The sequence below is a fragment of the Ruditapes philippinarum genome, unplaced genomic scaffold (assembly GCF_026571515.1).
Source record: "Ruditapes philippinarum isolate M1 unplaced genomic scaffold, ASM2657151v2 ctg1073_1_1_1_1, whole genome shotgun sequence".
In the NCBI taxonomy this organism is placed as follows: Eukaryota; Metazoa; Mollusca; class Bivalvia; order Venerida; family Veneridae; genus Ruditapes; species Ruditapes philippinarum.
Genome location: NW_026862742.1, coordinates 129966 through 197766, shown reverse-complemented (window position 1 = coordinate 197766; position 67801 = coordinate 129966). Strand labels below are relative to the sequence as shown.

Below are 67801 nucleotides of genomic sequence, written 5' to 3'. Positions count from 1 at the left end.
GCACAAAAATTTGGTTAAATAACGTTGGTTTAGAGTGTATTTCAGTTCAAGAGATATTTTTCTTACCTCCGTTTTAGTGTTTTTTTTTGTTTATTTGGGTATTTTGTGTTTTCATTTTTTTTATTTATTTTTTTTCATTTTATTAGAATGACTGAAAACATACTTGATGTAGAGCATTGACTTACAGGATAAAAATACCCAAGCATGATTTTTTTTCATGTAAACATAATTCCTGGTAGTTTTAGAGAACATTAAGTAATTATGATATCGGTCTGCCGAAACAAATTTCATGTAAATGGTTTGCAGCAAAATAGGAAGTAGTATGCACTACCTTTATCTAAATTTAATGAGGTGGGTGTCATCTTTAGTTATTCAACGGATATTTTAATTTCTAAAAGGTATCACATTTTGTCATAGAAACTTATAAAGTTCTATGACAATGATATGACAATAAAAAGTAAGTATTTAATAATATTTAATACCTATGTTACTATATATAGTAACAAAATTCTAGGGTATTTCAGGGACATTATGGCAAGATCTAGGTCATTATGCAATTTCGGCCGCCTTGCTACTCGGCATTATTTTTCCATAATGGGCGAGTGAATGAGCGCACGTGCAAAATGACGTTATCAACTCTCAATGACTTTCAAGATGGCTGCTGACGTTGAATGAACTCTAGTTACTTGCACAAAAAAAACTTTCAGTTTAAATGACGTAATCAGTCTCAATCAACAAAGCTTAACATTGAAGATTTATAAACTCAAGAAAAGTACCAAAGACAAAACATAACCCTCAGAATTTCCAAAAATGATTTCAGTTTGACTGTAGAAATAAGATCGGATCGATGTCAAATGGAGCTAGACATCAGTCTCGGAGGCACAACAGTTAATAATCAAAGCACAGAAGGCGCTGAATTTGTTTGGGTCTCAGAATGTAAGAAAGGTGCAGGTTGTGAGATTATATGTATAGTGCCACCAATGCTTTCCAGCGTTTTAATTGTAGTAAATTGGCTATAAGACTAATTGCAACACTGATATGCAATCCAATGTTTATTTGACTTAAACAATTTGAAAAAAAATGAGTTGCCTTTACTGGGATTTGAACTCCAGACCTCTCGCTTCATAGGCGAGCGCGAAAACCCTTCAGCCACGGTGAATTTATATGTGAACGGCCTGAAGAAAACCATATTATTCTAAATTAGGGCTTGTAACGACTTTAACTGTTGTTTAACACAGATGTAAATAATCCTGGAGCTTACTATAAGCATGTATATTTATAAAGAATCAAAGGTATGCAAGTTCTGTGGTATTTTCTGATCTTAATCGTACTGTATATCTGTATGCATTTTCCTGTATAAGTTTATTTTTATGTATTATAATTCATTTTGCAAGGCACCAGAGTTTGATATGTGGTATTTTCTGATCTTTGCAATCTTAATCGTACTGTATATCTGTATGCATTTTCCTGTATAAGTTTATTTTTATGTATTATAATTCATTTTGCAAGGCACCAGAGTTTGATACATACGGAATTCTGCATAACTAGAGATGCATCAAAAAATCATTTATGTTCATTTTTTTACGACAGTCACACTTTATCCTTGCATATCATGGCTACTTCCTTAACAAAGACACTTAAAAAAGAATTTAAAAAAAAAGTTTCCTCGACTTGGATTTGAACTCCAGACCTCTCACTCCTGAAGCGAGCGCGTTACCCCTGCACCACAGTGAAGTTATACAAATATTATCTGAATAACATCAAGTCATTCTATATTTAGAACTTCCATTGCATTTCGGGTTTGTTATCCTTATTAATTTCGAAGTATTTTGTTCAGGATAAACCTGTTGTTTAAAATTGAAGTAAATAATTTAGCGAAAATCTTCTCGCCCAAACAGTCCGACATGTAGAATCTATATATTCCACTAAACGGTTTGTGTAGTATTCGGTAATAAACATCGCTAAAAATAGTATTTTCATTGATAAAATCATATTCATCCGCGTAATTTGTGATTGTGCATTTATTGACAATTCTATAAGCCAACGCTATTTTTAAACTTTGAATGCGTTGTTATTTGTTGGATACTTGTAACAAAATAAAAATATTTCTTTCTTTTAAATCGCTAGTTTTAAGCTGTTTTGAGAACTACTTGTTGTTAGGTTTGTTGTGAACTTCTGTGTCAGAGATTGAATGTCCGCTTTGTATTTACTTAATTTCGATCAGAAAATACAATAATAACAATATTAGAAATCTTCGACCATTCGGGAATTATTTTGCTTGAACATTAATTCGCCTGTCTTTGACCATCTTTACGCAGTGATCTCCCCTGAATTTTTCGGCGTTAGTGTACATATAAAGGGAAGTAACCGCTTCAAAAAAGTGGACTACTTTCGGCGTTTGCAATTAACAACATTAGACTCTGAAATTTCGCTACCATTATTTGTTTGGTCTGACGACCCAAACAAATAAAAACTGGCACTATATGTCATTCTCACAAAAAAAATATATAGAGAGTTTTTATCGATATAAACAACAATATAACAACAGTGTCTCATATTTTTTTCTCATGTTTTCAAATAAACTAAATGACATATTTTTGTTTACATTGACAACTGTCCGTTTCTTAGAAAGGGCGACAACCAAGATTAGCGGCGATGTCTAAATGCCGTATTTCGGACATAGGTATTAAAGACGTTAATACTTTGTTGCAGCTCGGCATTATGCGATAATGACCCTCGAGTCCATAATGTCCTTCGGGCCCGCGGCCCTCAGGCCATTATGCACATCTTCGGGCCATTATCGCATAATACCGAGCAGCAACCAAGTATTAACCTCTAAATGTGAGTCACCGTACGTTCATGCCGTTTATCGACCTTGTTCCTTTCTCTATTAAATCCAACGTAGCATCATGTGACGTACAGAAATCCCCATATTGCGGAATATTATTGCACACATTTTTCTTGACAAAGTTGAAGTCCTTCGGGCATTTCCCTATATAATCCTAGTTGCGGAGATTCTGCAACAAATTTTGCTGTTATTGATAACAAAAATATATTGTCGAACTTCTTTTGCTCGAACCCGTAGGGCACGTGCAAATCTGTTGAATAGATCGGTTGTGATCGGTTGATTTTTTTATGAATACAAAGATCATGCATTTCGGGTACATGGGTGAGAAGGGTATCCCGGTTATATACTTGTTGTTTATGGTTTAAAATGATACAAATTACCTAGCCGCTTCTTGAAGGAAGCCCAACTATATATTGTCTGCTTAAGAAAGGCGGATGCTGAAAGTATCCAAAACGGTAATTAAATTCATTCAGGCTAGATCCTCCTGTATATTTCGTCTGCAACTTGTATAAACTATGATGATGTAGACTTTTTCACAGAACAGCATTCTGATTTAACAATAACAAAGAAAAAATTGATTTTTGTACGAACAAAAATTTAAGTATATACTATAATGTAAGGCTACGATATTTTCCTTAATTCATCCGACTGTCACTTGTATTAATCATATATATTATTATCAATAATATTAATATTAATAATACCAACAATAACAACAGCTTCAATACAAAGTGGTTGCAATTGGCATTTCAATTTTCAAAATGTATCTAATTGTAGAATAAAAAAAACGATTTTTACAGCTGCTTTTTTGTCAAACATTGTTTTGTAGTAATAGTTTTTTGTTCCATAAAGAAATACTGAAATAAGAAAAAGAATCCTTTAAATAATTAGTATGAGTTATAGTTTTAAGAATAAGATCCTTATGAGCGAACGAGCGTAAATTATGTAATACATTGAAAGAGAAAATATAACATTCACTCTTATATAACGGTATCAGATTGTTAAAAGATTTATAAATCAAAATCGCTACTAAAATTAAATTGCAGCCATTTAAGTTTATTAAAAGATCCAATGTTGGTAGACTTATATAGGTTGGTTAAGTATTATTTTGGCAGTTCTTTTTTTGTGCCGAATTCACTTTGTTGACGTATATGTGTGCCCTTTCCCAAAATCGTACGACAATGATCAAGTACTGGAAGGATATAAGCACTTTTATATAACATTTTTAATTCGTCAGTAAGGTAGAAGATGATGTGTTTGAGGAGTGAAATTCTTGCATTTAGTATTTTGTCAATAGAGTCTACTTATAATACCAGTATAATGTATTATTTATAAATCAATATTGTCATGTCCGAAAAGGAAATAATTTACCCATTGCATTCGGCACTTAAAGCTACACGCCTCTAGATGAGCCAAAACATGTCCAATAAATTTAACTTGAGGATATATCCTAAGATTTTAAGAAAAGTAAAGGAAAAACGAAAATTTGTGCCTAAATGGGCAGCTCGGCCATCTTATAACACAAACTCAATCAGACAGTAATAATCAAGGTTTGGCAATTTTTTAACAACGGTTTATGGTTTATAAATGTTACGAGTTTTTTACTAGGAAATGCTACATAACTAATATCTGAGCATTGTGCATTGTAGTTTTACAAAAATGACTGTATTTTCATGAGTCTTAAACTTTTAAATTTTCTGTTAAGCTTCGCAGTAAAATCGGATACAGGATAAAATCAGGTAAACTGAAAACTAAAAACTTTTTCATGAACATACATTATCATATGTTCTGGCCGTTTTTAGAATGGTAATTAATTTCCATTTCATGTGTTATAAAAATCTCTACTTTTTTACATACACTTTTTGAAGAACAAAGAAGTAGATCTCTTTCTTGCGAAATAAATATATTTCGACATTTCAAGAACAATTATTTCAATAATTTCTAAGTGCAACATGATCGCAAGAAAAAATTCTGAAAACAAAATCATCTTTGGCAATCTTGTAAAGACATCTTATGCCTTTTTTTATTAAAAGCTTTTTAATGAATATCTGGAAAAAATTGATTCACCGGGAGCATTAAAATCAGCAAAATTACATTAAAAAATGCAGACTCGGTTTGATTAAGTCTGTACATGAGGGATAATAAAAATATACAACATCCCTCACGCCCCTTACCACGGGCTTGAGCGGTACTCAATTTTAAACAAAAATGTAAGAACACTGAAGTAAAGTACGGTGCAACAGTTTACCAATATCACACGACTCTTGTCACCTGCTGTTGTAATTTATAAAATTTTTTTATACTTTTTTACTTTGATCTCCTATTAAATTACTTCTGTCGATTAATACCGTTCATACAGAGTCGCAAAAGCGACACGGGTGTGCGATAAATATGATTTTACAACATGTACATTATACAACATCATCATCATGCCATGTATATCGTATATACAACACCTGTCACGAATACTACACAACACCTTTGGCATATCAGACAGTCATATAACATCATTTGCATAAGCATTAGCATAACAGCTGCATATACATGTAGTCCCTAACCAGTGTTTATTTGCTGTTAAACACCGCTTTTTTCTTCTTTGTGTATATTGACAAAATCACAAAGAGTGTTAGAAATCATCATAAAGATCCTGTCACTCATTTTTTATTTTTATAATGCTCAAATGAAGATTTATCAATATTGTAAGTTCCAAAAAGATATTTACCAAATTTACATATCAAAGGGAGGTTATAAGGACATTATTTTCTATAATTTCTAAGTCAAATTTTTCAATAAGAAATGAATGCATATATTTTAATGATTACATATAATGTGGACAAATATTTGCAGTACATATTTTACATATTCTTCTATGTTTGAATATTGTTTTAAAAGCAAAATTATATACATATATAAATTTTCACTTAAGTGTGGTTACAACCTAGATTACAACATACAAGATCTTTAATAGTACTTGAATATAAAACGATACGTTAAATATTTCTTATATATTTCATCCTAAAGCACTTGAAGCACACAGTCGTTATTTAATGTTTGTTTGGTTTTACAGGATACGTACTTACCAACATAATTTAGGTCATATGACGCCGAAACTGGAAAGATAATTTTGGCTAACCATGGTTGCCAGAAACTTAAAGCAACACCAGTGGTCAAAACCAAATCTACCGCTTGAAACACTAATAATTCGTGCCCATAAACTTAGGCTTCCTTAGCCCTTAAAGACAACCCCTTAGCATTAACAAAGAGAGTTTTATAATGTACATGTATATAAGTGCGCATTTAATGTAGAGGAAAGACCCTGTAATTCAGTAGATTAAATTAAGCCAATATTTACATAAAACTAGTGTAATTCTGGTAAAAATATTTCAAGTGCATATTAAAAATATCAAAAGATACAAATCTAGTTATTTCGTATTCCATTGGATAGTATACTCGTAAATAGGATAAGATGAGTAGAGAGTCATGTCATGGTTGATATGCTGATTTCTTGATTTATTATCGTTATACAGTAGGTAAAATCTTATTTCGCTACATACGCAGATACCATAAACGTAAAAGGAATATAAGCTTAAGGAATTATGTTGAGTAAAAATAATGTGCTTGTAATTCTTGTGTTATCTGTGGTCTATCCGCTCGTCTCAAGATATATAAACAAACCAAGTCTTGGTGAGTTATTGGTAACAGATGATATCAAGAATGAGTATGATTACGTCATTGTTGGTGGGGGGTCTGCTGGTTCTGTCATAGCTGCAAGATTAGCAGAAGACGCAAATAATAAAGTGCTTTTGTTAGAGGCCGGGAATCATTTCGATAAAGACCAGAACATACATGTACCTGCAAAGGCTTTTAGCTTTTTACCAACGGACTTCGCATGGCAATTTAAAAGTGAAACGGAAGATGGAAGTTTTCAAGGACTTAAAGATAAAAAGACCATACTGAACAAAGGCAAAGTTTTGGGCGGCTCAAGTTCAATAAATGGTTGTATGTATGCAAGAGGCAGTTCATTTGATTTCGACAAATGGGTAACAAAGTATGGATGTGAAGGTTGGGGATATGCCGATCTCTTGCCTTATTTTAAAAAGGCAGAAGATGTAAAAATATCAGATTTAAAGACATCTTACTACCATGGAAGTGGTGGACCTATTGCAGTTTCTGATTCCTATCAAACTCGCGTCTGGAGGTATTTCCTGAACGCTGGAAAAGAAATGGGCTACTACGAGATAGATTACAATGGCGCATCACAGACAGGATTTAGCAGGATACAAGTTACGGTTCGTAATGGAGTACGCAGTAGTACAGGGCTCGAATATTTGGGTAAACAAGGTAAAAAATCAAACCTTGATGTTTCCATCAACAGTTTTGTAACTAAGATCAAAATTGACAAAAATGTTGCAAGTGGTGTTTATTTCATAAAACATGGAAGAAAACAATTTTGTAAAGGGCTTTAAAGGGAATGGTAAAATATTATTCAGCAGGCCCGCTTTTAATTTTCCGCCCAACAATTATTATAATATTATCTGGAAAGGTCCCAAGGAAAACCTTTTGGAAGACTTAAACGTATACCACTGATCAAGGATTTTACCAGTAGGACAAAGATAGATGCCATTGTGAAGTTATTTTTAAATGCCTAAAATCCAATCAATTCAATTTGGTCTCGTCAAGAGAAAAAACTTCATGGGAGTTATGGTGCCAAAAATTTTGAATATGCATTGTTTGGGTCAGGGGAACTTTATACCGCCATTTACTGAAGGAAAACATCATTTTATGCACTTTAGCCCAAATTCAAAAGTTGAACAAAAAAATGTCCAGACATTTCAGTTTTTGCTCTCATCTTTCCTTTATAGGGAACCCCAATGATATTTTTGAAATTACCCCAATTGCATTATTAACTTATCCTGAATTTAATTTGACCACCTACCAAAAAGGATACTAAATGCCTGTATCCTGTTTGGCTATAAGTAAATTGTTACATCCCAAAGAGTACGGGGTACCCGTGCCGTTTACAAAGTACAGATCCTTTTTTGACAGCCCTATATTTAGATACCCAAATAATACTCCCAATGATAGGACGGGAATGTTTAGATGAAATTTACTGCAGGTATCCGGATGTTCGAGGAATTTATATTCAAACCCAAGCAATGGCAAGATCTAGGTGCAATATTTAAGCATTTTAATAAAGCATCCATTTTGCGGGGGGTCAACAATGAAAATTTTAGATCAGTGATTTCTGGAGATTTGCATGATTCGTTCATATAGCTATCAGCTTTTATCACTCAAAACCAGTACATGTAAATGGGAATAGAAAGATTGATATGACCGTCTGTTTGGTAATCCGGGAACCCCTTAGAAGTTGAAAGGGGAAAATGAAAAATTCTTCGCAAATTGTTGAATGCCCTCCAGTGTTTTCCCCGAAGTAACCCAATCGGGATAATTACAAATCACCTGTCAAATTTGGGCCGTTGCAGAAAGTTTTCGCAAGACATGCTTAAAAAGTAAGTTAGCAAGAATTTAAAACATTAAACCATCCCTTGTAAAACATCAGAATTCTTTTTTAACTTGCAACTTCTAATTAGATATATTTTGGCGCTATTTTGTGATTTGGAGTAGTCTATGTTAGTATATCTATAAACATTCTTATCAGGCTTTTCATCCTTTTAAGTTTGTGGCTATCCAGCTTGGGCCAGTTTCAAATGCCACATACTGAGCACTGAAAGGCGAGCTTTTGACTTATTCTTGTGTTGCCTAGTTCATCTAAATAGATGAAAAAGCGACTTATTGTTGTATTTTAATTACGTCGGTGCTTGGAGAGTGAACTTATAATTATCACTACTGCCCATAAACAGGCCCAATTAAACTGTGCATGCATTATTTTCAATTCTTTGCACATTTTTGCGTTCATTTTAAGATTCCGTTTTTTCTCTTTTTTTACAATCAAACAAAGACACTATCACTGACTTTTTGCTTAGCGGGGTCGCGGGACGAAAACACGAATGGCACAAATCAGCCATCATTCTATCGCAACATTTTACGTTTATTTTGCCGCATCTATATATACATCTTTGAGTACAGTAGGTCTAAATAGTTGCTAGTAACTAGGAATCTTGCCAACATGACATGTGACATTTAACGTTAATGTTAACAATTATAAACAATACTGATCTTAACATTTTAATTAGTTACCTATTAACATACATTTTTATACAAATGATTTCATAACACTACTTGGTTATGCACCATTATACCCACTTTTGGAAATAGCTGATTTTGTACTGTTGTATCTTAGTTTTATATTTGTCATTTTCTGGCATTTCGATTTTCAAAATGTTTCTTATTGTAGAATAAGGAAACGATTTTTACAGCTGCTGTTTTTAAAGAATTTAATATCAAACATTGTTTTGTAGTAGTAGGATATTTGTTCCATAAAGAAATGTTGAAATAAGAAAACGAATCCTTTATATAATTAGTATGAAATATAGTTTAAAGAATAAGATCTTTATGAGCGATCGAGCGGAAATTATGTAATACATTGTAAGAGAAATTAAAACTTTCACTCTTATACAACGGTATCAGATTGTTTAAAGATTTATAATTCATAATCGCTACTAAAATTAAATTGCAGCCATTTAAGTTTATTAAAAGATCCAATGTTGGTAGACCTATAGGTTGGGTAAGTATTATTTAGGCAGTTCCTTTTGTGCCGAATTCACTTTGTTGAAGTATATGTGTGCTCTTTCCCAAAAACGCATGACAATGATCAAGTACTGGAAGGATATACGCACTTTTACATATTTTCAATTCGTCAGTAATGTACAAGATTGTGTGTTTGAGGAGTGAATTTTTGGAATTAGTATTTTGCAAATAGACTCTATTTGATAACAATATTGTCATGTCCGAAAAGGAGTAATTTACCGATTGCAATCGGCACTTAAAGCTACACGCCTGTAGATGAGCAAAAAACATTTAAAATAAATTAAACTTGAGGAAAATATCCTAAGATTTTAAGAAAAGTAAAGGAAAGACGACAAAAAATATGCTAGAGTGCGTGAACCCCTAATATGGTAAGAAAGGCAGACCTTTTTTGCTTGGGGTTACCTCCTTTTTATATTGTCTCCGGATATTTTACATTTAGGTTTTCATTAGCCGTTCAGTGACCTATTTTAACAGAAAATTAATATCCGTGAAATGGCATGGAAGTACATTATCACCAATTTGTGCTTCAATATTGATCCTTTAAGGACATGCCTGGTAATATGTCCGGGATCCATATTCGGCAGCGCAAGCTTCATTTAATGCCTAAATGGGCAGCTCGGCCATCTCATAACACAAACTCAATCAGTCAGTGATAATCAAAGTTTTGCAATTTTTTAACAACGGTTTATGGTTTATATATATGTTACGAGTGATTTACTAGGAAATGCTACATAACTAATATCTGAGCTTTGTGCATTGTAGTTTTACAAAAATGACTGTATTTTCCTGAGACTAATTAAACTTTTAAATTTTCTCTTTGGATTCGCATTAAAATCGGAGACAGGATTAAATCAGGTAAACTGAAAACTTTAAACTTTTTCATGAACATACATTTTCATATGTTCTGACCGTTTTTAGAATGATAATTAACTTCGATTTTATGTGTTATAAAAATTTCTACCTTTTTACATAAACTTTTTTAAGGACAAATAAGTAGACCTCTTTCTTGCTAATAGTTTAAAATATATTTCGACATTTTAACAGGTGTTCTAAGTGCAACGTGATCTCAAGAAAAAATTCTGAAAACAAAATAATCTTTTGCAATCTTGGTTACAAAGCTATAAAGACATGTTATGCCTTTTTTATTAAAATCTTTTTAATAGATATCTGGAAAATATTAATTAAAATCAGCAAAATTACATTAAAAATGCAGACTCGGTTTGATTAAGTCTGTACATGAGGGATAACAAAAATGTACAACATACCTCACGACCCTTACCACCGGCTTGAGCGGTACTCAATTTTCAACAAAAACTCCTACAGAGTCGCAAAAGCGACACGGGTGTGTCATAAATATGATTTTACAACATGTTTATTATACAACATCATCATCATGACATGCATATCATACAAACAACACCTGTCATGAATACTACACAACACCTTTGGCATATCAGACAGTCATATAACATCATTTGCATAAGCATTAGCATAACAGCTGCATATACATGTAACCTTACCAGTGTTTATTTGCAGTTAAACACCGCCTTTATAATTCTTAATGTATATTGACAAAATCATGAGAAGTGTACATTGGAATACTTCTTAATACTTTTTAATAGTACTAGCTTGAATCTAAAACAATAGGTTATAAATTTCTTATATACATGTATATATATATCATCCTAAATGCACTTGAATCACAAACTATACGTTATATAATGTTTGTTTGGTTTTACAGCGTACAAACACAATTTAGGGCACATGGCGCAGAAACTGTAAAGATGCTTTTGGTTAACCTCGGTTGTTAGAAATTTTAAGCATTATCAGGGGTCAAAACCACCTCTCTCGCTTGAAAGACTCCAGTAATTCGAACTCTTTTTGTCGCCTTTTACGATAAACTGTGGTTGCAATATTAATGCCCCAACCCTTAAAGGCAACCCCTTAGCCACTAGGAGAGTTTTATAATGTACATGAATATAATTGATCATGTAAGTTAGAGATCCTTTAATTCAGTAGATATTTACATAAAAACTAGTGTAATTCAGATAAAAATATTTCAAGTGCATTTAAAAAAGTTTAACATGTTGTATACATTTATCTTGATATGTAAATGAATATTAACTATTAAAAGATACTAATCTAGTTATAATGTATTCCATTGTATAGTATAAATAGGATCAGATGTGTAGAGAGTCATGTCTTGGTTGAAATGCTTATTTCTTGATTTATTATCGGTATACAGTAGGTCAAAATCTAGTTTCGCTACATACGAAGATACTATAAACGTAAAAGGAATATAAACTAAAGGAATTATGTTGAGTAAAAATAATGTGCTTGTAATTCTTGTGTTATCTGTTGTCTATCCTCTTGTCTCAAGATATATAAACAAATCAAGTCTTGGTGAGTTATTGGTGACGGATGATATCAAGAATGAGTATGATTACGTCATTGTTGGCGGAGGGTCTGCTGGTTCTGTCATAGCTGCAAGATTAGCAGAAGACGCAAATAATAGAGTGCTTTTGTTAGAGGCCGGGAATCATTTCGATATAGACCAGAACATACATGTACCTGCAAAGGCTTTTAACTTTGTACCAACGGACTTCGCATGGCAATTTAAAAGTGAAACGGAAGATGGAAGATTTCAAGGACTTAAAGAAAAAAAGACCATAATGAACAAAGGGAAAGTTTTAGGTGGCTCAAGTTCGATAAATGCCTGTACGTATGCAAGAGGCAGTTCATTTGATTTTAACAAATGGGTAACAAAGTATGGATGTGAAGGTTGGGGGTATGCCGATCTCTTGCCTTATTTCAAAAAAGCAGAAGATGTAAAGATACCAGACTTAAAGGCATCTGAATACCATGGAAGTGGTGGACCTATTGCAGTTTCTGATTCCTATCAAACTCGCGTCTGGAGGCATTTCCTGGACGCTGGAAAAGAAATGGGCTACTACGAGACAGATTATAATGGTGCATCACAAACTGGATTTAGTAGGGTACAAATGACTGTTCGTAATGGAGTACGCAGTAGTACAGGGCTCGAATATTTGGGCAAACAAGGTAAAAAATCAAACCTTGATGTTTCCATCAACACTTTTGTAACTAAGATCAAAATTGAGAAAAATGTTGCAAATGGTGTTTATTTCATAAAACACGGAAGAAAACGATATGTTAAGGCAAGAAGGGATGTTATATTATCAGCAGGCGCTATTAATTCGCCACAATTATTATTATTATCTGGAGTTGGTCCTAGGAAACATTTGGAAGACTTAGATATACCACTGATCAAGGATTTACCAGTAGGACAAAGACTAGATGACCATGTGAGTGTTATCTTAAATGCCAAAATCAATCAATCAATTGGTCTCGTCCCAGAAAACTTCAGGGGATTATGGCCAAGAATCCAATATGCATTGTTCGGATCAGGCGTTTATACCGCGATTACTGAAGCGACATCATTTATGCACTTTGACAAATCAAAAGTTGACAAAAAATGTCCAGACATTCAGTTTTTGCTCTCATCTATCTTTATAGGGAACAATGATATTTTGAATTACAATGATTCTATTGCAGCTGAATTAATTGACCACTACAAGGATGCTTATGCTGTATCTGTAATGATAATTTTGTTACATCCAAAGAGTACAGGTACCGTGCGTTTACAGAGTACCGATCCTTTTGACAGCCCTATATTAGATACAAATATACTCAATGACAGACGGGATGTAGCTGATTTACTAGCAGGTATCCGGATGTTCGAGGAATTTATATCAACCCAAGCAATGCAAGAACTAGGTGCAGATTTAAGCATTAATAAAGCATCATTTTGCGCTCAACATGAATTTAGATCAGATGATTTCTGGAGATGCATGATTCGTCATATAGCTATCAGCTTTTATCACTCAACCAGTACATGTAAGATGGGAAAGAAAGATGATATGACGTCTGTGGTAGATCCGGACCTTAGAGTAAAGGGAATGAAAAATCTTCGCATTTGTGATGCCTCAGTGTTTCCGGAAGTAACATCGGGTAATACAAATGCACCTGTCATTGCCGTTGCGGAAAAGTTCGCAGACATGCTTAAGAGTGAACTTCGTCAAGAATAAAATATTGAACATACCTGTAAACATCAGAAAAATCCTTTGAACACACTTCTTTTAATAAGATATATATTGACGCTATGTGTGATTTAGAGTAGTCTATGTTAGTATATCTCTGAACGTTATTATCTGACAGGCGAGCTTTTGACTTATTCTTGTGTTGCCTAGTTCATCTTAATAGATGAAATAGCAAGTTATGTTGTATTCTGTTTACGTCGGTGCTAGGAGCGTGAACGGAAGCTAATAATTATCACTACTGTCCATAAACAGACTCAATTAAACTGTGCATACAACATTTTCATTTTTTGCCGTTTTTTTGCGTTCTTTAAGGATTACGTGTTCCTCTATTTTTACAATCGTATGAAAAAACAAGCAAATTCGTTAAATTTATATCCCCCGCCGAGTACTGGTTATTATTAACACAACAACTGAAGACATAAGGCTTTATTTATATATTAATCATGGCATAAACTGTAATATTCTTTGACCTTGAAGCCTTGTACCTTCAAACAAGAAGAATTTTTAAGTTTTCACTATATACATATAAGGAAAATCTATGACCCCCTGGAGTGGGCCAATTTTGACCCCAGGGCTAAAATTTGAACAATTTTGGTAGAGGACCTATAGGTTATATCATATACCAAATATCAAAGCTCTAGGCCTTGTACTTTCAGACAAGATTTTTTAATTTTGTATTTTTGAAACTCCTTTTCTGGCCCTGTGACCTACTTATTCAACAGACCGGAACCATTTGATCAACTTTGGCAGGGACCACCCTAGGATCATTCCTGTAAAGTTTGGTTGCTGTGCAGTCATTTGTTTCTGAGGAGATGATGTCTAAAGAAATTGCTGACGACGCACGACGACGGACGGTGGGGGATCACAATAGCTCACCTAGATGTAAAAACATCTTAATCTCCAGACTTCATTGCCATTTTCAAGGCATCAAGAAGGGATCTCACAATTTTCAAATATTTTTAAATGTTATTGTAACAAATCATTATAATTCTTCTTTAATAAAAACTAGAAATGTGTCCATAGGACACGGGTGCCCCCACCGCGCCACTGTTCTGTCAATCTTATGACTCTAGGTCAAATATTTTTTGAAAACTAAAAATCTTTTTACTAAGTAAAGGGCAAGAACTTTACAAATACTGAATAAATCCCCAAGCAAACCCCAAGTTGAAAATTGCAAATTTATACTACTGTAATTCAAGGGCAATAACTCTAACAAAACTGAAAAAATTCACATGCAAAGTCCCAGGTTCATAGCTTCACAGTGAGGTGAATCATTATTCCTGTAATTTAGTGATGTTGATCATTATTCCTGTTAAGTTGGTTGATTCTAACTCAAGCACTCCAGGATCAAATTGCTCGATTCTAACTCAAGCACTCAAGGATCAAATAACAACATAATGAAACAGTTTTTACTAAGTCAAGGGAAATAACTCTACAAATACTGGATAAATCCACAAGCGAAACCCCAGGAACAAACTAAATATGCTGAGCAACTTTCCAATAAGGTTTAATGACTCTATGTCAAATCCTTTTTGAGTTACATGCGACACATGTTGAAAATTGCAAACATTTTCTAAGTCAAGGGCAATAACTCTCAAAATACTAAATAAATCCAGACGAAAATACCCAGGTGCACAACTACACATGCTGATCAACATTCCTGTAAAGTATATCATGACTCTAGGTCAAATACTTTTTGAGTTACATGCGACACAAGTTGAAAATTGCAAAATTTTACTAAGTCAAGGGCAATAACTCTAAAAATACTAAAAATATCCAGACAAAAATACCCAGGTGCACAACTACACATACTGATCAACATTCCTGTAAAGTTTCATGACTCTAGGTCAAATACTTTTTGAGTTACATGCGACACAAGTTGAAAATGACAAAATTTTATTAAGTCAAGGGCAATAACTCTAAAAATACTAAAAATATCCAGACGAAAATACCCAGGTGCACAACTACACATACTGATCAACATTCCTGTAAAGTTTCATGATTCAAGGTCAAATACTTTTTGAGTTACATGCGACACAAGTTGAAAATTACAAAATTTTACTAAGTCAAGGGCAATAACTCTAAAAATACTAAAAATATCCAGACGAAAATACCCAGGTGCACAACTTCACATGCTGATCAACTTTCCCATAAAGTTTCGTTGAATTCCAGCCATTAGTTGCAGAGAACTACTCCGGAAACGAAATTCTAAGTCAAGGGCAATAACTCTAAAAATACTAAAAATATCCAGACGAAAATACCCAGGTGCACAACTTCACATGCTGATCAACATTCCCATAAAGTTTCGTTGAATTCCAGCCATTAGTTGCAGAGAACTACTCCGGAAACGAAATTCTAAGTCAAGGGCAATAACACTAAAAATACTAAAAATATCCAGACGAAAATACCCAGGTGCACAACTTCACATGCTGATCAACATTCCCATAAAGTTTCGTTGAATTCCAGCCATTAGTTGCAGAGAACTACTCCGGAAACGAAATTCGGAAGGACGGAAGGACGGACGGACAACGCCAAAACTATATCCCCCTCCCGATTCCATCGGCGGGGGATAACTATCGTATGGTGGCTTTTCGCTTGGCGGGGTCGCAGGACGAAAACACGAATGGCACAAATCAGCCACTATACTATCGCAACATTTTACGTTTATTTTGCCGCATGTTTATCTTTAAGTACAGTAAGAATCAAATTGTACTCTAAATTATTCTAGGCAACAGGGCATGCGACATTAAAGGTCAATATTGGCAATTACAAACAATACCGACATCAACGTATAATTAGTTATCTATAAACTTACGTTTTAAACTAATCTTTTTATAATACTACTTGAATATGCACCATCATACTCACTTGTGGAAAGCTAAATATGCTCTTTAGTACCTTTTTACGTATATATTTGTCATTTTTCCTTTATACGTAACTTTTTCTGTCGTGCGATTGACGTTCGTTTAAAAATGTATTTTTTTGATATGATGTAAACTGCAAAGGTGAGCTGCAACTCTATGTGTGTTAACAAGAAGGTTTAACTCTGAGTACCATGAAGATTTGCTAATATATGAGCAATAATTTAAGATAATAGTAGTCCCAAACTGGTGGATTTTATTCGCTCAATAAACATCAACTGAGTTTGGAGTTCGGATTCGTAGTATATTATATCAACACGAGGGCGTAGCCCGAGTGATATAATGACACCGCATCGCGATGAACAAAACAGATGATGTTATCAACGCGATAAAATGCACCGATTTGGATATATTACTTTCGATTCTAACACGTTACATAAAACAATAAATGCTTGTCGTACTGCTATTAAGCAAAATTGCGCCTTTGATTTGTTTCCGTAAGCTTATTGTCAGCTGCTCCAGATTGTTATAGTGTTACGTTCACATGTAATAATGATTACCAGTCACAATGTCTAAATTATAGAATATGTCTAAACAGTAGGACTCCCTATTGCATAATAACACACACTTTCGGTTCTTCTATGTTCAATAGGGAAAAATGCAGGTCGTGTTAGAACAATTCTTATAACATTTTAAAATTTGATATTGATTTCAATATAACATTTAATTTGTGAACAATTCTTTACAAATCTTTGTTTAACGAGTGTTGTAACTGGCCATTTAATAACAAATGACCAAAGGGATCTTCACAATGAATTGAAAATGAAATTTCCTCAGCTCAGAAATAGATGGTTAATGCCATTAAGGTTATGTTGACCAAGTATGCTAGCTGTGTTCAATTTAAAGAACTTTAGCTTGTAAAATTAAAATGGTACGATCAAAGTAAAGACAAACCAACCTCCACTTACTTTCGAAACACACCCTAACAACTGAATAATGGATCAACTAAACATTGAAAGCATATGTAAAAAATTCATCCCAAAACCTTACTTTAAAATGTTTTCTTTTTTTTTGTTCTTTGTTTGCTTGCTTGTTTGTTTGTTTGTTTGTACATGTAGGTTTTTTTTTGGTTACTGGATTTTGAATTGATTTTAAAATATCAATTTTCCTGTTACGTTGACAAATCTACTTTAAATAAAATATTCACATTAAATATTCATACGCACATAGTGAATATAGTTGTGCATATTACTTGAATACTTATAGTTTTTGTATTTATCCTTAATATTTTAATGATTTATGCACATTACCCGGTATATTGAAGCGAACCGATTCAATGTTTGATAAAATTATTATATACGTTCACCCATGCAATAAGATATTGAAATATTTTAGATTAATACATCGTTTCGTCAATTAACTTGAATGTAGTCACAATCTATGTCAGAAGCGAACTATGTTGAAGCTATTTGTAAAACTCAGATGGTCTATAAATTCACCTCTTAAAACACCTAAAAGAACACCCGATATTTTTGTACTTTTTTGACAGGACAATTTAGGGTCACTACAAAAAATCATTTTCTTGATCGTCTTTGTTTTTGGATGAAAATGTTTCAGGAATAACCATTGTATAATTTAATTTACACACTGTCCCATAATATTTTTGTAGGAAGTAACAAAAATATATTAATTGAAATTAAGTTCATTATTTCAGTGTTTACAATTTATGCTAGTGATATCAATAATAAGTCATTAGAATTATATAATACAGTTAACTTATCAGATATCTGACAGACAAGAAATTAACAAAGAAATTAAGACAGGCTGGATTATCTCTAAAACATTAAAAGAATGAGACAAATAAGTTAAAATTACAAATTATTTGTTGAAAAATGCAATGAAAATAAAATGTTGACAAAAAATCAGTTTGAATTTAAGTTAGAAAGAAAGAACATAAAATACAAATCACAGGAAGATACAATGCTAGAAATGAAGATTCAGATAAAAAAGCTTGATAAAAGTTTACATGCTAATAGTATTGTTGATATCTTTAATAAAACAATGAAATGTTACACCGAAAAACATCCGTAAAACAGTCAGATCGAACTTTTACTGCAATTAACTGAATGAAATGCGCTGATAATTACTGCAAATATGTGATAAGAACTGGACACAACTAAATTCCAATGAGAAAGTTCTAATATCCAGAATGAACATTTCTTACTGTGGTCTACGTGGGAACTACCAATGCATGTAAAGAGAATATGAACAAATGAGAGGTATTACTTAGATGACAAAGAAATAGGCTCAACTTCAACATTTAACATTGTTCATAAGTTTTTGATATTGGCTGAGATGAAAAGGTGACCTTAATTTACACTAAAAAATCTACCTTCAAAAGAGATTCTTAAAAGATCAATTTGTTTGTTTTAAACAAAATCGATTTACATGTATTTTGTTATATGTTCTTAAACAGGCAGTTTTCAATCAATATAAACAAGTCCCCATAATTTAGACAATGTCAATGACTGTGTTAATAATCTATTGAAAGGTATACCCCTTTTTATGAAGCGAAACATTTATTTAGCTGGTGTTAGATGCTATAGACTAATTCAAAAATGAAGAAAAAGGGCATTTTCAAGATATGAACAAACAGTATCACAATCTTATAAATTACTTGGAAAAATGCTCAAAAGATTATACTATCATTGAGGATTTCTGTCGAGTGAAGGAATTCCTTTTGACATTAGGGCACAAGTTCTGACCATTTTTAGATGATTTAGCATGATGGGGGTTAGTCATTTACCAGACGGCAAATTTTGGAATCTCTCATTCAGTCCGATGCAACAATCAATCTGTTACGAAGCACAATAAATCACTAGAATAATTATTTTATCAATTAAACTAACTGCAGTGAAATAGACCATATTTTCTTATTCAACAAAAACTGACAGTGGTTGCAAAATCATAATTATGGAAGAAGACAAGAGCTTATAAATGAACAAGAAAGCAAAGTAAAGATATAATGAATATAGATAATGAATATCTTTTTCAAAGAATTGTTAAAAGAATGAAAGAGATTTAAAAATTGAAAGGCAGAGAAAAATATTTTGAAATTCATGGGAAAAAAGAAATGAAGAAAAAAAAACGACAGATGAAATAACATATTATCAGGTAATTGTTTCTTTTACAAAGACAAATTACAGTATTGATTTCATTGTTTTTGATCATGTGCCAACTAAATGTTATATAAACATTTAATCTTACATGTCTTATAACGCTGCATTAAAGTTCTTTTTTCAAAACTGTTTTATTATGTACTAAAGAAAAATACCGTTAAACAAAGATTGTGTGTTACAATAAATAAATAGTTTATTGTATTTTTTTCAGCGGTTATCTTTCTTTTCATACATTGTAATGCTTTAGACCAAACATTATATATCATTTACATTCATCATACAAGAATTTGTGACAGTAGTATAGAGACGGTGCTTGAAAAAATACAGTTCATACTTGCAGTAACAAAACAGTAACATTTTTATTATTGTGCTTTTAATAATTGTACGATAATTTATATACTTGAAAACTTATACTTACAAAGTCGCTTCATACTTACAAATTTAAAGATATGCAGATTATGTTTATAAAAAACTTTATGTAAAATTGTATAATTTTAAAATTTAAGTAGCGAAACATACAGACAGTAAAACCGTCTCAGTGGAACAGTACTAATATTCTACAAGTGCATATTAATATATTAACTTAAAATATTCGAAAGGTATGTGACTAATAAAAATATTAAGTTTTGCATGTGTATTTATTGCCTGTTTTAAACTCTTCTAAATACATAATATCTACAAAATCACCCTGTACAGTTAGAATGTCTTTGACAAATCTGATTCCTTTATTATACAATGTCTGAATGTAGAAATATATCTAATTTCTGCTAAAATAAAAAGTTGTGACTGTAAAATAGTGGCATATGTAATATTTGCTCAACATTATTAACGCAAAGTTCATCTACAAACTCCAACATCAATCCAGATTTCTTATCTTAATAATAATCAAATGACAAAATAGTTTTCTAGTGCTGAAACTTTATCAATATTAAACAATTTGTTTGTTAGCTTATAGCATTTACTTTTGCCATTGCTAACACATCTTTTAAACCATTCTATTTTTCAACTCTGTAGATATAACTATAAAGATCACTCTTCTTTGTATGCATTGATAAGTACTGATAATTTTATTTTTACCTTACCTTCCCATATAAAATCATAAAATAAGTCAGTAACTGTTCTCAAAGTTACAAAGTCAACCAAACATTTCAATCGACATCAAAACCCAATTATTAAGACTGTTTATCACCCCATGTTTATGTCCATCTTGTTATATTAACTAATCTAGTACAACTGTAGTTTAAATAATCAGTATCAAAGTATTAAAATTAATAAGGAACATCTTGTATCGTAAACCTGATGCTATCACAAAATAACATTATCATCGCCTTAAGTTTAGATAATCAGTATCAAAGTATCATAAGTAATAAGGATCATCTTGTTGTTAAACCTGATGCTATCACAAAATAACATTATCATCGCCTTTATTTTATATCTGAAGATACAAAAGGAAGATTAAACAAAATTGAGTTTGCTGGCAACAAATGTTGACGAAATGTGACTTTATTGCCTACAACTGCACATTATTTCAGAGAGATCAATTCAACATTAATATATTACTATAAATTAAAAAAAGTCGGTTTAATTAGAAACGTTGCAACACAGAGTTTCGCAGCTACCATAATCTCGATTAACTCTTGCGTTCTGATAACATTTTTTTCCTGTTGTTTAACTTCATTACATCACTAAGCCGAAGAAAATATCCCCATAGAAATATGGTTTTTAGAATAATATTGTGTTTGTTTTTAACAACAAAATTCTCAAAGTATGCATTAATTAGAAAGATTAGACCCATTTTATTATTGGCCAAAGGCGCGGGATTATTAGCTGTTGCTGTTTGTTGACACCTGCAAAATAGTCCACGAGGAGTCCTTCGTAAGTTGTCGAAATATATCATTTTTTATTTAAAATGTTAACTAAACATTCTGCTTAAAAGCAGCACATTGCCTACGTCATGGTACGTTGGTAAGTGGAAGACTTCATTTTATATTTACCACTTGTTGATAATACCGATTATGAGGAACTGTGTGATATTAAATTGTACAAAAGGGTACTCAGTCAGTGGCAAGAATGTCAAAATTCGATGAAAAGCATATCTGGTGTCAAGGTTATGTCTCAAGTAGAATAATCTTAGTTAGAAAGGTATGTTTCCACATATAATTACTTTACATGCAGAATATGGCACGTTGATGTTGTGATAAAATTAGAATAAACATGGAACATCCATGTGACAAGTTAGTGTCATTCAAAGAAAAGCAGCGTGTGGTCTCCAAGTAAAAGAATGCGTGTGCCCAAAACGAGAAAAGGCAATGGGCGGAACAAAATAAAATTGTAATGTTTGAAAGGTGACCAGAGGTTATGAAGCCTGCATATTACAGATATGATGTCAAAAGACAAATCTAAACAGCAGGCCAGATATCCTAGGGATGATTATACAGTATTCAAGTGAGGAATACTGAAACCACCCAGCTAGAAAAAGCCTGAATAGAAAAAAACTAAAAAAACAACAAGCACAACAATAATGTCGTGCTGAACGATATTTAAGGATCGGAAATATCCACAAACGACCTTTGTTTAATTTCTAATAGTTTTCAGTAGAGCATGTGTGGTACATCTAAAATAAAATACGCTTTTCTTGAGGTATCAAATGGATTGATGAAGGCGCTCTTGTGGTATCAAAAAGATTGATCGAGACATGTACAGTTTCAGGTCCTAGGAATGTATGCATGTTAAAAATTCGCACCATTACATGTAAGGAAAAGGACCTTAGTTTAAAATGAATTCTGAGCAGGGAAATGGCAGTTCAAACTTTTAGATAAAGGAAGTCTGCACTAATGCCTAATGCTCTGTGTGACAAAAGCTGCGGAAGGAAAATTAGTGAAGTTAATAATAGCACATACATTCCAATTGTACTCTACAAGTCCATAATGGTATTGCAAATATTGTCAAGAGTGCAGTATCTCGAACTTCATCAACCTCTTCTTTGTTCGACTTCAAGCCTTGAAGTGTAGCATTTTGAGTACGTCTTAGTTAAAGCCTAATTCACTTTTAATGAAATGAGAATCGTGAAATAAGCTTATATTGCATAAACTGCGTAAATACCGTGTGCTGTAAAGCTCACTGTTTGTTTATTTGTTGGAAAGTTGGATTTTCTTGAAATATTTTGGCTCATCTGAAGGCATGACATCACAAAACCTCACCCCAGAGCTTTATGAGATAAGCTTAGCTATATATACCGATGCCAAAGATGTCAAGTCAAAAGATTCAGCTATACCTTTGACAAGCAGAGCAAAAATGAATTTGTTACCGAAAATTATAGATATAATACAACCAATGCTACCAACTAATATAACCAATACAACCAACTAATCTACATTTTCGGTATTCAACTACATGTGTCTTGCCGTAGGAGGAATTGTAAATTCTTTTAGAATTATAAATTTTCATAAGTAAATAAATGATTTATAAATGTGCAAGGTCACATTTAAAACCCGAGCCTGCAATAAGTCAAAGCTCTTCTGCAGATGTCAATGCACGTAGTAAATACATTAGAGCTATCCCTGAATAAACTTTGCAACTTAATCGGTAGTTCTGCGGATTCCTGATTTGTTTGTCAATAGAGAAACCGCGGCTCCAAATTGACGGTCATTTTTTGTGCGACAGTCATGCTTTAATAATGAAATCTACGACTTTAGTTATAGCTAGGATAACACGATAGATAGGATATTACGAGCAGAGAGTTATGTCATGGTTGACCTGTTTAAGATACATTTGCCAATTTCTTGGTTTTAAAGCGGTTAACATTAGGTAAAATCTGATTCAGGAATATATGCAGATAACATTTCTAACTTTTCTAACTTTAAAATATATCGAAGGAATAATGTTAGATAAAAATAAAGCTATTGTCATTCTTTTTTATCTGTGGTCTTACCGCTCGTTTCAAGATATATAAACAAACCGAGTCTTGGTGAGTTATTGGTGACGGATGATATTAGGACTGAATACGATTACGTCATTGTTGGTGGAGGGTCTGCTGGATCTGTCATAGCTGCAAGATTAGCAGAAGACGCAAATAATAGAATCCTCCTTTTGGAAGCCGGGAACCACTTCGATAAAGACGAGAATATACATGTACCTGGACAGGCTTTTAGCTTTTTACCAACGGACTTCGCATGGCAATTTAAAAGTGAAACGGAAGACGGAAGTTTTCAAGGACTTAAAGAAAAAAAGACCATAATGAACAAAGGGAAAGTTTTAGGTGGCTCAAGTTCTATAAATGCCTGTTTCTATGCAAGAGGAAGTTCATTTGATTTCAATGAATGGGTAACAAAATATGGTTGTATAGGATGGGGATATGCTGATCTCTTGCCTTATTTTAAAAAAGCAGAAGATATAAAAGTACCAGATTTAAAGACACCAGATTACCATGGAAGTGGTGGACCGATTGCAGTATCTGATTCCTATCGTACTCACGTCTGGACGCTGGAAAACAAATGGGGTACACCGAGACAGATTATAATGGTGCATCACAAACTGGATTTAGTAGGGCACAAATTACGGTTCGTAATGGCGTACGCAGTAGTACAGGTCTAGAGTATCTTGGTAAACAAGGTAAAAAATCAAACCTTGATGTTTCCATTAGGCCATTATTTTTTGATATTTCGGTTTACAGACCCGCCGACTCTGTATTTTGGGAAAAAAAAAAAAAAAAAAAAAAAAAAAATCTGCCCCCAAAAAAATTCTGTGTTGTCTTGAAATACGCTGCTAATAATACGACTTGTCAAAGAAATGTCGCGGTAAGTATTTTAATTAACTGTTAAACCTACCACATGCCAGACTATTTTACCTACGATTTATACAGTGAGATACGCAACCGGTTATCTTTACTCGAGAATAGCCTGTCGTCTGCTAGTTGGGCAAAGTGTTTATTGGTGTATTATGAAAGAATGTCTGTTAAATGGGGTCAAGCCATTCTCACAGAATTATAATTAGGCTTTGATCATATTTCATCAATGCATTGAAGGTCGAAATGCGTAAAAATGTAAAACAACCAAACAACCAAACAAAAAAAAAAACACGCCAAATTACGTAGGAAATTACATTCAATGACAGAGCGAGAGAAATCTGCTGCAATTGACAAGATCAGTATTTTCAGATTTAACAAAAAAAAAAAGTCTTTAAAAGCAGATTGAATACAGGTTTCAAACAAACAAAATAAAAAAAAAGCCCGCACTTACTTTTAATAGATTTTTATGTCAAAAATTGACCCGCTAATTATCCGATAAAAATATTTTCACAATGGGCAAAATTGAACATGACTTTGTGTAATCTTTTCTTGACAGTTTTTTTTTAACATCTGATCTATAAAGAAATGAGTGCAAGTCAGCTGATTTTCGGCACCTTTGATGATTCAGATTACACAGCAGTGTGTAAACATCAAAGAATGACAGATTCTTTTGAAGAGCTCGCTTGCCACTTGTCATAAGTCATTGTGTGTAGATTTCATATGTGTTTTTAAACAATGGCAATATGAGCAAAAGTTTTTTTTGTGTATTTAAACAATCTTTGGAATAGACAATCGGCGATGTATTTAATTTCATTGCTCTAGTAAGTACTATGTATATGTATGCACCACATTTATAGTTATGAAAACTTTTTTTTTTTTTTTTTTTCCCCGCCCCCGACCCTACCTTTTTTTGGAAAAAATCAGTAAACCAAAATATAAAAAAAAAATGGCCTTAACACTTTTGTAACTAAGATCAAAATTGACAAAAATGTTGCAAATGGTGTTTATTTCATAAAACATGGAAGAAAACGATATGTAAGGGTTAGAAGGGATGTTATATTATCAGCAGGCGCTATTAAGTCGCCACAATTATTTTTATTATCTGGAATTGGTCCAAGGAAACATTTGGAAGACTTAGATATACCACTGATCAAGGATTTACCAGTAGGACAAAGACTAGATGACCATGTGAGTGTTATATTAAATGCTAAAATCAATCAATCAATTGGTCTTGTCCCAGAAAACTTCAGGGGAGTATGGCCAAAAATCCAATATGCATTGTTCGGATCAGGCGTTTATACTGCGATTACTGAAGGAACATCATTTATGCATTTTGACAACTCAAAACTTAACAACAAAAGACCAGACATTCAGTTTTTGCTGCAACCTTTCTTTGTCGGGGACAATAATATTTTGAATTACAATGATAACACTGCTGCCGACTTAATAAATCGCTACCAAGATATTTATGGAGTTTCTGTAGCTATAGTCTTGTTACATCCAAAAAGTACAGGCACAGTACGTTTACAAGGTATTGATCCTTTTGACAGCCCTTTATTAGATACAAACATTCTTAATGACCAGCGAGATGTAGATGGTTTACTAGCAGGTATCCGGATGTTTGATGAATTTATATCAACTCAAGCAATGCAAGAACTAGGTGCAGATTTAAGCATTAATAAAGCATCATTTTGTTCTCAACATGAATTTAGATCAGATGATTTCTGGAGATGTATGATTCGTCATATAGCTACAAACATTAATCATTCAACCAGTACATGTAAGATGGGAAAGAAAGATAACAGTACGTCAGTGGTAGATCCAGACCTTAAAGTAAAAGGAACTAGACCTATCACTGAAGGTGATTAATACCCCCACCTGCAACTTTGACTTTTTGAAAAAAAGTAGTCTGAAGAAAAATTTGAACACAAACTATCAACTGTGTACAAAGAAATATTTCAATTAATTGTAATCGCAACTCGGGTCTTGAAATAAGCTTGCTATACACCAAGTTTGATTACAATATCTCATTCCTAACTCTAGTTATTGTCCGGAAACCATTTTTCTATTTTTAGTAACACTGTAACAGTGACCTTGACCCTAGGGGTCCAAATGCAATACCAACCCAGGTCTTCATAAAGGCTTCCTATACACCAAATTAGATTACAATATCTCATTCCTAACTCTACTTATTGTCTGAAAACAATTTTTCTATTTTTCGTAACGGTGACCTTGACCATGACCCAAGGGGGCCCAAATGCAATACCAACCAAGCTCTTCATATAAGCTTACTATACGCCAAGTTTGAAAATAATATCTCATTCCTAACTCTAGTTATTGTCCGGAAACCATTTTTCTATTTTTAGTAACACTGCAACAGTGACCTTGACCCTAGGGGTCCAAATGCAATACCAACCCATGTCTTCATATAAGCTTCCTTTACACCAAATTAGATTACAATATCTCATTCCTAACTCTAGTTATTGTCCGAAAACCATTTTTCTATTTTTCCTAATGGTGACGTTGACCTTGACCCCAGGGGGGCCAAATGCAATACCAACCCAGGTCTTCATATAAGCTTGCTATACGCCAAGTTTGATATCAATATCTCATTCCTAACTCTAGTCATTGTCCGGAAACCATTTTTCTATTTTTAGTTACGGTGACCTTGACCCCGGGGGGTCCAAATGCAATACCAAACAAGGTCTTCATATAAGCTTGCTATACACCAACTTTGATTACAATATCTCATTCCTAAGTCAAGTTAGTGTCCGGAAACCATTTTTCTATTTTTAGTAACGGTGACCTTGACCTTGACGCCAGGGGGCCAAAATGCAATACCAACCCAGGTCTTCATATAAGCTTGCTATACCCCAAGTTTGATAACGATATCTCATTCCAAACTCTAGTTATTGTCCGGAAACCATTTTTCTATTTTTAGTAACGGTGACCTTGACCCCAGAGGGTCCAAATGCAATACCAACCGGAGTTTCCACATAAGGTTGCTATATACCAAGTTTGATAACAATACCTCATTCCAAACTCTAGTTATTGTCCGGAAACCATGATGTGGACCGACGGACGGACGGACGGACCGACCGACCGACAAGCTGACTCCTATATACCCCCCTAAACTTCGTTTGTGGGGGTATAATAAAAAACCTTCGCGTCTGTGATGCCTCTGTTTTTCCAGAAGTAACATCCGGTAATACAAATGCACCTGTCATTGCCGTTGCGGAAAAATTCGCAGACCTGCTTAAAAGTGAAGTTAATCTAGAATAAAACATTGGGCATTCACGTAAACATTTGACTTATCACTTCGGCATACTGCCTTTTTAAGATTATGTTTGGCTCAAAGTGTGATTTACAGTATTCTTTAAAATAGAGATCAAAACGTTTATTCTCTGTTTAAGTTTTTCAACCACTTTAAGCTATATTAGTTGCTGTCCTGCTAGGGCTAAATTTAATGTCGCATACTGAGTATTGGCATGGGTGATATTGGCTTACTATCGTGCTGTCCTGTTTATTTTAGTAGTTAAATTTGCGAGATACGTTGAAGTCTACTTAAGTCAGTACTGGCACCTACCGTCTACGAATAGACTCAATTAAACCTTGTCTACTACATTTTCATTTTTCCGTTTTTAGCGTTCTTTACGGATTCAGTTTGACAATGTTACAAGGACAATATTACAACATTAAACGTTTGTTTCGCCGCATGTTTAATTATAATAATTCTGAGAACAAAAATGTTCTTTCCCGAATCTGTTTTTAAACCTTTGCAAAGATTAACGATCATATTAATAGTAGCTAGTAATTTAGAACTTGCGACATGACAATAATTAACAATTCCAACATTAACTGTATAGTTGGCTACCTATTTGATTACGTTTATAGTAATGTTTTCATGATCCTACTTAAATTCGCACCATCACTTTTGTGCACTTCTGTATATTTTTAGTTATAGTTTTGTGACTAAATTTCCTTTAAAAGCTTGCACATTTATATTTCATTATTATAATGAAGACCGCGCACGTGAGCTGCATTTTATCTAACTTTATGTGTGTAAACAAGTCGTCTCATGTTACCAAAAGATTATGAAATATAAATGGGTTTTAACATCAACACATTTTATACTGATTTTAACAATTTTACCTTCATATAAATATCTACCATTTCTAACATGTCTTATTTCTAATAAATCATGTAACAGTTGTTAAATGTCCAAAGGAAAAAAAATGACCTTGAAGGTCAATGTCATTTTAGTGTCATGTTATTAGTAATAATGATTTTGACCCTATATAAACGTTTGTTTGGAAATATAACCCGAGCCGCTAAAAATGTTTACAGTTTCCTATAAATTCTTATAAAAGGACCATGTTTCTTTTCAATAATGAGTAATAATGTATGTGTATCATATATATACAATGGATAAGACTTTAAATAATGAATTAATAAACTTAACTATAGTAAATAGGTATTTTATATTTTAAGCCGGGTATTTCAGATAGAAACAAACAAATTTCTTCTATTTTACTTACAATATACTAAATAATACCCATTTGTATAGTGTTCAAGCAATCTATGAGACCTTATTAATATATAAACAAAAGCTGCATGCGCAAAAGAAAAAATTCTCTGTTCTATTCTTTAACGTAAAATGCTTATATGGCCGACACATTTCTTAGCCATTTGGAAAAATAAGATAATTACGTCATGATTTTATTATTCTACATATTTTCTCTCTGTGAGACTTTTTTAAAAACCGGAAACATTGACAAACCCATTTTGGTTGTTTATTTAAATTATGAAGAGTCGGTTTCAGATGTGCCAAGTATGTATAAGCTCATTAAAATTAAAATATGATGTGTAGATAGTTAGGTCATGGTTTACCTGTTTAAAATACAGCTGCAAATTAGCAGTATATTTAAAGTATATACAGGCAAAATTTAAAAAGAGTTAAATTAATATACAATTTTAAAGGAATTATGTTAAAAAAATACGTCACTGTTGGTGGAGAGTCTGCTGGTTCTGTCATAGCTGACACATTAGCAGGGAGTGCATTTGTTAGAGGTGTTACAAGTGAAACCAAAAACGGAATATTTCATGGACATCAAGAACAGAGAAAATCATGAATTATGAATCTCATAATGGACAGATTTACTAAGATAATTTCCTGCATGTTTTCAAGTGTTAAACAGGCGACAACTGTAAACTATAGCGATATTGACGTTTAATTACAAATTGCTCATTATCACAATTATTTCTGTTCTATTGTTTAACTGATACTGCTTTAAATTATATATAAAACATATTAATCGTGTATTCTCGCTTGTTGAAACGAATTGAAATTGTTTTTTTTCTACTGTTTACTGAGCTCCATTTATGTAAGATCACAGCATTATTACTCTATACATATCCATGAAGTGATTCAAGGTCGTTTAAAAGCTTGTATTTCATCGCTTGCTTTATGAAGGACACGATATCTTTTTGCGTGTAATATTTAGGCTGATGTTACAAAGTAGATTGCAATGCATGCAACATATGCATGTTTTCAATGTACTTTTACATATCAATAATACCTTCCTAAAAACTGTCTACCGTGTCTTTGCTTTAAAGGTCATCAGCAAAAATTATATGATTTATTTTTATACCTCCTTTAATAATAAATAACCAAGAGGATCTAACTGGGAAATTTGACCGTCAATGCCATTTAGGGGTTAATGTCACCATGTATACTGCATTTGCGTTCAATTATAAAAGCTAAAATGATCAAAATTAAAACTGTCTTCAAAAGCAGACGAACTTTCACTTTTAGAACTGACAATGTGCAAGCAAATATATAAGTTAGGTGTCAACTAAAGATAATAAATTTGATTAGTAAACGTTAATTTTTACAAGTTGTTGAAAATACTTTTACGAATTAATTTTTATATCAAATAAATATCTAGACATTTTCAAAATAATTAATAACATTTAAAATACTTAAGCATTAAGTGCATTAAGTTGACTAAAATAACCTTGAATAAATGTGACTTGAATAATGATTTTTGTAAAAAACAGACTTATCTGCATTGCATTAATCTGCACTGTATTAAGGTAGTACACCCCTAATGCACTGTCTCCACTTTGAAGAGTATTCAAATAGGCTAAAATCACTGCAAAGTGTATTGTAACTGAGGGGGCGTGGGTTCAAACCCCAGAAGAGGCATTTTTTTTCTTTCTTTTTTTTCTTTTTAACATTTTTTATAAATCTCTCAGACCCCCTATGGAAGAAAAAAGTGTTTTATTTTAATTATATAATTATTGTAGGTATTTATTTACTAAATAATGCCAAATTTAATAGCAAATATGATACCAGATATTTTCAAAGTTTAATAAAATAAAAACTAAACGGTAAAAGTATTTTATATTTTGCAAGACCAACCAATATACATTAAAGAAAATTTAGGCAAACTTTGAAAATAGCCCCTCATTTTGGAAAATTTTAGGGATATTTTAAATAAGGCTTTTTATATAGGGAAATGGTCAAATTAGTGTTAAAAGTGGGTGGGGTAGGGTTACATTTTTATACATATTAAAAACATTTCGTTTAAAAACAATAATTTTGCTTGTTTAATTTGTTACCTAAATGTCAATATTTATTTCTTAACAATGAGCAAAAGGATTACATTTTTCATAATGATAATATTATAGATTATTTAGAGTTTCCTCATGTCTGAAAAAATCCCTTCTAATGGCAAAGTTTTAGTTCATAAAAATGTCCGTAACTCATTAACCACACGGTAAATTTTGTTTAAATTTTGCATACAGGTGACATTTAAAGCATATAACTGTCCTATGTTGTCAAATTTACAATTCCTTATAGTGCCCATTAGGGGTGTACTACCTTAAAGTAAAACTGGTTTAATGTTTGAATGACCTCAACACTTATCTCATACAGCACATAATTTCCAAATGGGTGACGAGTTTTCATTTAATTTTTCTCAAAAAAATAAATATTTAATTGATAAGCAGAATGTACATATGCATAGCCTACTTGACATGGTTTATACAAATTATATTGCCATCAAGGCTTTGTTTTTCTAATTCACTTTCTCACAAATTTATAAGACCTTGAAACTCTCTTCATAATATTACAATGGTATTGTTTTTAAAGTAAATAGAGGTATATTATAGTTGATGCAGGTCCTTTCAGATAGATTAAGAGGAGCTATTTCAATTTGTGAAATATAAAAACATTTCTCGTGCATACTCAATAAAAGACATTCAACTTTTCTTGTTCATAATCGATAAAAAAAAATTTCTTCACATAGGGCGCCCAAGGGCGGTTGGTTTATGTCCTTGACTTTGAACTTGCCCAGTAAATCTCGCCAGATATTCGGATTGTTTTTTGTGAGGATGCTATCCAGGTAAGTGAACATTGGTGACCGCCATGACTGAAGTAATGCACCGAGGTCACCCGAGTCTTTTCTCCACCAGTAAGGCTTGGTATGACTTAAAACTCAACAACAAACACTCGCCCACTCATTGAAACATCTCTTCTCATTGGAACAAACAAATCTGATCCATCTAGAAAATTGACCTTTATTTATATTTCCAAAGCAAATTTATCAAATATAGTTTTATCTGTGGTGAAATGTCAGAATTTATATTTACTTTGATGAAGGTACAGTAGTACCCAAACCGGTAGTCTTTAATAAAATTGTCAACATCCTTACATTTTAAGTCAGCAAGTAATAAACATGCTTACATTATTTTCTATAATTACATTACTTTCCCTTTTAAAAATATCTGATCTATAACCATGAACAAAAATCCCTTTCACTGATCCTCATTTCATAACCCTCCTCATCACAATTGCTCCCATAAACATACAGCATCTTTTAAAGTTTAAACTATACAATCCTTCACCTTTAACCTGCTGACATTTTGTATGATTTGAATTTGGATCACTCCATTGGAAAACTGAGTTATTTCAATATCACAATACCCGGGGCAAAACTTGAGCTACCAACAGTATAGAGCATGCAGGCAGACCAGGTTCTGTACTGGTGTCTAAGGCCAATCACTTGATTCCAGCAATGTTAAGGGTTTAATCCAAGAATTTCAATGCCCAGTTCCTATAAAACAAGTTAAACAATACTCAAAGCAAATTTGTTCCATTTATTTTGAATTATAAATATGAATATGAAGAAATAAATATGACAATTTCATGAAAAAAATGAAAATCAAAACGTTAAAGCATCAATACGTAAGTATATAAGCAATCATTGTGCCTCGAAATAATGTCAAGTGATTTCTTGTAGCTGAAAACCTTTATAAAGAAAAAAAGGATCAAGTTTACGCATGGAATTTAAAGATAATGTCTATAATTTGTATAATCATTCAGATCTATCATAAACATTCTTAAAACCTACATCTCATAACTTTTAAGTATATAAGTTTAATATATCCAGCAAAAATTAATGTTTGAATTTACAAAAAGAATTATTCCAAAATGCTTTTCTGAAATAAGTTTGGTAGTAAATTGCCTTAAAGTGACATTATGCCCATCCATGGGTAGATATAGAGTGAACAGGTGAAAGTCAAAATAAGTTAACATTTTCTTATAATTCCTTTCAATTTTAGAATTTACTTCACATGAACGATAAATAACTCACTAGGCCCTATAAAATGTGTGTAATTATCCGTCGGAATGTATCTGTAACTTTCAATTCATAAAAAGAGTGGGGCAGTTTTTTTTATATATATATTTAGGTAGATTTATTTTTTACCCTAAACATTTTCAAACATCATGACTGTGTTGGTCAATCACCATAATAACGACCAGTTTATTGAAATATAAAGTCAATTAAAGTCAATTTGACAATGATAAAATGAGCATAATGTCACTTTAAAAGCAAACAGCACATGCATAAAATTATTGCTAAACAGATAAAACACTTCTAAAATAGCAGAATAATGTTTTATACTGTTCACATACAATATTCATGAGTGATAAAGTAACAACACTTTTGAGAATCAACTATAGGAACCAATGTAATTTTACTGATGATAAATTTTATAAATATGTTTCATAAAATACAGCTTTATACCCTATGTAAGTTATGCATAGAAATTTTTTCCTATAACTACATTTTACGTCTAAACCACTTTCCTATTATTGGAATCTTTTAATACCTGTACATGAACCTATCAATTGTGTTTATTCATTTTATATAGCAACATAATTCATTATGTCTATCATTAAATATCACAGAAATAAATGTTTGTAATTGACATCATTGCAATATCAATAGTTTGAAAATTACACTAAAATAACATACAAAAACAAGCAAAATTGCATGGACCACAACACTTCATCATGTCACATTTGAAGAATTATCCGAAAACAACCGGAAGAGCCATTCTGGAGCTTTACAAAAATAGGAGAATATTGGCAGGAAATGGTGCACTTTCAAAAACATTAGCAAAAAATGATGTTTTTGAAAATTCAAAAATGGTTCCCAAAATATTTATGTTTTAGAACTTCCAAAAATGGTTACCGAGAATGATGTTTTAGAACTATCAAAAGTTAGCAAGATGTTGTGTTCTAAAACTTTCAAACCAGTTTGAAGGAAATGATGTTCTATTCTGCAGACCCAAGAAAGAAACACATAAGCACAATAAACAGAAGTACTGTAATTAACTTTTAAGGTCAAGAGGATTCCCCTATAATATAAGCACTTTATTTTCCCATGCAATTACAAATACTGTATAAATCATATGGGATTTAAAAAATGTCAGACTATTGCTAGTCTTTTCTTTTCTCTGCAAACCCCAACATCTCTGGGCATCCAGGCAATTACATAAGACCTAATTAAATACCTATAATATAATAAATCACATTTCATCATCATCGTCTATATCCATTCCCTCCTCGGGAAAATCACCAATTTCTACAAATTCTGGTTTCACAAATCCTCCGTATTTATCTGGACACTGGAAGTATTGTTTACCTTTCACACTGGAATAAAGAAAACAGTATAAGTTATTAATGATAAATAATACTACTCACTTAAATATATCTTCAAATGTGTAGTTAAAGGTAAGAATCATATTTATTTTTGTTGTGTACATAATTATAACGAAGAGTGATTTATCGAAGGCTACAGTGTAGTTAGTTATCATTAGCACAATACATATAATTTACACAAGAGGTACCATCATTATAATTCACATTAATTATATTTCTCTATCTTTTTTCTGCCATATATATTGTACAAAACAAAGAAAAAATATACAGTAATATCAAAGTACCTTCCATTATTTTTACCAACTGGTTCGTCGTACTGTACACCAACCCAATATCCTGGTTTAAATTCTGTCGTTCCTAAAGAAATGCAAGAGGTACAATTTTAATTTATAACATATCTGCATGAAAGTTTAAAAAAAAAGTTTGATGCTAGGTTACATATATCTGAAAATCAAAACAGTAATAAACAGAAACAAAGTTAACTCTTTAAGAGTCTCCTAGTTTGCTGATGAGGCTTTTAATCTACATCGGCTATATCACTAGTAATTTGACCATTCATAAAAACCTGGGAAAAACGCAGGTGAGGATTCTATTTTTCCTGAATTTTTCATAGTGAGATATGGGGTGCTAATGAGCAAAAATCAAGAATATATGATTATGTCCTTGTTGGTGGAGGGTCCACTGCTTTTGTTATTTCTTCCACATGATTACCTCAGACTTTATGATTAATTTCTTCAAAATTGACATTCTGATGTAATCATTCTAAACTTATATTGCATGTTCATTATAAGTCAACTTTTAAAGATGAATTATATTTGGAATTTGTTACAGTAAGAAAATAAAGACATGCACTTGGTAAGCTCACTTAACATGATTTAGAAGTAGAAAAAGGGAGGAATTTATACACTAAAAGAAATCAAAGAAAATGCATACTTTGTAATACTGAGATTGAAACTGATTTTCATTTTGTTTTAAGATATCCCAGATTAACCTCTCTTAGAGATATTCCACCTAAATTCTATCGATCCCCTAAAATCATTAAGTCCAATATTTTGATGTCATCTAAAATGAAGATATTTTATGCATTTGGTTTTGTTTTTATATTGTGCTATCAAGAACTTAATGACATTGTTTTAATGTGTAATTATGTATATATCTACACATTCTAGATGGTATATACCATACATATATTTTAAATAGTTTGATTTCTGTCACTTTATATACATATATATACTAGTACTTGTATTTATAAAGTACACTGGCATTAAATCATGTCATGTTTGTAATGTATATGTTTTGTTGATTTGGGTTGGAAGCCAAACTCAACTAAATCTATTGTCATGACATAGATTCAGCTTTGTGATTCTGATATCAGCCATTACACAAACTTAGTACAGTTAAAATACTATACAAACATCAAAGGGTTAAAAATAATAAACTGAATTTTCAGATTAATGTGAAAATATATATATATATATCAAACATGGGAATTCAGAACAAACTTGGAAATGATTTTGTTTCAATACCTGCATATTGAACACAGCCTCTTCTTTTTGGCTGTCCTGCAACCTGGACCTCACATCTAAAATTGATGAAAGCATTATTACAAATTTCTTTCAAATGATTTCTTTTACATACGGGCATATCATTTATCTAAGTACATACAAAAATATCATTTTTCCCTAAGTTGTATGTTTTGGAAGTACAATGTTACATGATCAAACTTTATCAGATTGCATATTCTGACAATAAAATATCAATTCCATACACAGCTATTTTCCTACCTACATGTATATAAAACTATGATACTGGTATTGCAAGATTTACTGAAATATCCTGCAGCATTAAACATATAAATAGTAAAAAGAATAGCATAGTTTACCATCACAGAATTGCTGTGACTGCATTAATTTTATAACAATAAATAACAAGGATGCCATAGTCACAAAATACGCCCGTTTACGAAAGCTTTAGATGGAGATGGGGGCATTATGGTAGTGTTATCTAGCAAGCAAGTTTTTTCTTGGCAGCTGTGTTGTTAAATGAACCTTAAAAACAAATCAGTAGGGAAGATATGCACAGGATGTGTGACCTTGACCTGGCGCAGGGAGCTGAATTTTATGCACGGCACTCCAGCCTCACAATGATGAACATTTGTGCCAAATTATATTGAAATCCCCTATGCATGTAGAAAATTTTGCTCCAGACAAAGCGTTTTTCTATGAGCTCTAACTGTGACCTTCACCTTTGACCTTAGAGACTTGGTTCTGTGCAGGGCAACTACGTCTCATGGTGGTGAACAATTCTATAAAAACATTAAAAATTCCTCTATGGCATGTAGAAAAAATATGCTCCGGACAACATCTGGATATTTAATCATCTCCAGTGACCTTGACCTTGCAAAAATATTAACCTAAATTAAATGTGTCACACCTGTAAGTATGATTTACCATTTGTGCTACAATCCATCTAAATTGATGACTTGGTCCCGATAACCATTTAAATTTTTAATCTCAACTTTTGACCTCTATGTGTAACCTTGACTTTGGTCGCAGGGATCTGAATTTTGCGATGCGACACTCAGGCTCACAATGGTGAACATTTGTGCCAAGTTATATTGAAATCCCCCTATGAATGTAGAATTTTTGCTCCGGACAAGCGTTTTTCAATGAGCTCTAAGTGTGACCTTGACCTTTTTGACCTGGAGACCTGGTCATGCATGGGAGCAATACATATCATGGTGGTGAACATTTGCCATAAAGTTATTATAAAAATTCTTCCATACATGTAGGAGATATGCTCCATTGGATCAAAAATCTGGATATTCACCATCTTTTAGCTTTGACCTTGACCTTGCATATATTGACCTAAAGTACATGTGCTCACAGCCGTAGTCATAGATAATGACCATTTGTGTTACAATCCCTCAATAAATTGATGATTAAATGGTCCCTATACACTCTTCATATTTTTAATCTAAACTTGCCTCTATGTGTGACCTTGACCTTGGCTGCAGGGACCTGATTTTTGGCGCGACACTCCGCCTCACAATGGTGAACATTTGTGCCAAGTTATATTTGAAATCCCTCTATGCATGTGGAAGTTTTGCTCCGGACAAGCGTTTTCAATTGAGCTCTAAGTGTGACCTTTGACCTAGTTCATGTGCGTGACATGGCTTCTCATAATGGTGAACATTTCTATGAATTTCATTAAAATCCCTCCATGCGTGTAGGAGATATGCTCCGGACAAAATCTGGGATATTTCATCATCTTTAGTGACCTTGACGCTTGTATTTATTGACCTAAATTATATGTATCACAGCCATAGTCTTGATAATGACCATTTGTGTACAACTCCCTCAATAAATGATGACTAAATGGTCCATATACACATCTTCATATTTTTATCTGAACTTTGACCTCTATGTGTGACCTTGACCTTGGCTGCAAAGGACCTGAATCTTGCGCGCGACACTCCGCCTCACAATGGTGAACATTTGTGCCAAGTAATATTGAAATCCCTCTATACATGTGGAAGTTTTGCTCCGGATATAGAATACATTTCTTGCTCTATAAATTATCAATGCCCTTGATTGGACAATATCCTAAGACTGTTCCTGACAATAATTGAGTACTCTGTTAACAACAATACCTGTCTCCAATTTTCATGCTTTCCACCTTTGCTTTATCTTGTTCTTCCTCAACCTCTTCTCCCGAGCATACCAACCTTTGCTGTCCCTCTGGAGATATTTCTTTAAAATCTTTTCCTAACTTATTTCTTTCTTTAAATGCTCTTTACAGAATCTGTGAAATAAAAATGTTGTCTAAATCTTCATGGTTATTACTGTTCAGATACTAAAATTATAGAACTGCTTGCACTCTGAAATAGTTGTATTTTATGTCAAATTTTCACAATGGCCCTCTATACTGGGTGCTTGACTGATATATATCAATGTTTTGTGTACATACAGTTTTATTAAACAAGAACTGTCGGGCTAGGAACCAGTAGTTGGCTCGACTTATTCGAAAAAGTTTTGTCACAAGGGTGGTTTTAACTGAGTATAATAATTGCTTACCTATGAATACATAAAATTGACCAAAAAAGGTACAAAGCTTGTTTATTAAGATGTTTTATTCAAGTAAATCACTGCTTTATTATTATGAATGCATAAAAATTGTCCAAAAAAAGGCACAAACCCCTTCAGTAGTTATGGAGAGAACAGCTTAGCAAGCAAAACTTTACCATGAATTTTCTAAGTTGAAAAAGGGGAGAAAAATCAGCCTAAATGCAAGATAGAATTATGGATCTTGGGTCAGTGACCTACAATTATGACCCTAAATGCATATGTGAAGTTTTAAAGAAATATCTTTAATAGTTATTGAGATATGTAAAACTTGTATGTTTAAACATTAACCCAAGATTAACCAAGAGACTAAGTAGAAAAAGGGGAGATGAAATCAACCTAAATGCAAGATAGAGTAATGGAACTTGGTCAGTGACATACAATTATGACCCCTCCAATTATGACCCTAAGTACATGTGTAAAAGTTTGCAAGTTAAATATCTTTTATTAGAAGACCTTTAACCTTTAACCAAAATTTCTAAGTTTCAAAGGGGCAAATAATTCTGCAAATATTGCATGCAGAGTTATGCAATTTTGCAAACTGATGTACATTATTACTATAATAAACTAGAACTGCCACTGTCATGGCGTGAATACCCCCGCATACCACTTTGTCAGAATCAACAGTGGCCATTTAGAGCTCAAGGACAACGTCCCTGCAAAATCTGAGGTTACTAAGCCAGTGCTATGTATTCTACATGCTTCAAATGTGAAAATGTCAAAATCAATAAACTGCCGACAGGCATTCTTAAGCAATTGAGGGGAAAAGCTTTTTTTAGTCGACCTTTGACCCAGTGACCCTCAAAATCAATAGGGGTCACCTTAATAGTCATGAATCAACCTCCATGCCAAATATATGAAGACTGTGGGTCAAAGGAATATTAAGTTAATGGGTGGACAATCTTTTGAAGTCAAAGTCCATGTGACCTTGATCTTTGACCCAGTGACCTTAAAATAAATAGGGGTCACCTTACTAATCATAACTAACCTCCATGCCAAATATGAAGACTGTGGGTGAAAGGAATCTTAAGTTATTGAGCGGACAAGCTTTTTAGTCAAGGCCCCTGTGACCTTGACCTTTGACCCAGTGTAATAAAAATAAATAGGGGTCATCTACTTATCATGACTAACCTCCATGCCAAATATGAAAGACTGTGGGGGTCAAAGGTTTCTTAAGTTATTAGGCCGACAAACTATTTGAAAATAAAGGCCCTGTGACCTTGACCTTTGACCCAGTGACATCAAAAATCAAAAAGGGGTCATCTACTAATCATGACTAACCTCCATGCTAAATATGAAGACTGTGGGTCAAAAGAATCTTAAGTTATTGGGCGGACAAGCTTTTTATAGTCAAGGCCCCTGTGACCTTGACCTTTGACCCAGTCAACTTAAAATCAATAGGGGTTATCTACTAATCATGACTAACCTCCATGCCAAATATGAAGACAGTGGATCAAAGGTTTCTTAATTTATTGGGCGGACAAACTTTTTAAAGTCAAAGTCCCTGTGACCTTGACCTTTGACCCGGTGACCTCAAAATCAATAAGAGTCATCTACTAATCATGACTAACCTCCATGCAAAATATGAAGACTGTTGATCCAAGGAATCTTAAGTTATTGGGCGGACAAGCTTTTTGAAGTCAAGGCCCCTGTGACCTTGACCTTTGACTGGGTGACCTCAAAATCAATAGGGGTCATCTATTCATCATGACTAACCTACATGCCAAATATGAAGACTGTGGGTCAAAGGAATCTTAAGTTATTGGGCGGACAAGCTTTTTGCAGTCAAGGCGCCTGTGACCTTGACCTTTGACCTGGTGACCTCAAAATCAATAGAGGTCATCTACTCGTCATGACTAACCTCCATGCCAAATATGAAGACTGTGGGTCAAAGGAATCTTAAGTTATTGGGCGGACAAGCTTTTTGAAGTCAAGGCCCCTGTGACCTTGACCTTTGACCTGGTGACCTCAAAATCAATACGGGTCATCTACTTGTCATGACTAACCTCCATGCAAAATATGAAGACTGTGGGTCAAAGGAATCTAAGTTATTGGGCGGACAAGCTTTTTTGAAGACAAGGCCCCTGTGACCTTGACCTTTGACCTCAAAATCAATAGGGGTCATCTACTCGTCATGACTAACCTCCATGCCAAATATGAAGACTGTGGGTCAAAGGAATCTTAAGTTATTGGGCAGACAAGAAAAAACCGACGGATGCCCGGCGGCCGGAAAGCCGGACGGACAAGCTGATTCCAGTATACCCCCTTACAACTTTGTTGTGCGGGGGTATAAAAAGTATTGTAAAGTTCAATTGAATATCTCAAGCAATAATTGAGATATTTGACTTTGCAAAAAACTTTAACCAACGCAGACGCCGACACGGACGCCAGGGCGACTGCAATAGCTCTCATATTCTTCGAATAGTCGAGCTAAAAATGTCAATATGAGTTAAATATCATAAATAAATTGTACATGTATATACACACTCTATCACTGACTTAAATAAATGCAAGAATATATCAAAAACAAAACTATGTCTCTACATGAACTAATGCAAAACTTTTCATTCATTTATTTTCCTCACTTTTTAACACCGATGAAGAAGGGTCATTTAGGGTAAACTTGTTCTATCTTTACACTAATCATAATGTTTGGATCATGGAATATCACTTCTAATTAAGAATCTAAAATGGGAAAGATCTTTGTAACAAGTATCACGTATTCTCTCTAATGGTGTAATTATGAAAGGTGGTTTCAAAGATGAAGTTATGTAGATTTGTGGACAAACCAGAAGAAAATAAACTGTTCTACTGATTGGCCATTATTGGATGATACTATCTGTTGGTCATATCCTAATGTTGTTACTGATTAAATTTAAAGAATTCGGAAAAAAAAATATGAACAATGTTGTTGTTTTTTTCATATGTAATATACATGTACTATTATCTAATGTAATATAGTGTTACAGTATATTTAGGTGTTTTCAACAGACCTGCTCTTTTTTCATATTCATCAGCACTTATTTCAAATTTCTCAACTTTTGACACATCTTCAAACTCTCCCACTTTTGCAGATGATCTTTTACCTGCAAAACATAAACACATAAAAGGAGATGGCGAGGACAGTGATCATGTGATGACATTGTCACCATGAGGATAGGCCACTTAAGCCAGTTTGTGCCCAATGAGGGATTGGACCAGGGTTTGTACCCCATATGTTGCGGCTAACTTTGTAGCATCATAGTTATTTGTTGTAGGTACGGCTGCGAGCAAGAGACAGAGCATTTACAGTCCTAAATTGGTTTATTATTATCAAGTGCATACAGCCAAAAATCGATTCATATTATTGAGGTTTTGATCAATTCCTGTAAAAGTTCACTGGAAAATTGTGCATAAAAGAGAGTAGTCTAGGACAAAGAACTTTTAAAAACAAAAAAAAATTCAAAGGCCAAGTCAAGAGACACCACAAATTCATAAACAAATGGGAAAGTTAAATATATGCACAACTAGACTTGGTATTAATCATTCCTGTAAAATTTAAATGAAATTGCACCAGTAGTCCGAACAAGTTTTGTGACAGACAGATGAATGGATTGACAGGGAGACAGACAGACAAAGGAGTGATTCTTGAAAGGTCAAAACCCCTTTTTATTCAAAAGCCATAACTTAGCCAAAAATCATTCAACCAGAAAACCTGTGTAATATGAGCAGGAACTTGAGCTACCAATCAATCTTGTAAAGTTTCATTCAAATTGCATCACTTATATAAATGAAGAAGTCTGGAGAAACTTTAAAAATAAAAATAAAAAATCAGTAAAGGGCCACAACTTTGACAAAGTTCATGGAACTGGAAAATGCAGATGATATGTACACAGAGAATTGGTGCTAATCAGATCATTCCTGTAAACTGTGAATGAAATTGCAACAGTAATTTTTGAGTAGTACCGACAAGATTTGATATGGACGCAGGTGCAAATGAAATGGGATATGGGGCCATTCCTTTTGTTATGGAATGAAATCTATTGTTCTTTTTCGTTCTGTTTACAATTAGCTGGTCCTCTATCCCTATTTGGTAGTTAAGACAAACAATTGACGGATAGGTGATCCCTATATATATAAGGTACTCTGTAGGCAAGGCAAACACAAAAAGGCACCAATATAAATGATGTCTACACACAGTTTTTTTAGCATTTCTTTGAATGATTCCTGTGTTTGCAAGTTTTTGAATTTCTTTAATTCTGATATGGATACTTTTTTCTATTGGTTTGTCGCCCCAGCCACAGTAGTGTCATAAAATGGTGGAAACTTTCCAGCTTTACTGGTGGAGGAAGACCTCAGGTGCTCTTCTGTGCATTATGTCAGACACAAATGGACATCTGAGTAGAACCACAGCCGTTCTGTAGGCTAGCTGGATATTTTCCTCACATGAATGAATTCAAAGTCCCTGTCAGGATTTGAACTAACAGTGGTGAGGGGAAAGTGGCTTGAAGTCAGCGACCTCAACCACTCAGCCACAAATACACTTAAAAAATACAACAATTTTGAAAAAATGTAAATACATGTAGCAACAACTGCAAAATCATAAATTTAAAATTCATTGGTAATTTTGTGTTACCAAATCTTAACTTTTTTTGACTGCAAATGAAGTCAAAAATAAAATAAAAAAATAAAAAGTATATTTACATGAATTCTCATGCCATCATAATTGGGTATGAGCCGAGTAGAGCCTCATCATTATCTAAAGGACACAACTAGTTTATCTTCCTTGTTAAAACAGCTCTAGTTTCATTGTACTCACACCGGCACCTGTTAGCAAAACTAACTTGTCCTGTTAAAAGATAAAATATTTTGTCTAAAAGTTTAAAAACACCACATTACAAAAAAAAAAGAAAAAAATGTGCCCCCCCCCCTTCTGATTGGGGGAAGAGGGTTTGAAGGGGACCAGCAGTCCCCCTCATCACCAAGAAAATTTTGGACTGTGGAGGGGCTAAAAATGGCCTCAGGTCAATCTTAAAGGTAACATGTAACCAACGCTGAAAATCCTTAGACTCTATCTTTATTCATTGAGAAGTTGCAGCTTTGATGGAAAAAAAAAAAACGCAATAGTGATTTTTGGCAATTTAAGACGTCCCCCGTTGCCATGGAAACAGGAAATTTAAAATTGAGCATGCTGTTACAACGGCTATGGTCAAGGCAAGATTTTATGCCAAGTTTAATCAGTATTTAAGCATTTTTTATAGTTTTATAGCAGTTTGAACCTGTAACAGGAGGCTTTTCAATGAAAAAAACACCCATTTTTTGCGCAATATTGCTCATGTGGTAAAAGGTTAAACTGTTCTTGAGATTAAATAACAAAGTTGAATGTTAAACATTTAAAGATGCATGAATTTATAGGGAATAATGATAAAATCTATTTTTATATTCTTAGATCCTGGTCCTGGCTGAAAATTGAGAGTAATTGCTGCTGTAGTCTGTATACCATACATTTTACCAGGTTTGTTAAAAAAATTGAAATTCCTAATATCTAAAATATATATATTTCATTACAATGTTTAATAAAATAATCAACTACTGGATATTTTTTTTGTCTTAGTATATATATTATTTTCAGAATACTTCGTAACATTATTAATATATAATTTAACTTTGTTTTTTTTCAGGATGCTGCATAAAATGGTCTTAGCCCTAGAGCCTAGAAACTGAATATTTTCTTGGAAAAAATGCTGCAAGTGACTGATGGCGAGCAGTTTTTCTTTAATACCAATCACAGGTGAGGCTTTTAAATAACTTCTTTTTTTGAAGTTGAATTGTTTTTATGTACATAAATTTTCTGTCAAATATGAAACTAATATTATCTCAATTCATATGCTGTTTTATAATGTAAATCTTAGAGATAAACAAATCACTAAGTTCATTAATTATATATAGAATTTGAGATTGACCAAGTCGCTATTAACTACTTACTTCTTATCTTATTTGCAGAAGCAGTAAGAGAGAGCAAAAGAAGTATCCAAACACTATCATTATAATACATACCCAGAAAGATCTTAAGGAGTATAGATAGGACACTCAACAGCTATTTTGAGCAAAGTTGTTTGTAACTAAAAAGGACCTAATTGTTTTTTTGATTTAAACCTGCATAGCCCATTCTTGACTCCATTTTCTTGAAATAAATTATCTGGAGTATTTACAATTGTTAGTGTGGTCTGATTAAGGAACAATGGGTATTTCACATTGTTTTGCCACCCGTTGAACTGCATGTTTTGGTGATCAACGTTTTGAAATTTAACATTGGGGGTTTTAGAACTTTCAATGGTATTTTTAAAATAAATTCCAACATTGAAATTCCCCCAAGGACTATATTTCAATTGTTGTTTACAATGCTTGAAGTGCCTGCTGGGTAGCTTCTTTTGAATAGAACACCCTTTGTTTCTTTAACCAATTGCCCAGTGTATAGCACTTAGAGTAATACATGAGAGGATTACTTGGATTTCTTACCAGTACACCTCTAGGTAGGTGGGAAACAATGAAAGTGTCTTTAAAAATCCCAGTGTTACCCAGGATCGAATCCGGGACCTCCGGAGTGATAGTGGTCCAACAAACTGAGCTATCATGCCACTCAAGAAGAGCCGCCTGTTGGATCGGCTTACAGACACTTAACCCCCCAGACACTTCACCCTAGGCCCTTTTTTGCAGACACTTCACCCCTTAGACAGTTCACCCCTCATTTTAAGAAATTTGATTGAGACACTTCACCCCTCATTTTTTTATTTTGTGTTTAACAATTATTTATGTAGATTATGTAAAATACACTCAATAGTGATTGAGTATGTTTATTGTTTTAACATATTTTATTATTATTTTATCATGTAACTGACAAAAGACAACGGATATATTGTTGTTTTTGCCCTACAAAAAAGGCTCATATCACAAAGTTAATAGTATAAAGTTTTTTTTTTAATTTTTATATATTTCATACTGGCAACCGATTCATTCATTCATATTCATTTATTATTATATTCATTTTATTTATTTATTATAAATAAATTTAATTTTCATACAATTATACCATTTTAATTTAATTATCTAATCAATATGAGATAACTGTTGAATAAACAACCAATCCAACATCTTGAATAAACAAGGTGACATGCAATAAAAACTTAATAATACTAAAAATAATTAATATAAACATATAACAGCATTTTGTTGTTATCGAACTTGTTTTATTTAATTTATAGAAAAAAAATTGGATGAGGGGTGAAGTGTCTTACTGATTTTGGGGGGTGAAGTGTCTTAAGGGGTAAAGTGTCTTCAAAATTTGAGGGGTGAAGTGTCTAGGGGGTGAGGTGTCTTGCTACCGTTGGATCAAGCTAGATTATGGTCTGACCTTATGCTTCACTCCCTTACACTTTAGAAACTGGAACTCAGACTTATAGATGCTAGGTTATCCCTTTTCTAAAAGATTCACCATGGTCTGGTTGCTATTTCCATTGAAGAATATGTGACACCCCTCTCCGGAACATCTAGCTTAAGGTCTTCAGCGTACCCGTTTATATATATGACATGACGTGAACGCTGAAGATAACCCCGTAGGGAAAGTCCACCAATAATCGTGCCAGGAATCTGACACGCTCGTATTTATTTATCGAACATGCCACGAAGTAAAGTGAAGCATACCTTGATAAAACGATATATAATCTGTTGATAAGCCAAGGATGGACAGATAAAAATCTTATAAGGAACATAAACTACCTAATAGTTTCCGACAGGTAAAAATTTCGGCACTTGGCCGCCATATTGTCAAAATGTTTGACCACGTGATTACGAGATTGACCTTTATCACGGATTTATATTACAGGGATCGGACACTCCCAGTTAACCCTATATAAATGCTTTAATATCTTGTCGTGCGCCCGATAAAGGTACATCGATCGATAATTTACCGGCGCTAAGCGTAAATGTCCGTTCGCAACGGATACCTACTTTACAAAATACCATATAACTTTTCCATTTATTATCCGATTTTGGAAATTTAAAGTTTATTTTGAAGAAAAATACTTGTTTAATTCAAATATCTAATTTATTTTTTAAAGGTACAGTTTATCTGTCCGCAACGACGGTTAAAAAATTAACTTGACGAAATCCGCGGTAAATTTACATTTTTTATATAAAAAGCAGGTATTTGAAATTTATTATTACGGTACCATAATACTTTCAGTTTCAAAATAAAAAAGAAGCCGATGTTAGTTATTCACAGATAATCAAAGATGCAATATTTAAGATTTATTGGGTTATGTAGTCAAATTCATTAACGCACAATTGTTTTACGGGTAATGTATTGCGGCCTTTACACGTGAAGAAAATTTATTCATTTTTTAGTACAAAATATTGCCGAGATTGTCAATATTGCCATATTCATAGAATATTTAAATTTCATTCATCATTCATATCATTATTATTTTTTGTAAATCTGTTTTCAAATGTCGGTGCAGTGAAGTAGACAATCATCGTAACAGTAAAGTTCTCTCGTGTGGCTGTCTCGATTCCGGCCTTTTTAATGTCACTCGTATATTTTAATCCGTATATTTTAATTATTCTTTTTATTTGAATGCCTGAAGAAAGATATTTATGATACTTTTTAATGTAACGCTAGAAAAACAATAAAAGTCTTTACAGATTGAGTCATTTTTTTGCGAACTAAAAGTAACTGTTGATTATTTTTTACACATTGCTTAAATTTCTTTCAAGTTTAATTACTTTTGAAGGGGGTAAGTGATAATTAAAAAACTTTATTTCCAAACTTTCATTACCAGGTAACATGTGATAATTGCAACACTCAATCTTCAAAAACAAATAGAATTTGAATGTATATTTTGTATATGCGCGGTCTTTAACTACAGTCCATGGCATATATGTGGTAAGAAAATGATTCTGAAGAGGATATATATAAATACAATGTAAATCTATTTTCTTTATTAACATTTATAAATGAAATTGAAAATATACAACTAAATTTGTATAGTCCTTTCTCTGAAAAATAGTAAAAATAAACATGTGATAAATAAATCATTTGACGTGAATTGTTAAGGATAACCATGAAAAAATTATGTTTCAAAATAAAAAATAATATTATAAAACAGCTGTTCTCTATGCCAATAAAAGTTTCTTCCTTGCCAGTCTAATGAATTCATCTATAGGAATGCTTGTCTAGAATGGCCTGAAAATATATTTAATACACTTATTAGTAGAATATTTACTATATTTTTACTAATATACAGGTAATCAAATAAAAAATGTACAAATCATTTGGAAATAATTCACAGAAATAAAGACACATTTCAAACATGAATTTCTTTAAAAGTTTTTTAGCAATCAAGAAACATTTTTTTGCAATGCCATCATTAAACCATGTAAAAAATAATTATCTTATTCTGAATCGCGGTAATAATTCGTGCTTGAAGTAAAAGGGCGACGAAGTGTAGAGAGTATGCCTAAACAATAGGCGAATATTTTTTAAATTAGGTACTTTTTAACTAAGCGTTGCAGCGTTCTATCAGCATATTTTCATATATTAATACTTTAGCGACACACAATAATACTGCATCAATACATTCATATGTGTATTATTTTTCACAAAGCTGCAATAACACCACACACTCCGGTGAAAATCTGTCATATTTCGTACTCCGCGCGTTCCGCCATCTCATTCTGTCCACCTTTATCCGATTCCGCGCATGCGCGCGACGGGACTTTAAGCTAAACAAAAGTGTCCGATCCTTGTAATATAAATCCGTGCCTTTATGAACCCATGTGCCTCCAATATTTTTATAGATTACTTTTTTTAAGATGTTGAAAAAGGTTATTTACTGACTTTTATAGTCAATAAAATCATAATTAAATACTAAAAAATAGGGATGTGCGGTATTACCGGTATACCGGTATACCGCGGTTTCGTTCAGACGCGGTACGTACCGGTACGACCCCTAGGAATACCGGTGTTTTAATATATATAATTTACATAATATTTTTGTAAGATTCGGACGTTATTTACCCTGTAATCTGTGTTTCAACTTTCAACCTAAATTAAAGTGGAATTCCAAGTCTATTTTTAGAGCAGCAGTAAATGCACAGTATAATACTCTAACGAATAATTAGTCGCGGAAAGGTCGGATCGTTTCCCGGTTGTTTTTCATATTTATTATGTAGTGTAAATACATTTCATCCGCCGACATTTTTATAATTTCTATATATCATTCTTCATTTAAATGCATTAAAAGGGGACACCCATGTTAGTGCTCAGTCTAACGCTAGTAAACATGTTGACGTATTGACGAGTGGCGACAATAACAAAACGTAAAGCATTTAGACATAGCCCAACTTGTAAACAGCTCATACCGTCATGGACGAATTCACCACGGTCAAAAATCCAAAGGGGAAATCGGATATTTGGAGGCATTTTGGGCTCCAAAAGTCTAAAATAACACTGAAATTAATTGATAATACAGCCGTATGTATGAAGTGTGATATGGTCATAAAATGTTCAGGAGGTGGGACGTCCAATTTATCAGCTCACATTCGCCGACATCATCCGTCATTATTGTCGTCTGCTAAATCATTAAAATCAAGTTCAAAAACTACCACCGCTGATGTTCATGTGGACCAGAAACAAAGTGAGACTGTTTCTTTACCTACAATACCAAAGCTATTTGCGTCAAAGTATGCCAGTAGTTCAGATCGATCTAAAACTAATAACAAATAAAATTGCAAGATTTTTGGTGAAAGATCTCCGTCCATACAGTATGGTAGAAAAGTCCCGAGTTTAAAGACTTGATCAGTTGCCTTGTCCCAAGATATACTGTCCCAGGCAGGAAGGTGTTTTCAGAAAGAATCATACCCGAGATGTATGAATCTGCCAAGGAAAATGTGAAACTTAATCTGAAGAATGCAGAACAGGTAATTAATGTGATAGACTGTGACAGATTATAATTTTATAGTCATTTTTTAATATAACAATAATTAATGAAATATTGTAACATAATAGACTTAAAAAGACATAACTTATAAGTTGACATCAGTTTTCCTTAAAATAATGATTTTTGAAAAAAAAGGGTATCATTTATATAAAACTGCAAAAAGAATTCATATTATATCAAAATATGCATATGATTTTTCTGTAATACGGTCTCAAATTTAGGGTTGATGACTCGATGGCCATCACAGAATGTCAAGTTGCATTTAATTATAAAATTAACGTCTTTTACATGTTCTTGCAAATTTACTAAATTTAGTAAAGGATAATTTTGAACCCATATAGTCTAACAATTTTTTTTCAGTAAATTTAGTCAGTTGTATGTAAGTTATGCCTAAATGTATGTAACTAAATGTATATGCATTTCAGGTTTCACTGACGACTGATGGATGGACGTCCTGTGCTACTGAATCATATATGACAGTTACATCAAGCCATATCACTGATAGTTGGGAGTTGAAGAACTTTGTGTTGCAGACCAGGGCACTCCCAGAGAGTCATACAGCAGAGCATGTTACAGCAGTATTAAATGCAGCAGTTGAGGAATGGGCTCTACCAACAGGGCATGGTAAGCCGACTCTAGTAACCGATAATGCAAGTAACATGGTGAAAGCTGGAGAGTTGTTTGGTTCACTTCACCTTGGATGTTATGCTCACACATTGAACATAGCTGTGCAGAAATGCTTATCAGTAAAGAGAGCTAGTCACCTGCTTGCCAAGATCCGTCGAATAGTGGCTTTTTTTCACAGAAGCAACATAGCAAATAATATCCTTCAAGTAAAGGCTGAGGCTCTAGGTCTTCCGCAGCATAAATTGATCATTGATGTTAGCACAAGGTGGAACAGTGCATATGATATGGTGTCTAGATTTCTCGAGATGCAGGTTGCTGTTTTTGCGACCCTTAGGTCAAAAGATGTTGGCAAAGTGAGTGATGTCTCCATTTCTGATGAAGAACTGCTTCTAGCAGAGGAGATGATCAAGTTTCTAAAGCCCTTAAAGGATATCACAGTGATGCTCTGCTCAGAAAACAACCCAACAGTCTCTGTAATAATGCCCTTACAACATCAGATTGTAAACTCCATCTTGACAGGCACAGATACTGAATGCCCTGCAGTGACAGAGATGAAGTCCTTGGTTAAGAAAAGTCTTGAACCTCGATACAAAGGAAGTGAGCAAGTTCTCATATGTGCTCAGCACTTGACCCAAGATTCAAAATGCTTCCTTTTTGTCAGATGAAGACAAGGCTGGGGTTTTCAATAGACTTACATCAGAAACAGTTACAGTAAATGAAGTGAGTAAGGTTAAAATTGAGCCAGATGAGAACCTCCTAACTGAAATTGATGAGCCAGAATTACCAAGTTTGCCTGAAAATACAGAGAGAGATAGTAAACCAACTGAACAAGAATCCACCCAAGGCCCACCTTCAAAGAAGATCAAAACTGAAACAAAATCAATATCAACAAGCATGAAAAGTGCAAAATCATCAGTATTTGGAGAAATCTTTGGTGATGTCTATATTTGTACAGTTGAGCCACCCAAGACACCTCTTCTTCTTGCTCAGGCTGAAGTACAGCAGTACAAAGAATGTCCACCAGTTCCATTGGATGTGAACCCTTTGCAGTGGTGGAAAGATAATGAGCACAAGTTCCCTCTTCTTGCTCGGGTTGTTAAGAAGTACCTGTGCATTCCAGCCACTAGTGTTCCATCTGAACGAGTCTTCTCTACTGCTGGAGATATTCTTTGTGCCCAGAGGTCACGTCTTAAATCAAAACACGTTGACAAGTTGATTTTCCTAAAGAAGAACTTGCTATAAATGTCCCGCATAACCATAGCCGGCCTTCAAATTATTCTAGACAATGGTCATGCAAACCAATGAAACCATGTGCTATTAAAAACTTAAGACAATAGAGGAGTCTTCATGGGAATTGCCATTTTTCTGTTTTAGATTTTGTTGAAAATATTATCAAGACAATCAGGTTATTTTCTTCTTTCTTTTATTTATTATTTTCCAGTCAGGTAGACAGATGTTAGTTGAAAGAAATAAAGATATTAATCTGTTTTTCTAAAATGTATTGTGTTTTATCAAAATGTTTAAACATTCTTATGGCAGTTGGTCTTAGTTTGCATAAGTTAAACATTAAAAAGTGTCTTCATAATACCGTGGTACATACCGCGGTACACAGGTGAAATACCGCGATATACCGCGGTACAAAAAAATTGGTGGTACCCATCCCTACTAAAAAAATTATGAAAATAAATAAAAACATTATCTTGAATAAAAATATCGAAATCATGTCAACAAAATGTTCTAAATATAGTCACAACTCTATTCAAATCTGTTCCTGCGAATGACGTCATACGAGGTCTCGCGTGGCACTTGAATGTCATGGCCGACTGTAGTCGGCGAAAATTGATGTTTTACAGTTAAATAGGCAATTGTAATGAAGGTATTGATATTTTATTACTTGAATTGGTATAGAACGATATTTAAATAATTGTTTTACCGTAAAATGCACAAGAATTTATCTGTTCAAGTGTATTTGCAAGTGAAATACTAGAATAAATCAACTTATGTTATTCTGGTTAGGTTTCGTAACGGGTCTAATCCAAAACTTTAATGCCGCATCTGATGAAAAACAAAAATGTTAAAAAGCGGCTTATAAAGTTTTGGAAGCCAGAACTACGGAACATCAACAGGCTGGTGAAATTGCCAGATCGGGCTTAAAATGAAAAAATGTAATTTCTCAAAAACAGTCAAAGATATTGCTTTTAAACTTGTGATATATCTTAGGCATTACTGGCATGCGAGCAGTTCCCGTACAGAAGTAGTACCCGTATTTTTCATTTAAACGCTTGATTTTTACTTGCATTCTTCAAAAATTCATTTCAAATCAAGCAGATACATAAACGAGACAAAATCTAAGTGTCAGTTCGGCAGTACGTATATAAAGTCTCATTTTAAATCACTTTCACCTGTGCGTCGTCAAAACGTGACCTTGTTTTCTCTGGGGGATTCCGTCCTTGCGCGCATGCGCAATTATACTTACACGTGAGGCTTGTTAAAGGGTTTTCCACTAATACCACCTGTTTACAAATAAGTAGGAAATGTGATGTAAACTTGTTTAATTATCAGAATGTTGACCAATATTACTATATATAATAATTTTATGGCTTTGATGCGTAAAATATCATGCATACAAGCATGCTATTGCATGTGAATGCGTTGGGGTAACGGTACCGGGTAATTGATACCCGCGTTTAGTCTACGCTCTATTTCCTGAATTACATCTATTTATCTCTTAGATAATGGTCTGTTCAACAATTGTAAATGAAAAATAGGTCCAATATAATAAAATTGTATAATTATAATGGGTTAGATTTTATGTACGGGAACTGCTTCTCTTCATACAAAATAATGGATAATTTCGGCACCCCATATGAGGCCTCATAAGTAAGGGTTATTCTATGTTTAGAACATGATGGAATTTCCATGATTTGTGTGACGAGCTGAATATTGATGTGTAACATTAAAATTTTGGTGAGTGAGCGTAATAAAAAATAATGTTTAAGTAACTATGATTTTTGTACGGGAACTGCTCGCATGCCAGTATAATTAGATAGACTTAAACAAACGTTACATTTTTTATTATGAGTAATAGGGATTTCACATCACTTTTTTTCATTTTTATATGGTCCAATTTTTTTAAGTCCATAAACACATCTTTTGCATTTGCCTTTTTCCTCAAATCTGGATAATTTTGCATCCTGGGTATCTCTTCTAATGCGCCAGCACCTTAAATTTCTGTATTGTATGCTGTATTTTTAATTGCATAACAATTGTTGACCACACTCACCCACAGGGGTTACATGTTTTTGCTAAAAAAATTTCACACAGATTAGAACTGCCATAATTTACATGATGGCGCATTCAAATGAATATATCTGATCATATAAAACTCAAAATTCAATTGGAATTCATTTTAAAAAGTCATGCTCTTGGACTTTGAAAATTTTAGCTGCTTAAAATCCAACAAAGGCAAAATATTCTTGTGTAATAACTAAAATTCATTCAATTTTAGTTCTTATACATCACAAATTAGGTAGGGAATAATATGCTTTAAAAAGGTAAAAATGGGTCTCACTAAAAAGCGTCCCGAAGGATTTTAGCGTCCCGAAGCGTCCTGAAGCGTCCCGAAGCATTATTGTTAATTTAAACAGCCGGAAGGGTTATATTTATTGTAAATGAGCTATATTATTATGTACTGAGGTATTTATGGTACAAAAAAATAATCTTACTTATCATTTTTTTCTATTTATATAAAAAAAACTAATATACCTTCGACTCCAGTTCACTTGCTCAAAAACCACCGTTTACCGACAAAGCGTCCGGAAGGTTTAATGTTTATCTAAACCAAAATTATTTTGAAATACTTCGTAATTTTAGGTAATGAAATAGTAATATAAGTAACAATAGCGAGAAAAAATGTTTTCCATACATAAAATTATCTTTATAGCGCCCGAAATCGTACATCTATCCCGCATAGTTCAAGTCGCTTATACTGACTAACATAGCGTCCCGAAACGTATTCATGGTTTTTATTTTTATCTAAGCAAAGATAAATCGTAATTAAGTTCTTTTATGATATGTGTAAGTGACATTAAAAAGGAAATAAACATTTCATCCACAAAATATTATTTTACAGCGCGAAAACTGACGTTTCCCATGTTGCGCTAACAAAGCGTCCCGAAGAATTTAGCGTCCCGAAATGTCATGAAGCGTCCCGAAGCATTATTGTTAATTTAAACAGTCAGAAGGGTTATATTTATTGTAAATAATGTATATTATTATGTATTGAGGTATTTGTGGTAGGAAAAATAATCTTACTTATCATTTTTTCTATTTATATAAATAAAACCTAACATACCTTCGACTCCAGTTCACTTGCTCAAAAACCACCGTATACCGACAAAGCGTCCGGAAGGTTTAATGTTTATCTAAACCAAAATTATTTTGAAATACTTCGTAATTTTAGTTAATGAAATAGTAATATAAGTAACAATAGCGAGAAAAAATGTTTTCCATACATAAAATTATCTTTATAGCACCCGAAATCGTACATCTATCCACGCATAGTTCAAGTCGCTTACTGACTAACATAGCGTCCCGAAACGTATTCGTGGTTTTATTTTTATCTAAGCAAAGATAAATCGTAATTAAGTTCTTTTATGATATGTGTAAGTGACATTAAAAAGGAAATAAACATTTCATCCACAAAATATTATTTTACAGCGCGAAAACTGACGTTTCCCATGTTGCGCTAACAAAGCGTCCCGAAGAATTTAGCGTCCCGAAATGTCATGAAGCGTCCCGAAGCATTATTGTTAATTTAAACAGTCAGAAGGGTTATATTTATTGTAAATAATGTATATTATTATGTATGGAGGTATTTGTGGTATAAAAAAATAATCTTACTTATCATTTTTTCTTTTTATATAAAAAAAACCTAACATACCTTCGACTCCAGTTCACTTGCTCAAAAACCACCGTATACCGACAAAGCGTCCGGAAGGTTTAATGTTTATCGAAACCAAAATTATTTTGAAATACTTCGTAATTTTAGTTAATGAAATAGTAATATAAGTAACAATAGCGAGAAAAATGTTTTCCATACATAAAATTATCTTTATAGCGCCCGAAATCGTACATCTATCCACGCATAGTTCAAGTCGCTTACTGACTAACATAGCGTCCCGAAACGTATTCATGGTTTTTATTTTTATCTAAGCAAAGATAAATCGTAATTAAGTTCTTTTATGATATGTGTAAGTGACATTAAAAAGGAAATAAACATTTCATCCACAAAATATTATTTTACAGCGCGAAAACTGACGTTTCCCATGTTGCGCTAACAAAGCGTCCCGAAGATTTTTTTTTGAATTGCGCAATAGTGCCTTTTTTCCACATTCAGTTTTTTATCCTCGTGTATTTTAATGATTTTTTATTTAACGATTAGCGTCTGCTTCTTAGCTTTAACGATATAAGCATGCATATAGTATATATAGCAGTAATTACGTAAGTCTCTTTATTCGTTGAATTGTTACTAAAGTCTTTTATAACTTAACATATGAGTGGCAATGTACTTTTTAAATCATGTTATATGTGTTCTATGTATATTGTTGGGAAAGTCCATTAAAAGGGAAAATTCTGCATATTATCCGAAAACGAAAGTGTCAACAACTAGATAAGAGCCGCGCCATGACAAAACCAACATAATGGGTTTGCGACCAGCATGGATCCAGACCAGCCTGCGCATCCACACACATGCTGTGCGCTATCAGATTCTCTACTTGTTATAGGGTTTGTAAGCGATGCCCAAGCTGGTCTGGATCCATGCTGGTCGCAAACGCATTACGTTGGTTTTGTCGTGACGCGACTCATATAGTTTGATTCTAACATCGTGATAGCTCAGGTGGTAAATCAACGTCACTGTTACTTTAAATGATTTGAACTAATAGGTTCGAAACCTACGCACGGCTTGTTATTATGATGTTGTTGTTAATGTGTTTCTCCCTTTTTATTTACTGTGTCTTTTGTTTGAATACATTTTCAAATCTATGAATGACATTCCAGTAATACATTTCACATCATTCTAGGAATGACATTCTTTATAGTTGTAGATAACTGTTATGCACGACTTTCACGTGCAAATTTAAATGTCGAACTATACATACATACGCATGCATGCATCACATCATTCTAGGAATGACATTCTTTATAGTTGTAGATGTTGTTGTCATGCAATGCTTGCATATATATGTTTATGTTGATTATATGCTATAAACATTGTATAATGTTTCAGTCAATAAAATTTGAAATTGGAAAAAAAAAATATTATATTCTAATGTATATAATTGAACGAATTAACAAGAGACTATCTAAGGAGTAGGTATGCTATTTTTCACACTTACAGCTGTATACAAATCGTGATTGATATATAATTACTTCAGGCACTATTTATGCAGGTAGGTGTTACATTGTGTTAACAGTTTACTTCATTCAAACATTAAAATATGACATTTTCAGCTCAGTTTAGATGTTTATAAACTACTAGTTATTGCGTACTGATTACAATCTGACTTACAATGGCTAAAGTCGTACTATTTGGTGACAGTTATATCAAACGTCTTCACTATCACTGTGCCGAAGATCCACTGTTAATACCAGGGCACGTGCATTGGTGTTTTAAAGGCGGTCTAAGAACCGACCATATGGACCATGCCCTATATTCTCGTCTGCTGCGCCAAAACGCAGATGTTGTAGTTCTGAATGTAGGCGGTAATGACATAACAGCTACATCATTCGCGAACGAAATTGTCAGTAGAATCCAAATTCTTGTGGATAATTTAAAGGCCTCTGGGGTTAAAAAAGTTTATATTTGTGAAATTTTGACCACAGGCGAATTTTCTAAAGCACCGGGTTTGACAAAAGAGCGCCAGATTACAACGCGTGCTGTGTAAAACAGATACGTGAATGGCTGAAAACTGTCCTTTTAAGGACAACAAAAGGCCCTTTTAAGGGCCACACACATGTCTCGAAAGAAATTACCTCAGTTGTCAATATAAATCAATCGGAATATAACCTTACCAATGAATTTCCGTTTTTCTATCAGTGCATCATACATTAAGTAATGAATATATACAGAAACAGAAGAAATGTATATTTCCTTGTATTAATTCAAAATATCGGTAATTACCGGTTTATTATACTTATTGTAATACTTACCAATACTTACATACTATTTCAGGTATTCACAATTTCATGATTTTGCCCGTGTAATATACACTTTTTTTTACATATTTACTGTGATATAGAGTCTGAAAATAAAAAAAAAGTTTTAAAAATTATCATACGATTTTGAAATTTTACATTTTTTAGTGTTAAGATATCACAGAAAACAACAAATATGTACTGTTATTATACACAAAAATGTCTAAGAACTATTATATAACTTAATTATTCACAGTTTACGAACGAATGTCCGGATATACAATGCAATAAACTAGGAAAGGCTGTTATCTGGACTCTTCAGTAATGCGTACACAACGGGGGGTGGATGGGGTGCGGTATCCATAGCGATTGCGGTTAATTTCCTCTATCGATAGATTACAATCTTTCACTCCGTTTACGGCTTAAAAAATTAGAAATACAATAATTAAAATTTAGACAATTTAAACAAATCATAATGATAATAGTCTTGTTGGATGTCATGTATATTATTTATTAACTTGACAAAATGATATTAGGATTGCAATGAAATGAACAAACTAATCAACATAAGGAACGAGACAATGAATCACAAATCAATAATTATAGATTATAAGAACAGTGCTCGTGCACCTAAATGTATAATTACCTACAGTACATACAAACCGAAAAAAATGACACTGCCAGTCCGTGCATTCCATGAAATATTTATAAATACAAACATTAAAATTTTGCTTTTACATACATGTACATAAGTGTTATAGAAATATATAACCTTCTTATGGATAATACATAACGTCATGATCGGTACAATTTAGAATAAACAATGATTTCAATAAGTTACCATTTATTTCAAATACTATCAGGGGTTTTTTCCGGACGTTTTGTTAGCGCGACATGGCTAACGTGAACCGATTAATATTATCCATAAAAACAAATGTTACTTGATAATGATTGTATTCGGCTATATACAATTTATTACAATATCAACTTTTTTTGGATTACAATAACGTCTTCCGGACGCTTCCTAATTCTAGGAATATGAGAGTGTGTCATCAACTGCGCACGTCCATGTCTACTTTAATCTTCTGGATATCAAATAATATTTGATAGAGAAGAACTGTCTTCCTGAATAATATCATCTAGAAAAAAAAACAACAATATTTAAATGGATAGTGATTTCTTTTAATTATATCGATGTTTAAAGTGAAACTGCTTCGGGACGCTAAATTTGTTCGGGACGCTTTGTTAGCGCAACATGGGAAACGTCAGTTTTTGTGCTGTATAATGATATTTTGTGGATGAAAAGTTTATTTCCTTCTTTATGTCACTTACATATAACATAAAAGAAAAAAACACGATTTATCTTTGCTTAGATAAAAAAAATACCATGAAGACGTTTGGGACGCCATGTTAGTCAGTTAGCAACTTGAAACATGCGTGGATAGACGTACGGTTTCGGGCGTAATAAAGATAATATAATTTTATGTATGGAAAACATTTTTCTCGCTATTGTTCCTTACATTACTATTTCATTAACTAAAATTACGAAGTAATTCAAAATAATTTTGGTTTAGATAAACATTAAACCTTCCGGACGCTTTGTCGGTATACGGTGGTTTTTGAGCAAGTGAACTGGAGTCGAAGGTATGTTAGTTTTTTTTTTATATAAATAGAAAAAATGATAAGTAAGATTATTTTTTTCTACCATAAATACCTCAATACATAATAATATACATTATTTACAATAAATATAACCATTCTGACTGTTTAAATTAACAATAATGCTTCGGGACGCTTCATGACATTTCGGGACGCTAAATTCTTCGGGACGCTTTGTTAGCGCAACATGGGAAACGTCAGTTTTCGCGCTGTAAAATAATATTTTGTGGATGAAATGTTTATTTCCTTTTTAATGTCACTTATACGTATCATAAAAGAACTTAATTACGATTTATCTTTGCTTAGATAAAAATAAAAACCATGAATACGTTTCGGGACGCTATGTTAGTCAGTTAGCAACTTGAACTATGCGTGGATAGATGTACGATTTCGGGCGCTATAAAGATAATTTTATGTATGGAAAACATTTTTCTCGCTATTGTTACTTACATTGCTATTTCATTAACTAAAATTACGAAGTATTTCAAAATAATTTTGGTTTCGATAAACATTAAACCTTCCGGACGCTTTGTCGGTATACGGTGGTTTTTGAGCAAGTGAACTGGAGTCGAAGGTATGTTAGTTTTTTTTTATATAAATAGAAAAAATGATAAGTAAGATTATTTTTTTCTACCATAAATACCTCAATACATAATAATATACATTATTTACAATAAATATAACCATTCTGACTGTTTAAATTAACAATAATGCTTCGGGACGCTTCATGACTTTTCGGGACGCTAAATTCTTCGGGACGCTTTGTTAGCGCAACATGGGAAACGTCAGTTTTCGCGCTGTAAAATAATATTTTGTGGATGAAATGTTTATTTCCTTTTTAATGTCACTTATACGTATCATAAAAGAACTTAATTACGATTTATCTTTGCTTAGATGAAAATAAAAAACCATGAATACGTTTCGGGACGCTATGTTAGTCAGTTAGCAACTTGAACTATGCGTGGATAGATGTACGATTTCGGGCGCTATAAAGATAATTTTATGTATGGAAAACATTTTTCTCGCTATTGTTACTTACATTGCTATTTCATTAACTAAAATTACGAAGTATTTCAAAATAATTTTGGTTTCGATAAACATTAAACCTTCCGGACGCTTTGTCGGTATACGGTGGTTTTTGAGCAAGTGAACTGGAGTCGAAGGTATGTTTAGTTTTTTTTTATATAAAATAGAAAAAATGATAAGTAAGATTATTTTTTTCTACCATAAAACATACCTCAATACAATAATAATATACATTATTTACAATAAATATAACCATTCTGACTGTTTAAATTAACAATAATGCTTCGGGACGCTTCATGACTTTTCGGGACGCTAAATTCTTCGGGACGCTTTGTTAGCGCAACATGGGAAACGTCAGTTTTCGCGCTGTAAAATAATATTTTGTGGATGAAATGTTTATTTCCTTTTTAATGTCACTTATACGTATCATAAAAGAACTTAATTACGATTTATCTTTGCTTAGATGAAAATAAAAACCATGAATACGTTTCGGGACGCTATGTTAGTCAGTTAGCAACTTGAACTATGCGTGGATAGATGTACGATTTCGGGCGCTATAAAGATAATTTTATGTATGGAAAACATTTTTCTCGCTATTGTTACTTACATTGCTATTTCATTAACTAAAATTACGAAGTATTTCAAAATAATTTTGGTTTCGATAAACATTAAACCTTCCGGACGCTTTGTCGGTATACGGTGGTTTTTGAGCAAGTGAACTGGAGTCGAAGGTATATTAGTTTTTTTTTTATATAAATAGAAAAAAAATGATAAGTAAGATTATTTTTTTCTACCATAAATACCTCAATACATAATAATGTACATTATTTACAATAAATATAACCATTCTGACTGTTTAAATTAACAATAATGCTTCGGGACGCTTAATGACATTTCGGGACGCTAAATTCTTCGGGACGCTTTGTTAGCGCAACATGGGAAACGTCAGTTTTCGCGCTGTAAAATAATATTTTGTGGATGAAATGTTTATTTCCTTTTTAATGTCACTTACACATATCATAAAAGAACTTAATTACGATTTATCTTTGCTTAGATAAAAATAAAAACCATGAATACGTTTCGGGACGCTATGTTAGTCAGTTAGCAACTTGAACTATGCGTGGATAGACGTACGATTTCGGGCGCTATAAAGATAATTTTATGTATGGAAAACATTTTTCTTATCATTTTTACTTACATAACTATTTCATTAACTAAAATTACGAAGTATTTCAAAATAATTTTGGTTTCGATAAACATTAAACCTTCCGGACGCTTTGTCGGTATACGGTGGTTTTTGAGCAAGTGAACTGGAGTCGAAGGTATATTAGTTTTTTTTTATATAAATAGAAAAAAATGATAAGTAAGATTATTTTTTTCTACCATAAATACCTCAATACATAATAATGTACATTATTTACAATAAATATAACCATTCTGACTGTTTAAATTAACAATAATGCTTCGGGACGCTTCATGACATTTCGGGACGCTAAATTCTTCAGGACGCTTTGTTAGCGCAACATGGGAAACGTCAGTTTTCGCGCTGTAAAATAATATTTTGTGGATGAAATGTTTATTTCCTTTTTAATGTCACTTACACATATCATAAAAGAACTTAATTACGATTTATCTTTGCTTAGATAAAAATAAAAACCATGAATACGTTTCGGGACGCTATGTTAGTCAGTTAGCAACTTGAACTATGCGTGGATAGACGTACGATTTCGGGCGCTATAAAGATAATTTTATGTATGGAAAACATTTTTCTTATTATTTTTACTTACATAACTATTTCATTAACTAAAATTACGAAGTATTTCAAAATAATTTTGGTTTCGATAAACATTAAACCTTCCGGACGCTTTGTCGGTATACGGTGGTTTTTGAGCAAGTGAACTGGAGTCGAAAGTATATTAGTTTTTTTATATAAAAAGAATAAATGATAAGTAAGATTATTTTTTTCTACCACAAATACCTCAATACATAATAATATACATTATTTACAATAAATATAACCCTTCTGACTGTTTAAATTAACAATAATGCTTCGGGACGCTTCAGGACGCTTCGGGACGCTAAATTTCTTCGGGACGCTTTTTAGTGAGACCGGGTAAAAATAACTTTGATACTTTCCAAGAAATGTGCAATTTTCATTTTAAGCCCGATCTGGCAATTTCACCAGCCTGATCAAGCCATGCCCATCCCTTATGTTATAGGTTACTCACAGAAACTTCAAACTATTCTAAATTCTCTTTCTTTCCTAGTACGGTATAGCACTGGAACCACTTACCCCGGTTTATATAGGTAGCCTAGGTATGTACTCCCCCCCCCCCCCCCCCCCCCCCCCCCCCCCCCCCCCCCCCCCCCCCCCCCGCCCTGACATTTCGCTTAAATTTTCTACCTTCAAATCCTTTATCTGTAAAATTCTTCTGAAAATCTTCTCTCACTACCGAAGCTATTGAGAGAACTTGATACATTTACAGTCACCACGCTCTGTGTTATCACAGAAAAGTCCTGAGGAGCTGCTTCCATTTTTGACTGTTGTTTACAAACACACTCGCATTCGTCGAGAATATTCTGAGAGTTGTGCCCCTTGACAAATTTAATACCTCGAGGTTTCAACAGCCTAATTTAATAAGTACAAATGTGTATGTTAAATAGACATACTGCAGTAGGCCTATGATTACTGTTTATAGATCTACTAGAGTAGCATTTTGCAATTTTATTTTGCATGTTTAAGAAGAATATGGAACTCCAAATCTACATACTCAAATAATTGAAGATGTCTGCTCTAAAGTACTATACAGTACAGTACACCTGAGTTAACCCGGCCTCAAGTCAATCCGGCCCCAAAATTAGTCAATCCGGTCCCACATTATTTCTATTTGGTTAATGCGGCCCCAAAAGCGGTTAATCTAAAATTGATTTTCAGAGAATATTTTATTTTTTCTTGCATATCAGACAGGATTATCTACCGTTTACACCGGTGCTAGAAAACCCTGTCTTACACCCCCATGTAAGAAAAGTCGCGTGCTTTAAATGATGTCATTGCTGCGCGCCTTTTATGAATGAATTGCGTTCTTAGAATGACGTCAATTAACCGTTATGAATGAAGTTGTAAGTTCATACGCTAAGAACTATAAGAAAAAAGTGCGTAATGAAAATATCAGTTTTCGTTATTTCTGTTCTGAAAATAACCCTAATTGATATGCAATATGCAAGAAAAAGAATAAAACACCGGCAGTTGGTGCAGACGGGAATATCTAGCTCTCGGGTAACTGTTTAGCGGTAACTCGGCAAAGCCTCGTTACCGCCGTAAACAGTCACCCTCGAGCTATTGTAAGATTCATATAATCACACACCCGTGCCGAATTTGCGACTCTGTAAAATGTATTGCACGGCCTAGCATATATTTTGACGTGACGTCATTAGCGTTATACAAACAAAGTGTAAAGACGCGCTAATTAATACTAGCGTTATACTAAAGGCGCGTCAATGAAAAACGACTCTTATTTCACTTTAAACGGTCTTTATTTTGGGTATGTGATAAATAGAATATTGATGGTTGAATGATGAGAGGTTTAAATGAAAGACAAAATTGTGAAATTTTATTTTTAACGACATGAAAATTCTATTTATACTAAATTAAGAAAGATAATAGAATAACAAAAAAAAAAAGAAAAAAATTAATGAACAATAAAGACATATTATAAGTATCAATTTGAATATTGAAACAGAGTCATATATATAACATGCTATCTACATCTCTGATTGAAATCACTACCAGTACTGTTGTTAGTATTTTTATAGAAAAAAAATTGGATCAACAAGTGTTACATCTATTAAGTTGATTTAACAAAGAAATTTGAAATTTATTATAAATGTACTAGTTACAAAAAACATGGAGCTTGTTATGACAAAGAAATTCAACTATAGTTCATGTTTTCATATTGCTAATTAATCAAAATATCTGTAAATGATCGTTGTTTCAATATATAATTTATGTAAAAAAATAATTAAATTTAAACAAGAGCACCGCTAGGCGGAACATTATATGCCCGAAAGTGTGTTTTTGTAAGGATGAAGCATTTGTAAGACATGGGAATTAAATAAAGTGTTACCTCCTTCAAATAGCAATCGTATTGTGGGCCAAATGGACTTAAGTTGTGCTACGGAAACTGTTTTCAGTTTTAAGGTTATAGTGACCTTTACCTTTGACCTTGTGACCCAGAAATCTATAAGGGTGTTCAACCACCTAATATGGACAATCATCCTAAAGGAAAGATATACGCTTATCATTCATATCATTAAATTATTAGATAGAAGATTTTTTAATCGAAGAATTGTGAATAATTATTTCTCATTAATGTATGTGTTTCATACAAAAATACCCTCCTACCTACATATAAACTGCTGAATGTTCAGCGCACCGTTGAATCAAGACATCAGTTTAAATAAATGAGTAGCAACACAAATATAGCGGAAATAAAGAACACGAAATTTTGGGTGCTTTTTGTCATTACAAGCTAGCTATGCAAATGATATTGTAGATAAAATTGAGGAGACATGGGAATATATCACGGACTGACCGTCTGCGTAATGCTAGGTCAGGAAGAAAAATTAAATTATCACTTCGATAGAATACTACTTAACATCAACGAAGACCATAATTATTGTCTGCGATCGGACAGCAAAATGCGATTCATCACAGAGCAGACACTTAATTTCACACACACGAACTATTTTTAATTTCTATGTCTATGACTACAGAGAAACTGTGATGAAAGGCTTAAAACTGGATAAAAAAATGTATTGTACTGAAAATTGCAAAGTTTTTTTTTTTGCTTAGTAGCGCATACTCGAATTGTTATAATCATAAGTTATTTTGTTAAGTTATTTTGTCTATCATGTAGTCACTCAAATGCATATACATTAAGTAAACAAAACGGAATCCAAACAATATAATATAAGAAAAAGACATCTAAGTACAAAATTTATGAAACCGATTCAGTTGCCCTGCGACTGGTGAGTTAAAGGCCCAATATGCCCCAGAATTGCTTTTCGTTTTATTTTTTAAAGCTTTTTTGTAGTCCTGCTATAGTTTTTAATAAGTTACTCAGTTACATATTGACCGACAACCTGAACCATTTTTGCTTCTGTTGCCTTTTACCAACCGTACACTATAGTACTTATGTTGATTAAGTTTTTTGTATGGAAGGAAGCCCAAATACAACTTTTTATACATTTTACTACCTATGTAACAAATTTTATGACAAATAATTTACTTTCTATAGGTGATAAGCATCTAACATGCTCTAGAACCATAAGTTAAACGTTATAACACTCGTGTTTGCCTTATCTAAACAAGTAAAGAAATAATACATTCTGAGGCATAATGTTTCTCTTTTTAAATTATCAAGAGTTATCTTATGTCACAACCTTATCGTGTTCATTGGTTCTAATCCAGTTACCTCTCTGGCGTGTGTTCGATCCCCGGGAGATGCTTTGATAGTTTAGCACGGAGGAAGGTAGTCTAGTACTGGTGTAACTCTCCAGGAAGGGTGGTTAGGAAACTACCCGCCTATATGACTGAAAAACTGTTGGGGAAAGGCGTAAAATGAATCAAATAAACAAACAATTATGGGGCCGGATGGGTGGGGGAGGGTTGAAGGAGGCAAAAAGGGGGATGCCTTTCATCTAAAATACGTGCAAAACATTTACTTATAAATCTAGGTAATGAAACTCCTCTAAATATCTACTTCGTTTAAAATACTATTTTATGCATATGTATATTATGTAGCTGTTGAACAATTATTTCTCGAAAAAAAAAATATCTCACCACCTCAAATTAAATGATAAAAATAAAGCATTATTGCAAATAGTCAACGTAGATGTATACAAAAGGGAACATCTTGCAACGGTAAATCTAAGTATACAATTCACATAATAATAATAATGCGTAAAACGGATTGTATTTCACTGATAAAACCCGGCCCCGTGTTCACTAAGAAAAGATCAGGATCAGGATCAAGTGATCCTGATTTTATTTTCATTGTTTTATAGTATTAAAATTAATCGTGTTTTGCTAAAATTAAATAATAGGTATTCAAAATGTAAAAAATTGCCGATTTGCAAAGAAACCAAACTATTTTTGGATAAAATCAACAAATAACAAAACAAATACAAAATTTTTTGGATAAAAATAAGGATCAATTTTAGGATCAGGATCAAAATTTGGATCAGCTGTAAAATGCCCGTATCTTGTAAAAATAACAATAAATTTATTCTAAAATTTCATGAACTTGCTATTGCAAGTCCAGTTCTATCAAATTAATATTAGATATTTAATCTATGACGATAAACAACGAAGAATAATAGAGTTTTTAAATTTGATCCTGATCTTGATCCTGATCCTTAAATCTTTGTGAACACGGGGCCCGGTGTTTTCGTGGTTTTCATCAAATAAAGTAGAATACCATTTTTTTTTTCAAATAAGCATTTAATTACAAGCCTATTATATTTCTCACTGATAACTAGCCCACATCCTTTTGATTTATGCTATCAAAATCGCTCAAATAAGACCCTATTTCAGGCATCATACGAGAAGACGATAACATTTAGTTTAACATACGGTAAAACGACGATATCACGTGCAGCAAGTCGTTCATAGATTGTAATAACTTCAAACGACGAAAAGACGAGTATTTAGTCGTTTATAGACTTAAAAACCTCAAACGACGACAACACGTGCATAAAGTCGTTCATAGACTGGAATAATCCCAAACAACGATAGCGCGTGCATTTAGTCGTTCATAGATTGTAATAACCTCAAACAACGACAGCACGTGCATTAAGTCGTTCATAGATTGTAATAACCTCAAACGACGACTTCACTTGCATTAACTTGTTCATAGATTGTGATAACTTAAATCTATTTCAGCATTCCGGGGAGACCAATATGACAGTTCTGTTTCGTTGAACTCGGGGAAGAAACTGGGGTTGTTAAATGAAACGGCTCTACCGTTCTCTTGAAGTTTACAATGGCGTACTCGAAAATTCACAAATTCACGACTTTATCTTCATTAAATCACGATCTATTTCAACTTCAGGAATTCACGATTTCAGCTTAGTGAATTCACGATTTCAACTTCACAAACTCAAGATTTCAACTTCATGTTTGTTAACCGTCTTCATATCATAAAAACTAAATACCATGTCCAAGGTCATTTGTCACGGAGCAATTCACATTGTTCGCGGATCGAACCAGCGTCCCCCGGAGTACTCAAAAGTGTGCTGATGTGCGGACTAGGGATGAATAAAAGTATTTCAACATCTGTTCTGTGTATTTATCATTTACCTTTGTTTATTAATCAAACCATGTCCTTTAGGATAAATATTTGTACTATATTAATAATTATATTCTTTAATTTCATAGATATTTCAAGTACATAGGTTAACAATTAGCACATTTTACAAAAGTATTTCAAATTTTACATAAAAACAAAATAGAAATGTATTTTTCTTTGCGTATATCCTTAAATATCCTAATATTTCTTGAAAAAAAATAATGTTTTTAGTTAAATAGTGAAACATCCAAGTGGTTGCAAAGGCCAATAAGCTTAATATGAGCCGCGCCATGACAAAACCAACATAATGGGTTTGCGACCAGCATGG

The 67801-nt window shown here is 33.1% G+C and overlaps 3 protein-coding genes and 1 pseudogene across 3 annotated transcripts; 3 read left to right on the top strand and 1 right to left on the bottom strand.

Moving 5' to 3' along the window:
• The first annotated feature begins 6444 nt into the window (after positions 1–6444).
• On the top strand, positions 6445–7952 carry LOC132720066 (oxygen-dependent choline dehydrogenase-like). Its single transcript, XM_060704052.1, has 2 exons — positions 6445–7189; positions 7846–7952. Exons 1-2 carry the CDS (start codon positions 6445–6447, stop codon positions 7950–7952), a joined length of 852 nt encoding a protein of 283 aa, XP_060560035.1.
• Positions 7953–11871: 3919 nt separating this feature from the next.
• On the top strand, positions 11872–13662 carry LOC132720064 (glucose dehydrogenase [FAD, quinone]-like). Its single transcript, XM_060704051.1, has one exon. The coding sequence runs from the start codon at positions 11872–11874 to the stop codon at positions 13660–13662; it is 1791 nt and encodes a 596-aa protein (XP_060560034.1).
• Positions 13663–21928: 8266 nt separating this feature from the next.
• LOC132720063 (glucose dehydrogenase [FAD, quinone]-like) lies at positions 21929–29632 on the top strand. The gene is made up of 4 exons (XM_060704050.1): positions 21929–21987; positions 23659–24273; positions 25541–26361; positions 29481–29632. The coding sequence occupies exons 1-4, from the start codon at positions 21929–21931 to the stop codon at positions 29630–29632; spliced, it is 1647 nt and encodes a 548-aa protein (XP_060560033.1).
• Positions 29633–33401: 3769 nt separating this feature from the next.
• LOC132720062 (tubulin-folding cofactor B-like) lies at positions 33402–62722 on the bottom strand (annotated as a pseudogene).
• Between the last annotated feature and the right edge of the window lie 5079 nt (positions 62723–67801).

Bases quoted from the DNA above. Each gene is read 5' to 3' on its own strand.
- LOC132720066 (XM_060704052.1), top strand. From the start codon at position 6,445: ATGTTGAGTAAAAATAATGTGCTTGTAATTCTTGTGTTATCTGTGGTC. The intron at 7,190-7,845 runs GTAAAAAATCAA...TACATCCCAAAG, and splicing joins CGAATATTTGGGTAAACAAG to AGTACGGGGTACCCGTGCCG.
- LOC132720064 (XM_060704051.1), top strand. From the start codon at position 11,872: ATGTTGAGTAAAAATAATGTGCTTGTAATTCTTGTGTTATCTGTTGTC.
- LOC132720063 (XM_060704050.1), top strand. From the start codon at position 21,929: ATGGAACATCCATGTGACAAGTTAGTGTCATTCAAAGAAAAGCAGCGT. The intron at 21,988-23,658 runs GTAAAAGAATGC...GCTCGTTTCAAG, and splicing joins AAGCAGCGTGTGGTCTCCAA to ATATATAAACAAACCGAGTC. The intron at 24,274-25,540 runs GTTCGTAATGGC...ACGATATGTAAG, and splicing joins TTAGTAGGGCACAAATTACG to GGTTAGAAGGGATGTTATAT.